Below are 72,089 nucleotides of genomic sequence, written 5' to 3' on the forward strand. Positions count from 1 at the left end.
TTGTAGGACTAAAGTCCTCATTTCCTGGCTAGTTGGTAGCTGATGATCATTCCCAGTTTCTGGAGTCTGCTCACATTCCTTGCCTAGTAGCCTTCTTCTTCCATCTCCAAAGCCTGCAATGCTGGCTCAGTTCCTTTTCATTCTTTGAATCTCTGCTGCCTCTTCTTTTGTTGTAGCATCTCTCTGGCCAAATATTCTGCCTTCCTCTTCTACTTTTAAGGGCCCATGTGATTACATTGGTCCCACCCAGATAATCCAGGGTAATCTCTCCATTTTAAGGTCCATAAACATAATCACATCTACAAAGTTGAATTTTCCATGTAAAGCAACATATTCATGGGTTCTGGGGATTAGGGTGTGGGCATTTTTTGGGGGCCATTATTCTGCGTAACACAGAAATCATTAAAGTATAGATTGTATTTCAAACCTTGGGAATAGAAAATATTGATAGTGTGCGGTTGTTTCCTGAATCTTCATCTACTCAGAGATTGCTTTACCCATCCTTGTCCTATATGCCCCCATCTCTTGGATATCCAGAATTCCTCTCTCACTTCCAGATTTGGGACATCTGGAGAGGTGTTTTACCAAGATCTCAACCAGAGGCCTGGTTTCTGCTTTCTCGACCTTGTTAATTCTATAGTCTGTGGCTAAGCCCAATTTTTGCCCTTCCGTCGCCTCCTCTCAGCCCTCTCTGCCTCTGAGCTCTGCTACTGCCCTGAGATTATACTCTCCTTGGGTCTAGGTGACTTCTTCACCATACTCTGGAGCTGCCAGACCTCCCTTTGGATTTGATTTCCAAACTTCCAACTTCAGGACAGGACTCCCTGTCCTGAAGTTCTGTTTTTTACTTCCTATCTATCCACTAGTTCTCTCCCAGCAGTGAGATGAAGCATGACCATTCTTAGGAGAGCTTATTCCAGTACCCAGGGTCTTAGCCACAAGAGAGGGTTTCAGGCCCTTTGAATGATAAGAAAGGTATCAGGAAAATAGAAGCCAACATCTGTTGTGATGCCATGGACTCCCCTATAATTGTGAGGCTAAGAGCATGGGATTGAGAATCTGACATTTTGGGGTTCCATTCCAGACTCTGATATCTACCAGCTATATATAATGTTAAGTAACCTCTTTTAGTCTCACTTTTCTCATTGTAACGTGGGGATAAAAGATAACCTGAAAAGTTTGTTATGAGCATTAAATGAGATAATGAATGTAACCAAGTACAGTGTAGTAAGTGTTCACTTCATGTTTTGTTCTTGGTTCTTCTCATCGTTATGGGATATAGGCAGAGACACAACAAGGAAACATAGGCTACTGGTGTGATGTATCCAGATATTTCTATTTGGACGTTTTACTTTGAGTTTGGGTAAAGTAATGGCTCGTAGAGTCGATGGTGGAGCCAGTGGGATGCGGAGGGAGTAGTAGGGTCTCATTTATCTTTAGTGACGCTCTCAATCCAGGGTATGTATTTGTGAACATTGGTGTAGATGCCGACATCCCCTCCCATGAAGTGTCCGACCTCGATTCCCTGGAGCTTGTTTTTGCAGATGACAGTAGCGACAGCCACCTCCTACCAGAGATCGTGCAGAGAGAGGGAGATAGAAAGAGATATGGTCAGATATTCTCACCGGAGCCCTCTGGTCCCCAGCTTGGTTGAACCCTGCCCAGAAGTAGCCTGCTGGGTCATGAAAAGAGCCCTGGATCACGAGACAGGAAGCTTGAGTCACTGATTTATCTTTGCCGTTAACTAGCCTCGTGTGATCTTGAGAAAGTCAGAGAAAAACCTCCCTAGAACTCACATGTGAAATGAATCAAACCTCATTTATTTGAACTGGTGAAGCCAGTTTCAATTTGTGAAGTTTGAATTATTTTTTTTAAGCAATGCCCGTTTTCACTTGCAGCTATGAGAATAAGAACCTACCAAGTGTTGTTAACTACAGGTACTGCGTGATATCCTTTAATGAATAAAGACAACTGTAAGGAGAGCCCATTACTGAAGAAACAATGGGGGTTTTGCTGCAGACTTATCAAATTCTCGAAAAATTATGAGAGGATGAGGGATTTCTAATTTATTTTTTAATATCATGATTAAATAGTTAACTAGACACATACAAGTAAATGAAAACTGAATATAGAGAAAAGATTACCCCAAAAATTCGGCTAAACACTTTCACAAATTTAACACACAAGGAGTTCCTGTGGCTTTTTCCTTGTTCGGTTTTCTGGCACTCTTTATCGGACATCACAGGGGCCTCCAGGTTCTGCCTTAAATCAGGGTGTCGGCCTGAGGGAAGACAGGGATAGAAGAAACCTCCTGTTCACCATTGTTATTTAGCCCTTCCAACCACCACCCTCTGTTTCAACTGGTATTTTGTGTGTGTGTCTAGAGAAAATAAGGAATGAGAAAAAGGAAAGAAATGATCTTGTGCATGGTTATGAGAGTTAATCTCGAGGATTTTGAAATAGCTTTTGTGTCTCTTTAAAAAGCAGAGTTTTCTTTCTGCTCTGTGTCCAGTCTTGGAGGAATAAGAGGGGACCTGACTCAAATTCTCAGAGGTGTCCTCTACGTGTAAAATGAGCCTGTATGGGAGGGAAGAGCACAGCCTCTTTCATATGAATTGTGCCTCTGACAATCAGGAATAGTGTGGCTTCTGTGCAGAGTCAGATGGCCTGGTGGCTCCAGCTGCTGAAGCTCTGAGGAGGCTGTGGGGCATTAGACACCCTGGGAAAGGAGGAGCTTTGGGCTTCTGGGTGGGTCTCTTTTTGCCAGGTTGCTCATGTAGTATCTCTCTTTGGTTTCCACCCATTCTCCTCTCTCTTCTCAGCTGTGCAGACCTGGGTGCTCCTCTTCAGGGGTAACTGATGACCCTGATTTGCTGTGGGAGGTACACTCACCACTGTTGTCATGGCTCCAGTCCAAACCTGAAATCACACAGACGGTGCCTGGCCTGGAGTTGCTGGTGGCGAGGGAAAGGAGCTGGACTTTGGTGTTGAGGGTGGCAGGCTTAGCCAGCTTAATGAGCATGAGGTCATCCTGGGGGGAGCTATGACTATAGTTCCAATAGCGGATAATCTGGACAGGGTTAATTGTCTGCTCTGTCCCATCTCTGACTCTGATCTTGAAATTTCCCAGCATCACTTTCAGATTTCTGGAGGGAGAGGAGGTTGGAAATAATCACTATCATCATTATCATCATCATCATCATCATCATCATCATCATCATCAAAGCTGATATTGAGTGTTACAATGTGCCAGGTACTGTGCCAAGTGCTTTACCTGGATTCTGGATGACCTCATTTACCATTCACAACAAATCTATGAGGTGGATTCTATTTTTAATCCCCATTTTACAGATGAAGTAATGGAGGCACATAAGAGTAATTCACCTTTGGTCACACAGTAAGTGGTGCAGGCTTTAACCACTATGTTTTCATGTAGTGTCCTTAATGTAGTGGAGAGGAAAATTATGCATGACATAGAAATATTATTTTCCCTCCTCTCTAGCTCCAGCCTATCTAATTGGACATTTTTATTATGGTGGAGGTAAGAGAATGGGATGACCTGAGTATTAGATATCTCCTGTTTGCTTCATTAGATCCACTCACAACCCTACTTCATCCTGCTTTGCACCTTTGAAAGGTGATATATGTGGAGTCAATAGGCTCCCTTGTCCTCTGGCTTCTGATTGGGTTTTGGCCAGTAGGAAGCAATGGAAAGTAACTGGAGGGAGAAGAGTGAGGTTGGAGCATTTATCCTCCTAGCTCCTTTCCTGCAGGTTTGCCACAGATTTAACCATTGGCTGTGTTTCTTGACCAAAGGTTACAACTCATATCAGGCAGTCTCACCATACAGCGCTTTCTCTCTCTCTCTCTCCTCCTGCTCCGCCTGTTACCATTTTCTCCCCTTGCCCCAGCGGGTCCAAGGGTAGTAACTGCACCTTTCTAAGACTAACCCTGGGGGTACTGAACTATCTTTTGTATTTTCCCTATAACTTGTCTATACCTTTGTCATTTGTTCTTTTAAAAAATTCTCCTCCATGTTTCCAATTTGATTGCACCATCAGTTACCTGCTGGTCCATTATCTGATAAAACATATTCATATTGCTAGTAAAAAACTTGGAAAAACTGATGGGAGAGTGAGGAGGCATAGTGTATAGAGCAAGGTTCCTCAACAGTGGCACTGATGACAGTTTGGATTGCATAGTTCTTTGTTGTGGGGGACGGTCCTGTGTACTGTAGGATGTCTAGCAGCATCCTTTCCCTGGCCTCTATCTGCTAGATAGGTGCCAATAGCATAGCCCACCTCTCCCACTTTGTGACAACCAAAAATATCTTCAGACTGTGCCAGATGTACCCTGGAGAGAAAGTTGCCCCGATTTGAGAACCACTGATATAGAATGAGTAGTAGCTGTTTCAGAGGGTGGGGATGCCCAATACTCACGGTAAGTAGCAGTGAGCTGGGGCCAGCACCCAGTTGGTTTTGATGAGGACACCCACACAGGGGTTGAAGTGAGACTTGAGGTATACCAAATAGGGAGCATGGTCTTCTTTCTGCGCAGATGACGGAGCAGAGAAAAATATCCCTGAGAAAATAATTAATGTTCTTAATATATAAGACATTCTTAGAACAAATAAAATGATCAACAATTTCCTAGTTGAAAAGGAATATGGACAATTTTAAAGATGTGATTCATTGGCCTGTTTGGCATTTTTTTCTAATAAAAATGTAAAGTAAAATGACATACCATTTTATCTAATATTTATAATAATCATTTTTTGTTTAATGTTGATAATATTCAGTCTAAGAAAGTACAGTGAGAAAGACTCTCATTCACTGCTTGTAGGAATGTGAATTGATTCTATCTTCTTGAAAAGCAATTTAGAAATAGGCGTAAAGGATTGTGAATGGTTCATCACCTGTGACCTAATAATTCTAACCCCAAGAATCATTCTAAATAAATAACCAGATGTAGATAAAGATTAAGAATAAGTGTGATGATTTTAGCACTATTTATAGTAGCTAAACATTGGAAACATAAATGTCCCATACAGTAATTTTAGACATCGAAATAAAAAATTACATGAACAAGTGGAACACTATATATGTTAAAATTGTATTTATAAAGAACATTAAACAGAAAAAGGAATAAATTGAAAATAATAATAAAATGTACATTTAATCCAGTAATCCAGTTGTCTAAAAACAAGTAAACAAGCAAAAATAAACCATTTAAATGCAAAAAATAAAGCCTGCAAATAAATTCAGACAAAGCGTTAGCATGTGTTGACTGAGAGGTGGGAACATGCGTGATATTTATTTTTTTCTACATTTTAATATTTCCAAATTTTCTAATATGAACATGCAATGTTTTTATAAATGAATGATTGAAAAAAAAAACCTAGAGAAGAAAGGGGAGGAAGGCTGATTCTAGTATCAGAAGTGAAGTACTGATCTTGTCTCAGCTGCCCTCAGTACTTCTTTTGATCCTCCCCAGGCCTAGGCTTGTACCCCACCACACCCTTCTCTGTGTGATCACATAATTCGAAATCCCAAGGGAAAAAGGATGGAGTATTAATAAGGACAAGAGACACTGAGATCTTGTGTTAAGTGCTTTACATGGATTTATTTAATCTTCACAATGACTCTATATTGTAGATAGTAATATCACCATTTTTACTGTAGAAACTGAAGCATAGATGAATTAACGTGTCCAAGCTCATATAGCTAATTTATGATGCAACCTAGGCTGTCAGGGAGTGGTGGGAAATGCCTCAGCGGCAAGTTTTGCCTTCAGAAGAACTTCATGGAAGTCAGGGAGTACAGGAGGTAGGGCCTTTGCATCTGATCTTTTGTTCCCACCTTTTCCATTCCCTGAATTCTGAGTTTCTAAGCTTTTGAAAATGGAAGTATGTCAGATGTCAAAATGAGTTCTCTGTACTTGTGACTACAGGGACTTGCCCAGTGGGTGATGAGGCCCCATTCTGGAATAACTCGCTGTTGAGCATTCTCCAAGGCAGGTGCGCACCATAACCCACCCCATAGCTTAGCACTGGAAGGGTGGGCTCAGCCTTTCCTGAAGACCTTTGGATGGCGTCTAAGAGGGGAGACTCCCAATACTGCTCCTGACTGTTTTTCTCGACTCTTCTTTTGCACCCTCCACACATCCCGCCTCTGCCTTACACCATCCTACATTAACTTATGCCTTTTAGGGCAGAGTAGAAGGTCGTGGATACATACCAACAGTGACACTCAAATAGGAGATAAATTTCATAGCAGTCCAGATCTTTTCCTGTGAGATGTAGAAGAAGATCAGCAGAGTATGGAACTCGCAGCTCGGTCTTCTCAGGAACACCTGGAAGAATCAGTGGATATGGTTAGGTATGGAGGCATGCAATGGGATTGGAATGCAGCTCTGGGCATAAACGAGGGGAAGAAAGAAGGCTCTGGATAGACAGATGGATGCTCTTCTGCTCCGGGGAAGGTGGGGGACTGCATCTAGTGGGATCTTTCAAGAAAGGAAGAAGAAACCTAGTTTCTTAGACTTCTAGATCCAGGTACCTCTATCTGCTGTCTCTAAAAGCCCATCTACCTAAAAGTAGTTCAGCTCTTTGTGCGAAAGGGAGCTCTAGGCTCAGGACTTATCTTCCGCATGGAGTTTCTGAGGCCAGGGCTGTGGGGCACAGGATTCTCCACCTTAGCTCAGGAAGACAGTGTCCCCAGGTTTGCTCTGAACCCCCTACTATATACTTTCTGTCAGCCCCTCCCATCTTTATTACACTAGCTTCATCTTTCTCTGTGATCACTATTTCATCACTCAGTCATCATCACCAAATTAGTCTGGTTGTCCTGATCAACAGCTTTGAGCTGAGGAAATGTGGAAACAAAAAACATTCATATAACAGTTATTTTGACAGTTGAGGAGAGATTTACACTCTAGATTACCTTAGATCTAGGATCTGCTGTATGTTGGTGACAATTCAGAGGGCAGGACTTCTAAGTGCTTTTTGCCTAATGAAAAGATTTCTCAGCCAATAATAGACTGCCATGGTTGGTCATCCTTGGATAATTGTGAGCACATGCTAACAAGAAAAAGAGCAGTTAACACTATAGGAGAGGAAGAAATATTCCTCTACAATCTTGGTTCTGGCTTGTCTAAGAATTAAATTGACATGAGACAGAATAACAGGAGAAAATGAAGCAAATTTAATAACGTTTACACATGAGAGAAACCCAGGAAAACTGAGTAACTCACCAAAGTGGCTGAAGCCACCACCTTAAACATCATCTGCAGCTAAAGACAAAGGAGGATATTGGGGGTAGTGGTTTGGGTCTTCAAAGGGGAAAAGGCAATTCACATGGAGACGGAAAAGCAAATGTTTGTTAAACAAATGTTTGCATGCCTTGCAAAGGCAGCAAGAGATGGAGAGGACTTGGATCAAATGGGCCTTGCTAGGTTTCTGTCTTCCTACCAAACCTGGTTCATATTATACTATAGTTATCTTATGGTATTAGCTCCTTCCTAAAACAGGCCTTCTATCTTATATTCATTTAGGTAGTTATGGGGGAGGTCAAAGTTTCTTCCTGAGTCTTTTGTTCTTAAGAATAATTAAGCCAAAGAGTCACATTTTGGGATAACAAATTCTGTTCCCTCACAACATTAATAGCTAACATTCATTGAGCATTTACTGAATCCCAGGCACTAAGTTCCTTACAGACATTGTTAGTGGTAATTTTTTAACAGGTTAGTTTGAGATGTAAAATTAATTACACTTTGTATCACTCTAACCCTTTAAATTTTCTTAAGCCCATAATCTCATTCCAATGTCACAACAACGCTGGAAAGAGGAGACAGGCTGGTATCATTTTTTTTTTTTTCCTGATCTGTAGGTGACAGAATTGAAACAGAGAGAATTTAAGTGATTTTCTCAAAATTGCACATGATTAGAAAGACTAGAAGTAGAATCTAGGTCTAGACACACACAGCTTTTCAACCACATCCTGCAGGTTTCAGCTAATCAACTAGCACTCATGGATCTTGGAAAACTACGCATTCTCACAGACAAATTTCCTCAAGTGTGAAGTGAAGAACAGACATGGCACATACTTTCTAGTACCTCACAATGAGCACGGGTACACTGGGGAGTAGAGCTGGTTTATGAAATATACCATGTTCAAATATATAGGTTCAAAGACAGGATGGAGTTGTGGAGAGTTTTCTATAGTAGGGGTTGGGATAAGCTAAAACAGTCAAAAATTTGAGAAAGAGATATACTTTACTCTGAGGTTGTTTTTCCTACATCTTTTGGAGAGATTATGGGCCAGGAAGGGAGTTTGAGGACTGGTTTGGGAGTGTGAGGGCTAAGAGCAGAAAAGCAAGGTTGCTACCTAGGAAAAGGTCTCTAAAGCAACAGATTTTCTGGAGGAGGTTGGCACTAGGCACTACTACCTGTCTGTGAGTTTCAAACTGGTGTCTCTAGCCAGACCTCCAGTCCCCCATATACAACTCCCTCTTAGAAACCACTGTTTGTATCTCCTCTAGGCCCCTGAAATTTCTCATGTCGCAATTAAACTGCTCCAGCCTTTCACATTCATTCTTCTGCCTGTTTTCCCTATTTTAGGAAGTAACTCTACCTTCCACTTGTTTGATTTCTCTTTTTTTCTCCCCACTCAATCCCAAAGTTTATCATACTTCCAGAAATCTCTAAAATCCATCCATGTCTTTCCATTCTTACTGCTGTCATCCTAATCCAGGCCATAATCTTGTCTTGCTTGAACATTAGTTCATCTACTGTTGTTCAACTTGACATTCTGTCTTTTACCTAGGATTGTTTTTTTTCCTAAAAAAAATGAGATCGTATTATTCTCCTTCTTAAAGCTCTTCAGCAGTTCCCTACTGTTTATAGGATAAACCCCTGGCGTGGTTTAGGGACCTCCCTTGATCCTCATCCTCATCTTTGTCACCCTCTCTTCTCATACCCTCTTTGCCACCCCTCTCCTACCCACCCACCCCATACGCTTTTTTCCAGACCTACCAAACTACTTTCAAGTGTGGGCTTTCTTGTTTCAATACTGACTTTTTATATTACTTTAGCCTTTAAATGCTTCCTTTACTTTGCCAATCTCATTTATTTTTTCTCTATTTGTTTTAGGATACTGATATCTGATATGGACATTGTTCTTAAAGCTTCTCTTTGAAAAAATAACTTTAGAATCCTATGAATGGATGGATGAGTGTCTGTGTGTGTATGATAGTCAACATTTCCTCATATGGTTGTCAATTTTTTTTATTAAGTTCTTTATCTATTAGTGTTATTATAGATTCCGTGTACATATGGAGACATATCTGTCCCCAGCCTCATTCCACAGAATATCTGAGGTTTATAGGGACTCTAAATCTATTATTGTTTCATTCTGCCATCTAACTGATTTTCTGTTTAGGTAATATTGTTGTTATGCTTTGCCACCAAAAATCAATTTGCAAAAGGCAGCTACAGAGAAGAAAAGAGAGAGAGAGCAAGCCATGTCCAAGAGGGCAGTATAGTAAGCACAGATTTAGAGCTCTGACAAGAGCCACTGGTATTGGTATTGGTTGGGAACTTTTATTCAAGTGGTGTCTGTGGTTGTGAGATATGACCTGTTCAAGTGAAGCAGTTCTGAGGAGGGGTGGGCTGAGTATGACACGCATAAAGGGGAGGGGAGTCAGTGTCACACAGAGGGGTGGAGACAGAGCTCTGCTTCATCAGAGTAGTCCAGAAAGGAGAGTGGTCAATGGGACAGGTAGAGGGAGGGGTGCTAGTTGCACATTGTGGGGAAGGAACTAGTGAAAAGAACTGAGAGGCTAAGGAAGGAACTTGAGATGAATTTTAACTCCACGGAAGGTTCATTTGACTCCTACTTTGGAATTCTGTTCCCTAGATGAGGTAGATAAAGCTCAGATCCCTGGAGCTCATCTTCCCACAGTGCAGATTTCAGTTAGACTGAGAAGATTTCCATGCCTACTGACAAGAGAGAGTGGGCAGGTGTGACTGATGAATTCTTTTTTACACTAAGGATCAAGACTGGAAGGAGAGACCTCTAGATGACAGACTTTTGTAGAATCCTCATCCTCAGTTCTCCCACCTGCACTTTCTCCTGCTGTTCAGAATCCTCAGGCAGGATATAAGTTCTATTCCTGCTTTGTGCCTGTTAGTTTCCACTACATCCTTATCCTCGGGACAGGATTCAGGCATCAACATGAAGTGCATCCTGTTAACCTTGCTGATGGTGACTGGTGAGTGACTGAAGGTATCTCTTTGTCAAGTAGATTAGGACTGTATTGGGGGTGAGGCTGTGAAGCTGTGTTAGAGAGGAGAGCTGGTGGATCAGGAACATGAAAGTTTGGAAAATAGGTGATATGCTAATCATTTTCCATACAGGCTCAGTCATTTGTAGGACCTAAGTAAAACTTTTTATTATGGGCTTAAAACTTCCTGTGAATAGAGTTCTTAGGCTGAAACATGGAAGTATGCCAGAAGGGAGGATGGAGATAGGAGCCTGGAAGGGGGCATAGGAATTTATAAAAGACAAAAAACAAAAACAGCAGGTGTTCTGCTATAAGGTTCAAAAGGAAAAGGTAGATTTTGCTCTTGGGGCTTTAAAACATAATGTGTAGTAATAATAATAATAATAATCACCATCACCACCGCCACCATAAAAAATATACTTATATACTACTTATATAATGGATACTGCTTTGTTTTCTACATATTGTCTCATTTAATTCTTATAATGACTTTGTGAGCTAAATATTATTATTGTTCTCATTTTATTGATGAAGAAACTGAGGCACAGAGTAAGTAAGTAACTTGCCCATAACGAAATTAGCATAGCTCTGTAATTAGGCAATTATGCTCTCCTACTTAATAGTTATGTGGCCTGGGACAAATACCCTAACCTCTCTGAACCTCACTTTTCTTATGTGCAACATGAGAAAAATAATATCTATCTTTTAAGGATAAGCAATGCTTTATAAAGCTATATTAGATGGAGTGGAGTTAACCAAGTTAAAGGAGGTAGGAGGTGGTTAGGTTGTTTCAGACAGAGGAACCAGCAAGTGTGAAGGTCGTGAGGTGTGAGATGTTTAACTAAAAGCCCACCTGTGTGGCTGGAGTGCAGAGGAAGGAAATTGATTAAGAGTCATGTGGTAGAGGGTCTTCTAGCCTTGATTTTAGAAATGATCCTGGGTGTAATAAAAGGCCTTTAAAGAGTTTTAAATATGGGAATTACTTAACGACATTTATGATTTAAAAATATTCATGTGACTTCAGTATGGAGAATGGATTTGGGTAGAGATATGGGATGTGTGTGGGAAAGATCTGAAAGAGAAATTTAGGAGACTGTTGCAGCTCTCCAGACAACAGAATAGACTAGGGTGGTGGCAGTGAGTATGAAATAAAGTAAAGGGATTCTAGAGATAACAATGAAACAAAAGCGATGATCAATTGAATGTGAGGAATGAAGGGTAGGGAAAAGTAAAGGATGTCATCCAGATTTCTGGTTGGGTGAATGGCAGTACAATTTACTGAAATAGGGAACACTGGGAAAGAAAGAGGTATTTGGGAAAGAAGACAAGTTACATTTTTGACTTACTGAGTTTGAGGTGCCTTTGAGACATCAAATGGAGATGTCCACTTGAATATAAGGGTCTGGAACTCAACATGGGATTCTGAGTTGGGATACAGATTTTGGAATTTTGGGAATATTGGCAGAATTTGAATTCATAGGAATGAGTGGAAAAGGTTACTTGAGAAGAGCTTATGGAAAAGAAATGTGTAAAAGATGTAAGTATGAAGAGTTCTAACTGCCTTTCTTGATTTTAAATACTTATTTTGAAATAATTGTACATTTACAGGAAGTTGTAAAAAATGTACAGAGAAGTCCCATGGTATGGATGTACCGCAGTTTTGTTTAACCATTCACCCATTGAAGGACATCTAGGTTTTTTCCAGTTTTTGTCTTTTACAAATAAAGCTGCTACATTATTGTGTGATAATAAATTTTTATTTCTCTGGGATACATCCCCAAGAAAGCAGTTTCTGACCATATGGTAATTGTATGTTTAGTTTCATACAAGTCTGCCAAATTATTTTCCAGATTGACTGTACCATTTTACATTCCCACCAGCAATGTGTGAGTGAGCTGTTTTCTTCACATCCTTGCCAGCATTTGGTGTTGTCACATTTTTCATTTTAGCCCTTCTGTTAGATATATAGTAATATCTCATTGTAGCTTTAATGTTCATTTCCCCAATGACTACTGATGTTGAATATCTTTTCATTTGCCTATTTACCATGTGTGTATTCTCTTCAGTGAAGTGTCTGTTGTTGTCTTTTGCCCATTTTCTAATTAGATTGTTTGCTTTTTTGACTGTTGAGTTTTGAGAGTAATTAGTCTAGATACAAGTCCTTTGTAAGATATGAGGTTTGCACATATTTTTCCCAATATCTAACTTGTCTTTAAACCTTCTCCAGCGGGCCTTTTATAGAGCAGAAGCTTTTAATTTTGGTGAGGTCCAATTTATCATTTTTTTGTTTTATGGATTTTGGTTTTGGTGTTATGTCTAGGAACTCTTTGTGTAGCCCCAGATACTGAAAATGTTCTCTTTTTTTTTTTCCTCGCTAAGTTTTATATTTTATATTCAAGGCTATAATCCATTTTAAGTTAAATTTTGCATAAGGCGTGAGGTTTTCCTGGAGGTCCTTTTTTGTTTTTGGTCTATGGATGTCCAATTGCTCTAGTACCATTTGTTTAAAAGGCTGTACTTCCTTCATTGAATTGCTGTTGCACCTTTGTCAAAAATCTGTTGGGCATACTTGTATGTGTCTATTTCTGGACTTTCTATTATGTTCCATCAATTTGTGTATTAGTTCCTCTGCCAATACCACACTGTCTTGATTACTGTAACTATGTAAGTAAATCTTAATATTGAGTAGAGTGATCTCTTCCACTTTATTATTCTTTTTTAAGATTGTGTTAGCTATTCTAGGACCTGTGACTTTTCCTGCAAATTTTTCAATAAGCTTCTCTCTGTATATAATAAACCTTGCTGGAATTTCGATAGGAATTTCATTAAACCTATAGAACAGTCTGGGGAGAACTGGCATCTTTACTATGTTGTTTCCCAGTCTGTGAACACAGCATGTCATTCCTTTTATTTAGTTCTTTGATTTCTTTCATCAGCATTTTGTAACTTTCAGCATAAAGATCCTGTACATATTTTGTTAACTATATGCTTAATTATTTAATTTTCTTTGGGGTGATTGTATATGGTATTGAATTTTTAATTTGGGGTTCCGTATGTTCATTGTTAGTATATAGAAATGTGATTGAATTTTCTGTGTTGATTTTGTGTTGATTTTGACGTTGCTGAACTCAAGTATTCTAGGATTTTTTTGTAGATTCCTTGGGATTTTCTATGTAGACAATCGTGTCACCTACAAATAGGGGCAGTTATATTTCTTCCTTTCCAATGGGTTTGTCTTTTATTTCTTTTCCTTGCCTCATTGTGGTGGCTAGAATGTATAATACTATTTTGAGTAAGAGTGATGAAAGTGAACAACGTTCTCTTATTTCAGATCTTAGGGGGAAAGCATTCAGTTTTTCACCATTGAGTATGATATTAGCTGTAGGTTTTTGTAGATGCTTTTTATAAAATTGAGATAATTATTCTCCTTTCTAGGAGAATAATTATTAGAAGTGGATATTGGATTTGCCAACTGCTTCCCACTCCTCTGCACTAATTGACATAATAAACTTTCCTCTTTAGCCTGTTGGTATGATAGATCACTGATGGATTTTCAAATATTGAACCAGGCTTGCATACCTGGAATAAGCCCCACTTAGTAGTGGTGTATAATTCTTTTTATACATTACTGGATTTGATTTTCTAATATTTGTTGAGAATTTTTGTGCTTAAGTTGATGAAAGATATTGGTCTGTTGTTTTCTTTTCTATACTTTCTTTGTATGGTTTTGTTATCAGGATAATACTAACATGATAAAAGGAGTTGTGAAATATCCTGTCCTATTTTTTGGAAGATGTTGTATAAAATTGATGTCAATTTTTAAAAATAAAAGATTTTATTTCTTAGAGACGTTTTAGGTTCACAGAAAAATTGAGGGGAAGGTACAGATTGCCCATATCCCCCTCTACACACATGCATTGCTTCCCCCGTTATCAACATCACTCACTAGAATGGTACATTTGTTACAACTGATGACTCTACATTGACACATCAGAATCACCCAAAGTCCATAGTTTACCTTAGGGTTCACTATTGGTTTTGTACATTCTGTGGGTTTGGACCAATGTATAATGACATATATCCATCATTATAATATCATACAGAGTAATTTTTCCTAAAAATCCTCTGTGCTCCACTTATTCATCCACCTTCCCACACTTCTGCCCCTTCCCCCAACCCCTGGCAACATTGATCTTTTTGCTGTCTCCATAGTTTTGCCTTTTCCAGAATGTCATATAGTTGGAATCATACAGTATGTAGATTTTTCAGATTGCTTTTTTTACCTAGTAATATGCATTTAAGCTTCCTCCATATCTTTTCATGGCTTGGTAGCTCTTTTTTTTTTTTTTTGTAGTGCTGAATAATATTCCATCATCTGAATGTACCACAGTTTATCCATTCACCTATTGAAGGACATCTTGGTTGCTTTCAAGTTTTGGCAGTTATGAATAAAGCTGCTATAAACATCCATTTGCAAGTTTTTGTGTGGACATAAGTTTTCAGTTCCTTTGAGTAAATACCAAGTAAGATTATTACTGGATTATATGGTAAGGGTATGTTTAGTTTTGTACTTTTAGACCAAACTGTCTTCCAAATGGCTATACCATTTTGCATTCTCATTGGCAATGAATGAGAGTTCCTGTTCCTCCACATCATCACCAGCACTTGGTGTTGTCAGTGTTCCGGATTTTGGCCATTCTAATAGGTGTGTAGCAGTATCTTGTTATGATGTGGAACATCTTTTCTTATGCTTATTTGCCATCTTATTTGTATATCTTTTTTGGTTAGTGTCTGTTAAGGTCTTTGGCTCATTTTTTAATCAGGTTGTTTGATTTCTAATTTTTGAATTTTAAGAATTCTTTGTATATTTTGGATAACAGTCCTTTATCCAATGTGTTTTTGCAAATATTTTCTCCCAGCTGTGGCTTGTCTTCTCACTCACTTGACACTGTCTTTTGCAGAGCAGAACTTTTTAATTTTAGTGAAGTCCATCTTATTCATTATTTCTTTCATGGATCATGCCTTTGGTGTTGTATCTAAAAAGTCATCACGATATCTAAGGGCATCCACATTTTCTTCTATGTTATCTTATAGGAGTTTTATTGTATTGTGTTTAACATTCAAATCCATGATCTGTTTTGAGTTAACTTTTATGAAAGGTGTAAGATCTATGTTTAGATTCATTTTTTTTTGCATGTTGATGTCCAATTGTTCCAAAAGCATTTGTTGAAAAGAAGATCTTTGCTCCATTGTATTCCCTTTGCTCCTTTGTCAAAGATCAGTTGACTATATTTATGTAGGTCTATTTCTGGGCTCTGCGTTCTGTTCTATTGATCTGTTTGTCTGTTCTTTCACCAATACCACGCCATCTTGATTACTGAGCTTTATAGTATGTCTTGAAGTCAGGTAGTGTCAGGCCTCCAACTTTGTTCTTCTCCTTCAATATTGTGTTGGCTATTCTGAGTCTTTTGCCTCTCCATATAAACTTTAGAATCAGTTTATCTATATCCACAAAATAACTTGCTGGGATTTTGATTGGAATTGAATTGAATCAATAGACCAAGTTGGGAAGAACTGATATCTTGGCAATATTGAGTCTTCCTATCCAGGAACATGGGATATCGCTTTATTTATTTAGTTCTTTGATTTTACTCATCAGACTTTTGTAGTTTTCCTCATATAGATCTTGTATATATTTTGTTGTGTTTATACCTAAGTATTTCATTTTTGGGGGTGCTAATGTAAAAGGAACAGGCATACTTTGGAGATATTGTGGGTTTTTTTCCAGACCACTGCAATAAAGTGAATATCTCAATAAAGGAAGTCACACAAATTTTTCAGTTTCCTAGTGCATGTAAAAGTTGTGTTTACGCTATACTGTAATCTGTTAAGTGTGCAATAGCATTATGTATAAAAGAAGAGGGTACATACCTTAGTTAAAATTACTTTATTGCCAAAAAATGGTAACCATCATCTGAGCCTTCAGCAAGTATAATCTTTTCCCTGGTGGAGGGTCTGCCTTGATGTTGATGGCTACTGACTGATCAGGGTGGCTGTGGCAATTTTTCAAAATAAGACAACAGTGAAATCTGCTTCATCGATTGACTCCTCCTTTCATGAACAATTTCTCTGTAGCATGCAACACCGTTGACAGCATTTTACCCACAGTAGGACTTCTTTCAAAATTGGAGTCAATCCTCTCAAACCCTGCCACGGCTTTATCAACTATGTTTATGTAATATTCTAATTCCTTTGTTGTCATTTCAAATCTTCACAGCATCTTTACCAGGAATAGCTTTCATCTCAAGAAACTGCTTTCTTTGCTCATCCATAAGAAGCAACTCCTCATCCGTTAAAGTTTTATCATGAGATTGCTGCAATTCAATCACTTCTTCAGGCTCCATTTCTAATTCTAGTTCTCTTGCTATTTCCACCACATCTGCAGTTACAGCTCCTCCACTGAAGTCTTGAATCCCTCCAAGTCATCCATGACAGCTGGAATTAACTTCTTCCAAACTCCTGTTTGTTGATATTTTGACCTCTTCCCATGAATCGTGAATGTTCTTAATGGCATCTGGAATGGTGAATCCTTACAAAATGTATTTTTTTTTTTTTTTTGGTAAGGAAGATTAGCCCTGAGCTAACATCTGTTGCCAATGCTCCCCTTTTTTGCTGAGGAAGATTGGCCCTGGACCAACATCTGTGCCTGTTTTCCTCTACTTTATATGGGATGCTGCCGCAGCATAGCTTTGATAAGTGGTGCGTAGGTCCACTACTGGGATTCCAACTGGTGAACCCTGGGCCGCAAAAATGGAGCATGCGAACTTAACCGCTATGCCACTGGGCCGGCCCCATCCCTTGTAATTTTTTTTGATAGCTAGACATAGTGTACTGGGTCAAAGAAACTGTTATAAACAGGCCTTTAGCAATGTGGTAGGTGAGATGTGGGGGGATCTATAGTCCTAGGATTAGATATCAGTCTTTTAGTGAGCCTATGCCTCTGGACTGTGAACTTCATAAACATGTCTCGGTTTTTTCCTTTCCCCTTAGGTGGGAGAGAATGCCTAGAGTGGGCTGGAGTTAGGTGTTTCCCTTCCCCAAGGTCGGCTAGTCTCTGATAATACCCCAGCAGGTTAGGCTCTGTCTAAGTAGTTTCTCCTGAGGACAGGTCTTGTTAAGAAGAACAGAATGCTCTGGCGTATTTAAAAATGTTTTCTTTTCCTTTCCCCTTGCCAGAAGCATGAGGGGATTTTTTTTTCCAGTATTTACTGTGAGAACCTGGTTGAGCTCCTGGAGGTAAGATTCACAAAATTGTGGGGGCCTCCCTATAACTGGGTTCCCTTGGAGAGTTTAACTCTCAGAATTGTCTGCACGGAGCCTCCAGCAAGTCATCTGTAATAGTTCAGGTTTTCCTATCCTGGCACAGGTTTCCGCTGTGGTTTTCACTTGTGAGTCTCTGCTTTGGTAAGCCACGACTCCTGGTATTCACATGTCTGGCTCTCTAATGTTGAGGGCAGTGCTTTGCCCTATGTCCTCAACTCTCTTATGGATCCTAGGAGAGTTGTTGGTTTTTCAGTCTGTTCAGCTTTTTACTTGTTGCTAAGATAGATTGGTGACTTCCAAGTCTCTTTCATGTGGAACTGGAAACTGGAAGTCTCCCTTTTCTTTTTTACATCTTCTATTTCTGTGCTGAGATTTTCTATTTAAAAAATTGTTTCAAGAGTGTATGTAATAGTTGTTGAAGTATTTTTATGATTGCTGCTTTAAAATCATTGTCAACAATTCTGTCATTTTAGTCGTATTTGTTTTGGCATCTTTTCTCATTTTAGTAGTGATTTTCTTGGTTCTTGGTCTGATGAGTGATTTTTCCATTACATCCTCAACGTTTTGGGTATTATGCTTTAATCCTATTGGGTCCTATTTAATCTTCTTTGTTTTAACAGGCAATTACCTCCATTTAGGTGTAGTGCACAGATCTGGGTGAAGGTCGGCGTGGGGATTGAAACTCAGCTCCACGCTGGGCTTTGCTTTACCAAGATGGGTAGCAGTGTGCTGACTAGCTCTGCCTTACATAGCCCTGTTCAGTCTCATTGTTGTCAAATTGTGGTAAAGGCTCAGTAAGCTGCTAGGCCCTGGGGACACAGGGCAAGGTGTAGTGGAAGGAGGGAAGCAGAGTCCTGTTAGCCCTGCCTTCCACTGCTTCCTTTAGCCTCCTTGCTGCTGTGCAGAGGCTCAGCTTTCCCCTGGATGCCACTCAAACTACTCTGGTTGGGGAATTGGAGTATTGACTGCTTCCTGTGGAAGTGGGGGAAGAAGATTGGCTTCCTGCTCAGCCCTGCTGAAACCGTGGGAGGTGGGCATTTTTCCATTGTTGTTTGATTAGAGTAGGATGGTTATTATCAAAAGATTTCCTTTCTGTTAGACCACTCTTTCCCTTTCGTTTGGCTAGGTGAAGCAGGTTTTCCTTGGAGCTTTTTTTTCTGTCTTAGCCTGTTGGTGGTTCTGGGTTGCAGACTTCTCCAGTGCCCCTTCCTGAATCTATAGGATGTAAAAAGAAAACCCGGGAAAGTTACTGCCATGTTCCTTAAGTCCTCGGGTTCCTAGGCAGTCCACTTTCTTCTTTTCACCTTTCAGAGTCTGTCTATGTTTGTTTGTTGTGTTTATTGTGCAGGGATTTTTTAGTTGTAAAAGGGAATAACTGGGAAGAATGGGGCTGCTCCATCTCGGACCAACTGGAAATTGAGCTCTAATGTTTTAGGGGCTAGTAGAAGATGACAGACCAGTAAAGTACCTTAAGAGGCAGGAGGAAATAAAAATGTGATTTTACACAATCAGGGGAGTCTATTTCTAGGATGAGGGAGTAGTTAATGCGTTCTGTGCCTGTAAAGAATTAGGAAAGTTAAAGCTGTAGACACAGTGAAGGCAGATAGTTGCGTTAATATGGAGTTAAGATTTGCTGAGTTGAAGTATGACTCAAGGATGTTAGGACAAGAGAGCTCTGAAGAGTAATTAGAGTGTAGTTGAAATGATTAATAAAGGAATCTCACTCAGGTAGAGAGCGAAGTAAAAACAGGCAGGGACTGCTTGGAGATGGAAGGGAAAAGAAGAGTCAATATGTAAGTTTCTAATGAGTTCTTAGAATCAGTGACTTTGTAAAGCTCTATCAAGAGGGTCACAGCCTTGGGTCATAGGGCATCAGGGCTTTGGTGGAAAGAAACCTGAGCACATTTAGAATAAATGGCCAATATTTTTTTGGGGGGCTCAGCTAGGTATTTATATTAATTAGAAGACTTGTTCCTCAGCTTTCCTTGGAAATCCCAGTGGCTTGAAGAAACTCTGCCTATCTTGTTGCTAGAGGTAAGATGAAGGTAGCAATAGTGCAGACTTCTTAGAGGCTAGCTGGAAGTGGTCTGGAGTCAGGGATAGATTGTGGGAATTAAGTAAGACTTAGATTTATGTACTGGAACACCTTAGAGTAAGAAGGAATGTGAAGATTATCTATCCCAGTGGTTCTCAACCTTTTTAAGCATGAGGACACATTTTAGTCTCAAAATGTTTTGAATCTTTTAATGATAATCATTGATTGAAAATTATGTAATAACAAATGATGAATTAATTATCCTTGTTAAAGCAATTTTTACTTTATCAAACTAATGTTTAACTGGATTTTCTGTCAACTCTACATTTGAAATAGAGCTCATATCCATCTGTTTATCTACTGTGCTCCATCTCCATTGCTGCCACATTAATGTAAGCAACATCACTTTTTTGCCAGATCTACTTCAATAAACCTGTTTCCAATTTGGCCCTGTTCCAGTCCATTTCTAATCAGAAGCCAGTGATGTTTAAAAAATATGATTGGATCATACCACTCCTATCCATCAAATTCTTCAACAGATTTCTTTTACACTTAGAATAAAATTCAAACACCTGACTATGGCTTTCAAGCCCTGCTTGGTGAGGTCTCTGCCTTCTCTGTAGGCTCATCTTTTCCTCGCTCTCTATGCTTCAATCTCACTAGCTCCTTTCAGATTCCTGAGAACTCCTGGTTCTTCTCCATCTTTGAGCCTTTGCACATGCAGCTCCTCTCCTGGAAAGCTCTTTCTCTTACTTTTTTCTCTTACTCTTCCCATGGCTAGTTTGTCTCATCGTTGATGTCTCAGAATTAATTGTTACTTTCTCAGCGAGTACTTCTTTACCCACCCAAACTAAATTAGATCCTTCATTTACCCCCTCTTAGTATTCTTTCTCATAGAACACTGTTACTTTCTCATCACAATTTGTAACTATTCATTTATATGCTTGTTTATTTGCTTATTGTCTACCTCCCTTATTTCATGAAGGCAGAGTCTACTTCTGCCTTTATACTTAGCATCCAATACATTGCCTGGTATGTATAAGTATTCAGTAAATATTTTTTTCAATGCATATATGATTTGGAAAAAAGTACACACATATATGTGTATATAACACTAACTTTTAGTCTTCTGATGATGCTTGCTTCACATATGGATTCATAAAACTATTGTATTGATTTCAGAGCCTCCCAGGGGACCACTGCACACAAAGTGAGTTCTACTCCAATCTCTCATTAATTCATTTGTGTAATACATACATGTAGAGTTCCTACTATGTGCCAGACATTGTGCTAGTTGCTGGGGATATTGTATAAGTCATTGTTCCTTCACTACTTATTGTCTACAAATGAAAAACCCATAGACCCAGAAACATAAATTGACATAGCAAGTGAAGCCCAAATTGGAACATACATTTTTTTAATTAATATTTTTATATTTTCTTGCCTCCTTTCCTAAACTGGAGAAAGCAGGATTTGATCTCAATTATTGAACCCACCAACCAAATGCCACCAAGAACACACCAATAATTAAAAAAATAGTGAAGTTTATTTTGCTTTATGCAGCAGGGAGGACACACTCCAGAGAACCTCAGAAGTGCCCCAGTAAAGGGAGTTGGGAGGGGCATCTTACAGGGTTTGAGTTTGTGCTGGATAATTCTGAAGATGGAGTTCAGAATTAGATGCAGTCGAGAAGAAGAAGCAATTTGTTAATTGGGTACCTCAAAAGTTTTATTTAGGAGGTAGAAGGATTAAATTAGGGCTAGAACTGTCACTGGTAAAAAACAGCAATAATGCAAAAAAAGGAGATATCAGTGAATAGCTAATGTTTAGTCATTTGGGGATTCATGGAGGGGCTTTGTCTATGTCTTTTTCTGAGCATTGTTTTGCACTTTCTCAACATAAAAATGTTCTTGAAACTGGATTAGTAAGAAATAACATTTACTGAACACTCATTATATGCCAAACATTCTTCCAAGCAATTTACATTTATTAACACATTTAATCCTTACAACAACCCTAGGAGAGAAGTTCAGTTATGATCTCAGTGTACAAATAAAGCAATCAAGATATAAAGATTTACATAATTTGTTCAAGTTCATACTACTAGTAGGGATAGAGCCAGAATTTGAATCCAGGCACCTGTTTTCAGAGAATAAGTACTGTAATATATTTAAGTGCCCATCTGTACAAAGTATCTCTCCCTATATTCTCATACCAGAATTAAAATTTTAATTTTAATTTTATTTAATTAATTTATTTCTGTTGGAGTTGTGATGACTGGTCTCAGAGCATCCCTGCAATTGACTAGTAGGAAAAGTCAGGGAGCTGTAGCTGTAGGAAGGGCTTCATTACTGTAACTGTGGATCAAGCCAAGAAACCTTAAGCCTTTGCGAGACTGAAAATGAGCTAAGCTAGAGCAGCAGACAGGGTGAGGAGAAGCTGGGAGCTCATGTAGAGGAGAAGTGCACACGTGGGATTTGGAATCACATAGACTGAAGTCTAAATCCTTGAACCAACCATCATTCACTAGTTGTACGATCTTAAGTAAGTTTCCTAATGTTAAGTTTTTATTTTTTATTATTATTATTACTTTATTTTTTAGTACTATTTCTTTTATTAATACCATAAACTAGATATTATTATTATACACAAATACTGTTTATTTGGATTTACATACATGCTTCCACTGAATAGTATTTTAATCCTTTTTCTCAGACCATCTGCTAGATCATTTTCTTTCTTCTTTTTTTTTTTATTATTTTATTTTTTCCCCCCAAAGCCCCAGTAGATAGTTGTATGTCATAGCTGCACATCCTTCTAGCTGCTGTATGTGGGACGCGGCCTCAGCATGGCCAGGGAAGTGGTGCGTCGGTGCACGCCCGGGAACCGAACCCCGGGCCGCCAGCAGCGGAGCACGTGCACTCAACCGCCAAGCCACGGGGCGGCCCTCTTTCTTCTTTAATTACATTCTTTAGAAGTTTCTTTTGTATAGGTCTCTAGGTAGTAAACTCAGCTTCTGTTTATATGTAAATTTTTTTCACCTTTGTTTTTTTTTTTGTTAATGTGCCTCGGTTTGCCTTTTGTTTATTGAGGTCATAATAGTTTATAACATTGTGAAATTTCAGTTGTCCGTTATCATTTGTCAGTCACCCTGTAAATGTGCCCCTTTACCCCTTATGCCCATCCCCCAACTCCCTTCCCCTCTGGTAACCATTAACCTGTTCTCTTTGTCCATCTGTTAGTTTATCTTCCACATATGAGTGAAAGCATATAGTGCTTGTCTTTCTCTGTCTGGCTTATTTTGCTTAATATAATACTGTCAAGGTCCATCCATGTTCTTGCAAATGGGACAATTTTGTCTTTTTTTATGGCTGAGTAGTATTCTATTGTATATATATACCACATCTTTATCCAATCATCAGTCAGTGGGCACTTGGGTTGCTTCCACATCTTGGCTGTTGTGAATAATGCTGCAGTGAACACAAGGGTGCATAAGTCTCTTTGAATTATTGATTTCAAGTTCTTTGGATAAATATCCAGTAGTGGGATAGCTGGGTCATATGGTATTTCTATTTTTAATTTTTTGGGAAATCTCCATACTGTTTTCCATAGTGGCTGCACCAGTTTGAATTCCCACTAGCAGTATATGAGGGTTCCCTTGTCTCCACATCCTCTCCAACATTTGTTATTTTTTGTCTTGGTGATTATAGCCATTCTGACAGGTGTAAGGTGATATCTCATTGTAGTTTTGGTTTGCATTTCCCTAATGATTAGTGATGTTGAATATTGTTTCATGTGCCTGTTGGCCATCTGTATACCTTCTTTTGAAAAGTGTCTGTTCATATCCTCTGCCCATTTTTTGATCAAGTTGTTTGTATTTTTGTTGTTGAGTTGTATGAGTTCCTTATATATTTTAGAGAGTAACCCTTTGTTGGATATATGCTTTGGAAATATTTTCTCTCAGTTGGTGGGTTGTCTTTTCGTTTTGTTCCTGGTTTCCTTTGCCTTGCAGAAGCTCTTTAGTCTGATGAAGTCCCATTTTTAAATTTTTTCTTTTGTTTCCCTTGCCCAGGTAGACATGGTATTCAAAAAGATCCTACTAAGGCTGATGTCAAAGAGTGTACTGCCTATATTTTCTTCTAAGAGTTTTATGGTTTCAGGTCTTACCTTCAAGTCTTTGATCCATTTTGAGTTAATTTTTGTGTATGGTGAAAGATAATGGATTACTTTCATTCTTTTGCAGGTGGCTGTTCTGTTTTCCCAACACCATTCATTAAAGAGACTTTCCTTTCTCCATTGTATGTTCTTGCCTCCTTTGTTGAAAATTAGCTGTCTGTAGATGTGTGGTTTTATTTCTGGGCTTTCAATTCTGTTCCATTGATCTGTGTGTCTGTTTTTGTGCCAGTACCATGCTGTTTTGATTACTGTAGCTTTGTAGTATATTTTTGTTAATAATTTTATTTATTTATTTTTCCCCCAAAGCCCCAGTAGATAGTTGTATGTCATAGTTGCACATCCTTCTAGTTGCTGTATGTGGGATGCAGCCTCAACATGGCCAGAGAAGTGGTGCGTCGGTGTGCGCCCGGGATCCGAACCTGGGCCGCCTGCAGTGGAGTGTGCGCACTTAACCGCTAAGCCACAGGGCCGGCCCTGTAGTATATTTTTAAGTCAGGGATTGTGATGCGTCTAGCTTTGTTCTTTTTTCTCAGGATTGCTTTAGCTATTTGGGGTTTTTTGTTGCCCTTTATGAATTTTAGGATTCTTTGTTCTATTTCTGTGAAGAATGTCATTGGTGTTCTGATTGGGATTGCATTTAATCTGTAGATTGCTTTAGGTAGTACAGACATTATAACTATGTTTATTCTCCCAATCCACATGCATGGAATATCTTTCCATTTCTATATGTCATCATCGATTTCTTTCAATACTGTCTTATAGTTTTCATTGTATAGGTCTTTCACCTTCTTGGTTAAATTTATTCCTAGATATTTTATTCTTTTTGTTGTGATTGCAAATGAGATTATCTTTTCAAGTTCTCTTTCTGTTAGTTCATTGTTAGAGTATAGAAATACAATTGATTTTTTTTTTTTTTAAAGATTTTATTTATTTTATTTTTTCCCCCCAAAGCCCCAGTGGGTAGTTGTATGTCGTAGCTGCACATCCTTCTAGTTGCTGTATGTGGGACTCGGCCTCAGGATGAACGGAGAAGTGGTGCCTCGATGTGCACCCGGGATCCGAACCCGGGCCACCAGCATCGCAGCGTGCGCACTTAACCACCAAGCCACAGGGCCGGCCCTACAATTGATTTTTGTAAGTTGGTTTTGTACCCTGCAACTTTGCTGTAGTTGTTGATTATTCCTAATAGTGTTCTGATGGATTCTTTAGGGTTTTCTATATATAAAATCATGTCATCTGCAAACAGAGAGAGTTTCACTTCTTCCTTGCCTATTTGGATTTCTTTTATTTCTTCTTATTGCCTAATTGCTCTGGCCAAAACCTCCAGTACTATGTTGAATAGGGTGGTGCGAGTGGGCACCCTTGTCTTGTTCCTGTTCTCAGAGGGATGGCTTTCAGTTTTCCCCCGTTGAGCATGATGTTGGCTGTGGGTTTGTCATATATGGCCTTTGTTATGTTGAGGTACTTTCCTTCTGTACCCATTTTATTGAGAGTTTTTATCATAAATGGATGTTGGATCTTGTGAAATGCTTTCTCTGCATCTATTGAGATGGTCATGTGGTTTTTATTCCTCATTTTGTCAACGTGGTGTATCACATTGATTGATTTGCGGATGTTGAACCATCCCTGCGTCCCTGGTATAAATCCTAGTTGATCACGGTGTATGATCCTTTTAATGTATTGCTGTATTTGGTTTGCCAATCTTTTGTTGAGGATTTTTGCATCTATATTCATCAGCGATATTGGCCTGTAGTTTTCCTTCTTTGTGTTGTCCTTGTCTGGCTTGGGGTCAGGGTGATGTTGGCCTCGTAAAATGTGTTAGGAATTGTTCCATCTTCTTCAACTTTGTGGAATAGTTTGAGAAGGGTAGGTAATAAATCTTCTTTGAGTGTTTGGCAGAATTCTCCAGAGAAGCCATCTGGTCCGGGATCTTTATTTTTTGGGAGGTTTTTGATTACTGTTTCAATCTCTTTACTTGTGATTGGTCTATTCAGATTCTGTATTTCTTCTTGATTCAATTTGGGAGGTTGTATGAGTCTAAGAATTTATCCATTTCTTCTAGATTGTCCAAATTATTGGCATATAGTTTTTCATAGTATTCTCTTATAATCCTTTATATTTCTGTGGTATCTGTTGTAATTTCTCCTCTTTCACTTCTAATTTTATTTATTTGATCCTTCTCTCTTTTTTTCTTAGTGAATCTGGCTAAGGGTTTGTCAATTTGTTTATCTTCTCAAAGAACCAGCTCTTTGTTTCATTGATCCTTTCTACTGTTTTTTTTGTTGTTGTTGTTTAAATTTCATTTATTTCTGCTCTAATTTTTATTATTTCCCTCCTTCTGCTGACTTTGGGCTTTGTTTGTTCTTCTTTTTCTAATTCTGTTAGGAGTAGTTTAAAATTGCTTATTTGAGATTTTACTTGTTTGTTAAGGTGGGCCTGTATTGCTAGGAATTTCCCTCTTATGAATGCTTTTGCTGTATCCCATATGAGTTGGTGTGGTGTGTTTTAATTTTCATTTGTCTCCAGATATTTTTTGGTTTCTCCTTTAGTTTCTTCATTGATCTATTGGTTGTTCAGTAGCATGTTCTTTAGTCTCCACATATTTGTCACTTTCCTAGCTTTTTTCTTATAGTTGATTTCTAGTTTCATAGCATTATGGTCATAAAAGGTGTTTGATATGATTTCAATCTTCTTAAGTTTATTGAAGCTTACCTTGTTTCCCAACATATGGTCTATCCTTGAGAACGTTCCATGTGCACTTGAGAAGAATGTGTATTCTGCTGTTTTTGGATGGGGTGTTCTATATATATCTATTAAGTCCATCTGGTCTAGTTTTTTGTTTAATTCCACTGTTTCCTTGTTGACTTTCTGTCTGGATGATCTATCCATTGATGTAAGTGGGGTGTTAAGGTCCCCTACTATTATTGTATTATTGTTAATATCTCCTTTGAGGTTTGTTAATAGTTGCTTTATGTATTTTGGTGCTCCTGTGTCAGGTGCATATGTATTTATAAGTGTTATAAATATATACACTCTTGGTGGAGTGTCCCTTTTATCATTATATAATAAACTGTCCCTCCTTGTCTCTCATTGTGTGTTTTATCTTGAAGTCTACTTTGTCTGATATGAGTATGGAAACATTGCTTTCTTTTTTTGCCATTAGCTCAGAGTATTGTCTTCCATCCCTTCACTCTGGAGCCTGTGTTTGTCTTTAGAGCTCAGATGTGTTTCCTGGAGGCAGCATATTGTTGGCTCTTGTTTCTTAATCTGTCCAGCCACTCTGTGTTGTTTGATTTGAGAGGTCAATTCATTTACATTTAGAGTGATTGTTGATATATGAAGGCTTAATGCTGCCATTTTATCATTCATTTTCCAGTTCTGTATTTCCCTTGTTTCTTGTGTTGTGTATTTAGGACTACCTATTCAGCTTGGTAGTTCTCTATGATGGTTTTCTCAATTTTCTCCTCATTTATCATTTGTATCTCGGTTCTGATTATTTGTTTAGTGGTTACCATGAGGTTTGTATAAAAAATCTTGTAGATGAGATAGTCCATTTTCTGATAGCCTCTTATTTCTTTAGTCTAAGGTGATTCCATCCCTTTTCTCTTCCCCTTCTAAGTTATTGTTGTCACAACTTATTCCATCTTGTGTTGTGAGTTTGTGGTTAAAACGACAAGATTATAATTATTTTTGATGTTTTCCCTCCCTTTATCTTTAAGGTTGTAAGTAAATGTTTGCTAACCTCTTCTGATAGAGAGCTGCAATTTCTGATTTTGTCTGCCTATTTATCTCTTTGCCCAAGGCTTTGTAAACTCTTTCTTTTTTTTCAGGTTTGAGGGCCTTCTTGATCATTTCTTGTAGGGAGGGGGTCTTGTGGTGATAAACTCCCTTACGTTTGTTTGTCTGGGAAAATTTTTATTTCTCCATCATATATGAAGGATATTTTCACTGGTTAGAGAGTCTTGGCTGAAAGTTCTTGTCTTTCAGAATTTTGAATATATCATTCTACTCTCTCCTGGCCTGTAAGGTTTCTGCTGAGAAATCTGCTGAAAGCCTGTTAGGGGTTCCTTTGTAAGTTATTTTCTTCTGCCCTGTTCCCCTTAGTATTTTTTCTTTGTCATTGACTTTTGCCAGTTTTACTACTATATGCCTTGGAGAAGGTATTTTTACATTGATATATTTAGGAGTTCTATGAGCTTCTTCTACTTGTATTTCTAGCTTCTTCCCCAGGTTTGGGAAGTTCTTAGCTATTATTTCTTTGAAAAGCTTTCTGCTTCATTCTCTTTCTCTTCTCCCTCTGGAATACCTATAATCCTTATGTTGCACTTCTTAATTGAGTTGGATATTTCTCAGAGAATTTCTTCATTTCTTGTTAGTCTTAGTTCTCTCTCCTCCTCCATCTGAAGCATTTCTATATTTTTGTCCTCCAAGCTGCTAATTCTGTCCTCCATAATATCAGCTCTGTTATTCAGGGATTCCAGATTTTTCTTTATCTCATCCATTGTGTTTTTCATCTCCAACATTTCTGATGTGTTTTTCTTTATAGTTTCAATCTCTTTTGTGAGGAATCCCCTCTGTTCATTAATTTTATTCCTGATTTCATTGAACTCTCTATCTATATTTTCTTGTAACTCATTGAATTTTTTTATGATAGCTATTTTGAATTCTCTGTCATTTAGATTGTAAATTTCTGTGCCTTCAGGATTGATTTCTGGGTGCTTTTCATTTTCCTTCTGGTCTGGATTATTAATATATTTCTTCATAGTATTTTATGGCATGGATTTGTGCCTTCACATAGTGATAGTATTTGGTCACAGATTCCACCTGCTGCCACTGAGGGGTGGTGAGGAACTGTGTATTCTGAGCCTGCCTCAATCCCTGGCATCTGTAGCTGCTGCTTTTCTAACATATGCATGGGCGCTCTGGCTAACCGGCTGAGCTGGAGCACTGGGCAGGGTAAGGGGTACTCTCTTTCACATGCATGATCCCGGGTGCATTCTCACTCTGCCCTCGCTATCTGCTCTTCTGGGGTGCTGGCTTGATGAAGACACTCCCACAATACCTAAGCCGCCTCTGTGTGGGGCTTTCCCAGTGGCTATGAGAGAACTTGGAGAGTGAATGCCTTCCTGAGGAGGGCCGCCCCTCCCCCATCTTTTCTCAGAGCCACATGCCTGTTGTCCTGTGCCCTGGGTTGCTGTCAGGGAGGGAGAGGAGGTCCCGTTACCTCTTTCCACTTCTTCCTGTGGGTCCAGCACCTCCACCTTCAGACGTATGGCTTCATGGGTCTCTCAGACATCTTTTGTGTTGTGTAAAAAGTGTCCTTTTAGTTTTATCTTAGGGAGGAGAGTCTAAGGGAAGTGCTCACTCCACCAAGATGCTGATGTTACTCCCCTAATGTTAAGTTTTTAATCTGTAAAATAATATAAAATTTACCCACTCCAAAGTTTCTTCTGTGAAAATTTAAAGAAATTAAAAAGTACATGAAGTACTTAGTACAGTTTGTATAGGATGGAACTCTAGTACCATAGAGTCGGCTAGAGTGATTAGTAAGTGGTGAATATTAATATTATCTGGCACTGGCATCCTGAAATATATATAATCTTTGAATTTCCTTTAATCAGCTGGATTATATCCCTTAATTCTCCTCTCTTTGTGTTTCAGGTGGTGTTTCATTTGTTAGTGAAGACACGGAAGGGGTAAATCATCTTCTCTACTTATTATACCTGCATTCCAGTTACCAGTCCTGTGTGGGGACTCTGATTGCCCCTCAGTGGGTGTTGACGGCAGCACACTGCTTCTTACCATAAGTGATGGGGATCAATCCGCTCTGTTCCAAGGCTCCAAGGAGTCATCTATTTATCATGAACTCTCTTTAATATGAATAAACTTTTGTATTTACTTATAAACATATTTTATGGTAAATTAAACTACAAAGTTTCTTAAGAGAAGGAAAAAAGAGAAACAAAGGAAATAAAAAGAACATACAAGAGGAGACCAGTTTTAGATAGTTAAGAACACTGTAAGCATAAATGACTTCCCTTTACAAGAAAGGAGAGTGATCTTAGAAACAGAAAAAGCCAATTTTACAAACACAGACACACAAGAGAGTTACTACCGCTGATTTAAACAATAAGTTGTGCCTAACAGTTCCATCAAGTTGTATAATTAAAACACCAGTGCTTATTAACTCCTAAGGTGTGGAAATGGAGGAGGGGGTCATTAAGTGATCTTTCATTTATGCAGACGAGAGAGAGAATCTTATCACAAGGGTTTCTTCCCTTTTTGTTCTAATATCTCTCTCAAATGAACAGTCTTGCTCTTGTCAAAAGTTCCTCAAAGTGGCCACTGCAATTTCATATCGTCCTTGGGGAATTATGCCAATTAGAGAGAAATGTGAATTTAAATGTGAAGCAGCATGTGTTTGGTATAGAGGACCAAACAGACTGAGATGAAATGAGAACTGCAACAATCAGTAAAAACAACTTGGCCAAAGACCAGTCATCCCCAACTGGGGGCTCAGCAAAATCCTTTGCTCCAAGCAGATGAAACTAACTACAGAAGTTCTTAGGAACTCAAAAACAAGAGTAAGGAAAGTTCTTATAGTGTATAATGTCTTGTAAAAGTGACCCAAAGCAAAGCTTGTCTAAAGGATGCTTGCTATGATGAGATCTTCTAAACTTGCCAGTCCTTGGGGTTGGCTGAAGGATGGTCTTAGTAGGCCTATTCCTGTCCTATCCCTTTAGACTTCATCTTATAAACAAAGTGTCCCAACAAAATAACAAGGACATACTGAGAAACAAATGGTACTGTTGTTAGGAGACAAAATAAACTTAGCATTTGGGATCTCAACAAAAAAATTGGTGCTCAGTACCACTGTGGTACTTATCTCACTCTTGTGGTTGGAGAGACCCCTGAGTGGGAGACTCAGGGTCCTCAGGGGAGTGCCCTGTTCTGAATTTAGGGTCTTGAGCCATGTTAGTGAGTAGGTCTCAACTGCATCTCAGTGGAACATCCAGGATTTTTGACTATTGTTCTCCCAAAGGACCACCATAAAACCCTGTTAATCCAGCACGTTTTGATAGAGATGAGTAGAGCATTGTATATTCAGATGATCCTCCCTTGCTTAAAATATTTCAACTCTCTAAGCTGTTATTCATTTCCTTTGTACAGTCTCACATTTCCTGTTCCCTCCAACTCCCAAAGGAGCCTCCCTAACAGAACCTACAACTTCATAGAAACCTTGACTATCCATTTGTATGCTTCTTTCAACTGTTTCTAGGTCTCGAGTAGGAGCTTCTCTCTGGAATTATGCTAAGAGTAGAGTCCAAGCCATTGCATGTGTAACTCCTTGAGGCACCATTCACATTATAGTCTGTGTGAATGGCAACCCATTTAATTGTATAGTGCACAACCTACATAACCACATGTGGCAGCTATGCATCAAAGATCAAATGGACAGAGATGAGAGAAGGTTAAATGGATTACTATAGAAGGAAATTGTGTGTATGTGTGTGTGTATGTGTATGTGATTAGCCTCGTGATGTGTGATAGTATCAATATTTTTTGACTCCTTCATTTTCCAGTGATCTCCACATCATCTTGCATGATGGTTCCCGAAATTTTCAAGGCTTTCCTGGGGAGATTCTACCTTATGAGAAGATCATCATTCACCCAAACTTCACTGTTACTTCTCCTAAAAATGACCTAATGCTGATAAAGTTGTCTGTGTCTCTCACCTTCTTCTCCAACCAGGTTTTTCAGTTGCCTACTCTCAAGAAGAATGAAATTAAAGATTGCTTGATTCACACTTGGTTACAGAATGAATTTATCGGTGAGTGACTGTCAAAAAGAAGAGTGAACATCTTGGATATGTTCATATCTCCAGGATCTCTGAAGAATTAGGGGAAGGAATTGGAACTTATAGACCTAGTGCCAGATTTCTAAGCACATGTGTGAAGCTAAAAATGGAGCAACAATATTGGCTCTCTAGAGCAGAAGTCTCCTTTTGGGCTTTGGGAATCAAATCCTAAATCAAGGTGTTACATGTATGTGTCACATTGGTATACACTGTAGGTGGCTAGGATCAAAGATCTATGTTTAGGTATTGGTTCTGCCATTCATTATAGGGTTATGGGTAAATTCTTTAACTTCTTTGAATCTTAATTTGCAAATTGGTGAAAACCATATTTTCCCTTTACCTAACAGGAGCAATATTGTTATGAATTACAATGACAATGATAATAGCTACCATTTATTGAGCATTAATTAAGTACCATGCACTAAGCATCCTATATGTATTATACAATTGTAATAATACATCGTGTAGATAAGTTTTCTTAGGACTGATATCTTATAAATGAGGAAACCAAGACTCAGGGAGATTAGCTAATTGTCTAAAATCACAAACTTGGTGATGGCAGAGCTTGGATTCAGATCTTGTTTGATATGTGGAGTGTCTTCTCACCAACCCCCTCTTGATGCTGATGATCTGTCAAAGATGATTGACTGAGCAGGAGGATATGTTTAATCCATGATACAGTCCATTCTAACTGAGAAGCAGCTCTGAAGGAGGAGGAGGAGGCAGGATGCCTTGTGAAAATGCAAATAGGAATGGAAGTCTGTTTTATATCTTGTGCTTAGGAAATCCACCCAGTGACCTGCACAGCATTAAGACTCAAGTGAATCCTGTTTTAAACTGCAAAATATTGCTGGGTGAAAAAATTCTTGAAGACATGTTCTGTTTGGGAGACATAGTAGGAAGAAAAGAGCAATGCCAGGTAACTTTTCTCATCTCATTTGCCTGTAAGCACAATCTTTGCTCTTTCTCTTTGTCTTTGAGTCTGCTACCTCTCTTCCTGGATTTTGCAATCAGGCTAAGAGCTCAGAGAGTAAAGGACTGAAGAATGATGACTCTCTCTCCTCTGTCCTGTGTTAGAGATGAGAAATAGATTTTGGGGGAGTGTAAAGCTATCTTCCAGCTACTGCTTTGAAATTTCTGTTTAGGGAAGACTGGAAGGTAGAAGTAGTTAGTGCAGTGGAAAGAAGCTTTTATGCTATTTTCTTATATCCTGGGCCCCTTCGCATGGCAAATATAGTGGCTTTCATTTTTGTTTGGAGTTTAAGGAATTTTCAGGGGGGAGGGAAGTTCTGATCTCTTCTACTCTGTCTGACAGGTGGTCACAGCTGCACCAGCTATATGTGGCAGTGAATTACAAGGAATTATGTCTTGGGCAACTGGATGTATTCTGACAGGATATGCTATTGTCATCACTGACCTCCACAGCTACACTCCATGGATCAGGAACATTATTTCTACAAAATAAGCTGATATAGAGCTCCATTGACACCCTTAACTTGCAGCTGATCTATAGCAACTGCATTATGTCTGTCAGTCCCAGTCTTTCCTGGAATATAGGCTTGACTAGAGTTTTAAAAGACATCATTGATGACTGCTGAGTGCTGGCATGACTCTGGTTTCTTTAACTGCTTATTTGCTTATTCCCAACTCATTAATAAGTGTTTATAACGTTGAAAACATGAATGCTGGTCTTAAGAAGTGGAGTTCACCCAGAAGCTTTTTGGATTCTACCAACTCAGATACTTCTGTTAAAATATTGTCTGCTTTATCCTAAGAACACAAAACACAAGTGAGAATGTGGGGTAATAGCTACTAGGAGTCTATTTGGACAAGATGTAAACCATATAGCTGGGCAATAATTTGCTAAAATTTGGTTAAATGATTTAGCAATTCTTCTAATGACCAGGTGTCTCCTAAGAGTGTGTGTGTGTGTGTGTGTGTGTCTATGGATGGTTGCAGTTAAGGTTTGCATTAGCTACTTAAATGATCTATAGAATTCAAGTTTTGCTTAGGTTTGCTGAGGCCACCCAAAGGTCAGTGTAATTTTTGAAGTAAGTATTTCTGTATTTTGAACTATGGCTGTAACGCATATTACAAATATCAAGAATTTCATAAATGGTAGGATGGATTTTTTCCAATACATTTTTTCCAGTTTGCTGTTTTTTCATTTGCTTAAAATCACAGTATAAATAATTGTCCTGTCAATTTCTCCTAAACTCCAATCCTGTAGATGATTGGTTCCAAAGCCTTTTCTTTCCTATCTCCCATTTTAGCTTGGTCTACCAAGAACTTCAGGTAGCCTGTGCTCTGTCTTCTCTCACCATTACATCCACTTCCCTCTCTTGACATGCTCACCAATCACTGCTGCATTCCCTTTCTGGTACCTTTTTCTCTTTACATGGGTTGGGGCTAATGTTCCATTCCCTTCTCTTTAACTTAAGTCTATTGCATTGAAATGGATCCTTGGTACAAGCCAACAGATTTCAATGTAGTAAATGGAGAACACAACAATAATGGGAACAGGAAGGCTTGCCCTGTTTGGTCAGGTAGATGGTTCTTCTCTGCACTCGGATTCCTATCTTGTCTTCACCCTTCTGGTTCAATCATGTCTGACTTTCAGCTCAGGAGGAGAGGGATTACCTTTCTTCAGCCCATAACTTTATTTATAGATTACTTCAGAGATCCCTTCTACACTCATGTACATATGTTACATATTTGGCTTCTATTTACTCCTAATTTATTCTGTTTTTATTTGTTTGTTTATGTCACACCCACTCCAGTTTCCTGGAGAGTTCATTCAGTAATCTGATTATGGGTCTTCATTTCTTTTGGTTCCCTGGATAAACTATTCTAATCTCACTATGTTTATTACCACATACTTGCCTACTATTTACACACTTCTGACACCACACCTTTTTTTTCCCGGTCCACCTCCGTCTTTGGAAATATCTAGGGGATTGATATTCAGTAAACTCATTCAATTCTTAGCCTAGAATTGAAAAATTTGTAAATTTGGAAAATCATTGAACTATGTTTTATAGGTTTGTTTTATCTGTAAAACAAAAGAGTTAGACCTGGTGATCTTGGGAGTAGACACTGTGATTACCTTTCCAGTATCCACTCCACCCCTCCTCTATTATGTCACAATCATATTCTGTGGGTGTGGCCTGCTTTACCTAAGTTTACCAGTGAAATCCCTGTGTTTGGTTCAGGAGTGGATATATCACCAATTTGGCTTATTAAACATCAATTCCTGTATTTATATTCAATATTGAGATAATGCTGTAATGAGCTATGTTGAGACAGTGCTCTGGGCAATGTGGCATGTGACTGAGATGTCAGAATTGCTGCTGCCATTTTGCAGCCATCAGGGAAGCTGACTAAGGATGAAGCACATCCACAGAAGAGGTCAAAACAAGAGAAATGCCCAGAAATGTAGCTGAAGTTCTGATAAAACTGTGCCAGAATTTAGTTCTTCTCTCTGGATATTTTTAGTTATCATCTACTAGATTCCGTTCAATGTATAAGACAATTTGAGTTGGGCTTTCTGTTGCTACAATTAAAAACATCTCAAATGATACAGTTTCCAAAATCCCTTCTATCTCTGCCATCAATCTAGACTAATGTGTCCTAGGTGCTTTATATGCTCATTCTTATTAATTTTCATGGAACATCTGTGGAGTCATTTTTATTGGATGCAAACCTTCTGCATCTCCTCAGATCTTCTCAACTGCATCTTTCTTTCCAAAGGCGTTGCCTGCCTCCTAGATAATTCTGTTGTCACCTTCTATGGGCTCTCCAGGTTGGTTGGAGACTGAGTTGAAGCTCTAAGCATGAATAGTTCTCATGTCCATAAGCTGAGCCTATCCATGCCAAATGGCCACACTACTTTAAAACTTGTGTAAAAAGACACAGTTTCAAGTCTTGGTTTGGGCTTCTTGAGTGACCATCAAGGGGAAGAGGGTACCATCATGAGTTCTGAGTAGTTGTATCCTGGGGCATGAACCTTGACCAATGAGAAATGAGACAAGGGGGAGCTATACAGATAGACTCCCACTATTCTCTCCCTGCTCTGGGCTTCTCTGAGGGGTGGTTTTGTCTTTTACATCTTCCTATAGCTTTGCTTCAGGTCTCTCCTTGCCTCACTTCCACTTATTCCTCACCCTTAATTCCCCGAGTGTGTAACTTTCAGAATGTCAGCTCTTTAATCCTTGCCTCTGCTTTCTAAGGGACCATCTTTATTCTATAAGGCAGCTGATGTTCAGGGATTAGCTTGTTCCAAATCAGTCTGGAGGAGTGATGTCAGCATCATGGTGGAGTGAGTTTCCCCCATTGAATTCTCCCCCTCTAAGACACAACAAAAAGGACATTCATATTCCAACAGAAGCTATTCACACAACACAGGGGACGTCTGAGGCAGCTGTACACCTGAGGACAGAGGTGCTGGAACCCCCAGAGGAAGTGGAAGGAGGTAAGAGGAGCTCTTTTCCTTCCCCAAGGACTGTGACCCAGAGACTGAGACCCCGCGGCTCTCAGAGGAGAGGGAGGGGGCGGCTCGCCACGTGAAAACCAGTGCTCTCCAAGACCCGGCACAGCCCGAGGGGATCCCCCTATGGAGGGAGTGGAACTGTTGCGAGTTTCAACGGGCTGGCCCCTCAGGAGAGCAGAGAGCGACAGCAAGGTGAGAAACCTCTGAGATCAGGGAGGCGAAAGTAAGCACCACTCCCCTACCCGGCCCACCTGACTGGCGCTTAAGTGCAGTGGCGCTTCAGCTCAGCCCCATTCCCAGGGGCAGCGGCCCCCAGGTGGCTGGGCCCCACCAGTAGGGGCAGCGTGACAGCGCCCCACTCCCATGGGTGGTGGCCCCCAGGTGCCTGGGCCCGACCAGCAGTGGGGCAAGCCTGTGCCCCCACACCAGAGGCAGTGGCAGCTCAGGCCCCACCATGCCACAGCCCCAGCTGCTCTGGGTGGACCAAGCCACGGCCCTGGCTTCCCCATGCCGTGGCCCCAGCTCCTTTGGCTGGACCGTGCCCCACCCCCAGCTCCTTTGGCTTAACCACCCCCTACACCCCTGGCTCCAGTGGCTTCAGCTTGGCCTGTGCTCAAGCTCCAGCTGACTTGGCGCCAGCAGATTCAGCCCACCGCACTCCAGTTCCACCTTCTTTGGCCCAGTGCACTTCAGTTCCAGCTTCTTTGGCCCAGAGGCACTCCAGCTCCTCCTTCTTTGGCCCAGTGCACTCCAGCCCCCGCTTCTTTGGCCCAGTGGCACTTCAGCTGCAGCTGCTTCAACGCACCCACACCTGAGCCCCAGCTGCTTCAGCCTAGCTGCGCTCCAGTCTCAGCTGTTCCACGCTCCAGCCCCAGCTGTTCCCATGCTTCCCCCCCCCCCCGCAGCCTCCACTCAGCCACACCTCAGATCAGCCAGGGGCTGGTGAGAGTGCCTGCAGATTGAGGTGGGCCAGAGTACACAGCCCTTGACCCCCACCCAGCAGCAGCAAGAGGAAACTGCAACCATATATTTTCACTATGAGGAAAAGTAAGCCAACATGGACAGGCACCATGCAAAAATATATTAAGTCTCCAGACCAAAAGGAAAATGAGAAGCACCCAGAAGTCAACCCAGAAAGCACAGAAATGTATAACTTTAATGACAGAGAATTCAAAATAGCCATCATAAAAAAGCTTAATGAAATACAAGAAAACACAGACAGACAATTCAATGAAATCAGAAGTTTCTTCACAAAAGAGATTGAAACTGAAAAAAAAAAAATCAGAAATCTCAGAGATGAAAAACACAGTAGAGGAGATAAAGACAAATCTGGAAGCCTTAAGCATCAGAGCTGACAATATGGAGGAAAGCATTAACAATATTGAGGACAGCAATGCAGAAATGCTCCAGATGGAGGAGGAAAGAGAGCTAAGACTAAAAAGAAATGAAGAAACTCTCCAAGAAATATCCGACTCAATTAGGAAATCCAACTTAAGGATTATAGGTATTCCAGAGGGAGAAGAGAGGGAAAAAGGAGCAGAGAACTTGTTCAAAGAAATAATATCTGAGAACTTCCCAAACCTGGGGAAGGAGCTGGAAATACTAGTGAATGAAATAAATAGATCTCCTAAATATATCAACATGAAAAGACCCTCTCCAAGGCATATACTAGTAAAGCTGGAAAAAGTCAAGGACAAAGAAAAAATATTAAGGGGAGCTAGACAAAAAAACAAAACAAAACAAAACAAAAACAACACACAAAGGATTTCCTATCAGGCTCTCAGCCGATTTCTCGACAGAAACTTTACAGGCTCAGAGAGAGTGGAGAATTTTACCAAACATTCAAAGAAGACTTAATACCTGTCCTTCTCAAACTATTCCAAAAAATAGAGGAAGATGGAACACTTCCTAACACATTCTACAAGGCCAACATCACCCTGATACCAAAGCCAGGCAAAGACAACTAAGAAGGAAAACTACAGACCAATATCCCTGATGAACATAGATGCAAAAATCGTCAACAAAATATTGGCAGACTGAATACAGCAATACATTGGAAAGATCATACACCATGATCAAGTGGGATTTATACCAGGGACACAGGGATGGTTCAACATCCGCAAATCAATCAGTGTGATACACCACATTAACAAAATGAGGAATAAAAATCGCATGATCATCTCAATAGATGCAGAGAAGGCTTTTGACAAGATCCAACATCAGTTTATGATAAAAACTCTCAACAAAATGGGTATAGAAGGAAGGTACCTTAACATAATAAAGGCCATATATGACAAACCCACAGCCAACATCATACCCAATGGGAAAAAACTGAAAGCCATCCCTCTGAAAACAGGGACAAGACAAGGGTGCCCACTCTCATGACTCTTATCAACACAGTACTGGAGGTTCTGGCCAGAGAAATTAGGCAAGTAAAAGGAATAAAAGGAATCCAAATAGGCAATGAAGAAGTGAAACTCTTGCTGTTTGGAGATGACATGATCTTATATATAGAAAACCCTAAAGAATCCACCAGAAAACTATTAGAAATAATCAACAACTACAGCCAAGTGGCAGGGTACAAAATCAACTTACAGAAATCAGTTGCATTTCTATATACCAACAACGAACTAACAGAAAGAGAACTCAAGAAGAAAATCCCATTTACAATTGCAACAAAAAGAATAAAATATCTAGGAGTAAATTTAACCAAGGAAGTGAAAGACCTATATAATGAAAACTATAAGAAATTATTGAGCAAAATCAATGATGACATAAAGAAATGGAAAAATATTCCATGCACTTGGATTGGAAGAATAAACATTGTTAAAATCTCCATACTACCTAAAGCAATCTACAGATTCAATGCAATGCCAATAAGAATCCCAAAGACATTCTTCACAGAAATAGAGCAAAGAATACTAGCATTTATATGGGGCAACAAAAGACCCCACATAGCTAAAGCAATCCTGAAAAAGAAGAACAAGACTGGTGGCATCACAATCCCTGACTTCAAAACATACTACAAAATGATAGTAATTAAAACAGCATGGTACTGGTACAAAAACAGATACACAGATCAATGGAACAGAATTGAAAGTCCCGAAATAAAACCTCATATCTATGGGCAGCTAATCTTTGACAAAGGAGCTAAGGACATACAATGGAGATAGGAAAATCTCTTCAATAAATGGTGCTGGGAAAACTGGACAGCCGCTTGCAAAAGAATGAAAGTAGACCATCTTCTTTCACCATACACAAAAATTAACTCAAAATGGATCAAAGACCTGAAGGTGAGACCTGAAACTATAAAACTCCTGGAGGAAAATATAGGTAGCACACTACTCGCCATCAGCCATAAAGGGATCTTTTTGAATTCCATGTCTACTCAGACAAGGGAAACAAAAGAAAAAATAAACAAGTGGGACTTCATCAGATTAAAGAGCTTCTACAAGGCAAATGAAACCAGGATCAAAATGAAAAGGGAACCCACCAGCTGGGAAAAAATATTTGCAAACCATATATCTGACGAGGGATTAATCTCCATAATATATAAAGAACTCACATAGGGGCCGGCCCCGTGGCTTAGCGGTTAAGTGCGTGCGCTCCGCTACTGGCGGCCCAGGTTCGGGTCCCGGGCATGCACCGACACATTGCTTCTCCGACCATGTTGAGGCCATGTCCCACATACAGCAACTAGAAGAATGTGCAACTGTGACATACAGCTATCTACTGGGGCTTTGGGGAAAAAAAGGAGGAGGATTGGCAATGGAAGTTAGCTCAGAGCCGGTCTTCCTCAGCAAAAAAAAACAGGAGGATTAGCATGGATGTTAGCTCAGGGCTGATCTTCCTCACAAAAAAAAAAAAAAAGAACTCACATAACTGAATAACAAAAAAACAAACAAACCAATCAAAAAATGGGCAGAGGAAATGAACAGAAACTTCTCCAAAGAAGATATACAGATGGCCAATAGGCACATGAAAAGATGCTCAACATCACTAATCATCAGGGAAATGCAAATCAAAACCACACTAAGATATCATCTTATACCTGTTAGAATGGGTATAATCACCAGGACAAAAAGCAACAAATGCTGGAGAGGCTGTGGAGAAATAGGAACCCTAATCCACTGCTGGTGGGAATGCAAACTGGTGCAACCTCTATGGAAAATAGTATGGAGATTCCTCAAAAAATTAAAAATAGAAATACCTTATGATCCAGCTGTCCCACTACTGGGTATCTACCCAACGAACCTGAAATCAACAATCCAAAGAGGCTTATGCACCCCTATGTTCATCGCAGCATTATTCACTATAGCCAAGACATGGAAGCAACCCAAGAGTCCCTCGACTGATGATTGGATAAAGAAGATGTGGTATTTATATACCATGGAATACTACTCAGCCATAAAAAAGACAAAATTGTCCCATTTGCAACAACATGGATGGACCTGGAGGGTATTATGTTAAGTGAAATAAGCCAGAAAGAGAAAGACAAACAGTGCATGATTTCACTTATATGTGGAAGATGAACCAACATACGGACAGATAGAACTGTTTGCTGGTTACCAGGGGCTAGGGGGGTGGGGGGTGGGCACAAGGGGTGGAGGGATGCACTTATATGGTGACTGATAAACAATAATGTGCAACAAAAATTTCACAATAAAAAATAGATAAAAATTTAAAAAAAATCAGCAGCAGCCCATGGGTTTGCATCTGGATCTCACACCAAAACAGATTGCCATAAATGTGTCTAGATCTTTTGGTTTGTAATTTTCTTCTCACAGAACAGTAACAAACAGTTAAAGGACCAGCTCCAGTCCACTGACCACCCTTGACGTAGTCCTGATAACACTAGCACTACAAAAGCCTCAGAGTCTCAAGTTATGTTCTTTTTGCATCTCTGCCCCATACCTCCTTCCCACAACACTTGCTGCTGGTGGACTTGAGTAGTTGGGAAGATGTCAAAGGGACTTATATAATCCATCTATTTATGCATTAAGTAAATCACACTTCATTGCATTCCTTCTTTATTTGGAGATGGAGTTAATGGTTTAGGACCCTGGAACATCTCCCAAGAGTTTGATATGGCATTGTGTTTAATGGGGGAAAACTCAAAAGTTGTTTCTTAGGCTTTTATATTATCTATAGAGCCACAATATTGATAGATATATTATCTATCAATATTTTAGATTATCATTTCACTTAGGCTCCATCCTGTCTTCCTGAATTGAAGCCCAAATGTCTTCCACTGAAAATACTTTTAAGTTTATTAGACAAGAGAGAAGGTTCATTTGTAAGGAAGGTAGTAGATGTTAGGGGTTGACATGAAGTTGTAGAATCAGACATCAAAATCCAGCCTCACTATTAATTAGCTGTGTATCTGGGGGAAAATTACTTAAATCCTCTGAACCTCAGTTTTGTCATTCCAAAAAAGAAGATAATAATAACTAGTGACCGAGGGTTCAGACTATGGAGTTAGGCTACTGGCATTTGCATCCTGGCTTTATTACTCACAACTTATGGGAATCTTGGGTATGTTACATAACCTCTATTTCATTTTCCTTATCTATTAAAATAGAGATAATGCTACTACTATCACATAGAGTAGTTGTAGATTATAAATTACATAATATGTATCTAGATCTTAGAAGAGGGCACAGTACACAGTAAGAGCTCAATAAATGTTAGATACTGCTTTAGTAATAGGGTCGTTGTAGTGGTTGAATGAGATAACCTGTGTGAAGTGTCTGACACATGATAGGTATGCAATAAATTGAAACCATTACTCTATCCCTAAGAAGCATCACCTCTGTTTGAAGACCACAATACATATATCAAAGAACATTTGGCCTTTCAGTAGGCAAAACTTTTATAGAAATGAGAACCTGGGGAATTCCTTATTCATTCACACATACATTTATTCCTCTCTTAACAAAAACTTCCTGTATACAAACAATGTGTTCAATACTGCACCAGACTCTGTGAAGAGTATAAAAGTGAACCCTGTCTCAGAACTAAGAACTATGAACTAAGAACTAAAAGCCACGTAGATAAGACATATCCACAAATAACTATAGTGTAATACTGAACCTGCTAAGTTCTAGAGGAGAGGTACAGAATTCTAGGGGAATTCCAAAATTCCAAAGGGACAGTGATCACATCTGGATGGAAGAATAGGTTACTTGAAAAAGTAATTATTCGAGCTAGTCCTTAAAGTACGGGTACAATATTAATAGACAAAGATGAGAAGAGAGGACATTTCAAAAGTCAGAATCAGCATGAACAGAAGTCTGAATTCAGGGAGATAGGGACAGCATTTTGGTAAGTAAGCATTTGGCAAACAGTAAATAGTCCAAAATGGGGATAGTTCAGGGTAAGTGAACACAGAAGATTAACTGAATATAACTGGAAGGGTGGATTGTAGATAGAGTGTGATAGGTTATTATTAGGGTAGTTACATTTATTCCCTGTCTCACAGGTTTCTAGGAGGAGAGATTGTCCCTAAACACTCCTGACCTCTTGCCCTACTCCCTCTCCTAATCCTCCCATGGGAAGGTGGAGAGAGCTTTCTGCTTGATGAGTTCATGGGCAAAGACCAAGACTGGCTCCTTTATTCCTTCTATGGCTTCTCTGAGAGCCAGAGACCTACAGGAAGCCCAGCAACTCTATGCAGTGCGTTTTGCAGGGGCAGAGCCAGAGAAGGGGTGCGGTGGGGGGAAGCCTACAGTTTTTTTATCCCTGCCTGAGGTGCATTGATCCCGCCTATCTAAGCCTTGTATCTCAGCCTTGTATTTATCAGTGATAGGCTGCTATATGTTTATTTATATTTACATGTCTATCTCCATCAAGCTCTCTTCCTTTCCTGTGTGTTCTTGGGGATGTTATATCACAAGACATAACCCAAAAGTTTCAATCTCCTATTAGTACAGAGCAAAATGAACCTTAAAGTTTATCTCCAAATGCCACAGGATAGTAGGTGGACCTACCCCCACCCCACCCCTTCCCTCTGTAAGTATCCTCGAACCCGCCATCAAAGGAGTTGGTCATCAGAGAAAGCAGTTCTCTGTTCTGCCTCAGTCTTCCCAGCAAATAATTTTTGCCAACCTAATACAGGATAAATGGTATCTCATTGCAATTTTATGTGAATTTCTCTTATAATGAGTGAAGCCGAACATCATATTTGTAAGGGTATTTGTGTATCTTTTTCTCAGGACTGTTTATTTCTATTTGTTTACTTTTTTCTATTAGGTTTTTGACCTATTATCTTGATTTTAAGAGCTTTTTATATATTAAACGGATTAGTGTGCCGGCCCCGTGGCTTAGCGGTTAAGTGTGCGTGCTCTGCTGCTGGCGGCCCGGGTTCGGATCCCAGGTGTGCAAACGCACCACTTGTCTGGCCATGCTGAGGCCGCGTCCCACATACAGCAACTAGAAGGATGTGCAGCTATGACGTACAACTATCTACTGGGGCTTTGGGGGAAAAAATAAATAAATAAATAAAGAGATTAGCTTTTTGTCTGTGATGTAATTTACCAATATTTTCTCCAAAAATTTTTTGTGTTTGACTTTGCTTAAGGTCATTTTGACATGTAAAAGTTAAACTTTTAAAAATTTTTATATATTCAAATTTATCTATTATTTCTTTTATGCTTTTGGATTTTGTATCACAGTGAGAGAGTTTTTCCATACTCCCAAATTATAAAGGAAATTAACCTATTTTTCTTTTTTACATTTTCAAATTTTACGTTTATCCATCCTATCTATTTGGATTTCACTCTAGAATAAGATGTATGGGTAAAATGCACTGAGCATCTATTATGTGCCAAAATAAAACAATTTCTACACAGATATCTCTGAGTCTTATCAGAGTTTGTAGGTTCTGAGAGATCATCCATAACAATTCATTATTCACAAGAAACCCTCTACAAAACACTGTTTTTTACTAATAATGAACACTAGTCTAGGAATCAGGAGAACCTGGTCACTAAATCTGTTTTGCTGGTAAATTGCTGTATGACCTTGAGTAAGTCATTCAGCTTCATATCCACTAATATTAAATATTGGATACACTACATTTCAAAGATTTCTTAATTATATGTATCACTTGGTCAAAATTAAAGTACTCCTTCAGGAGAAAGGTAACATTCTTTCAATTTATTATGATAATAGTGAGTAACTCAATTGGACAAGAAATAAAGTAGATTGTATGTATGTTGAACAAAAGTCATACATTTTTGCATTGAACTGTTATAGGATCTCCTTTACATCAGAAAGTTTAAAATAAATGTAAAATTTAAAGAGTTTATTGCTTATCTCTGTTTATAAGAATATCAAAGGTTATTGAAGAAAAACTGAAAGAGAAAAAAAGGAAACAACAAAGATCACTCATAGCGTAAAAAATAGCACAAGAGAAAACATTTAACAACAACAAAAGCACGTAACCCTGGAGTGGGACTTTGTAAGCAAAACACAAAACTTGAGAGCCCTGAAAGAAAAGATTGAAAAACAACGCTGTGTAATTTGAAAAAAATTACTTCATGGCAAAGCATAATCAAAATCAGAAGGCAAACAGCAAACTAAGAAGGATATTTCCAATCCACATTGGAGTAAGAGTATACTTACTGTAATGTACACACAAACATTAAAAATCATAGGAGAGGGGGCCGGCCTGGTGGCGCAAGCGGTTAAGTGCGCGCGCTCCGCTGCAGCGGCCCGGGGTTCGCCAGTTCAGATCCTGGGTGCGCATCGATGCACCGCTTGGCGGGCCATGCTGTGGCGGTGTGCCATATAAAGTGGAGGAAGATGGGCATGGATGTTAGCCCAGGGCCAGTCTCCCTCAGCAAAAAAAGAGGAGGATTGGCAGGTGTTAGTGCAGGGCTGATCTTCCTCACCAAAAAAAAAAAAAAAAAAAGAAAATCATAGGAGAAAAAGCCAACAAACCATTAAAAAGTAGCAAGTATATAAAAAGACAATTTTCAGAAAAACAAATGCAAATGGCTTTAAAAACTGTGAAAATATACTCAAACTCACGGTTAAAGAGAAGCAAAGATTGAGTCCTTAATATAGGCCAGAATCTGTAAATATGAGTGAGAAAAAAGAAAATGATCTCTTCTCTGGTGTTTCTCCCTGATACAGAGAGGAGAACCAGCATTAATAATAATAATAATAATAATAATAATAATAATAATAATAATAATAAACCAAATACATATATAATTACCAATGGTTAAAAAATCCATGAAAAAAATAGGTGCAGTGAGAGCATTTAACAGAATGGGTTGGAGAAAGCCTTCTGGAGTAAGTGACCTTTGAGTAGGGGCTGAAGGGTGAGTAAAGGTTAATTAATAAATGGGGGTGGGAAGGGGAAAAAAATATTAAGATAAAGGAAATAGTATGTTCAAAGGTCCTGAGGCAGGAGGAGGGAGCAAAACTTGTTCAATGAACTGAGAGAATATCAGGGTATCTGGAGAAAAGAAAGCAAAAGAAATGGGAGTAGGAGATGGGAGTGAAATGGATGAGGCAATATTACCATACAACACTGAAGGCCTTGCTAGGGGCTGGAGAGTTACCCTAAAAGCAGTGAAATGTGTTGGAAGAGTTTCAAGCGGGGGAGTAAGATGATCCAATATGGCTTTTAAAAAGGTCACTGACCACCTCATACCCATTAGGATGACTACTAATAAAAAACACCCAGGATATAAGTGTTGACAAGGTTGTGGAAAAATTGGAACCCTTGTGCACTGTTGGTGGGAATGTAAAATGGTGCAGCCTATGATAAACAGTGTGGTGGTTCCTCAAAAAGTTAAAAATAGAATTACCGTATAATCCAACAATTTGGGTATATAGTCAAAAGAATTGAAAGCAGAGTTTCAAGGATATTTGTACACCCATATTCATAGCAGCACTATTTACAGTAGCCAAAAGGTGGAAGCAACTCAAGTGCCCATCAATGGATGAATGGACAATGTGATGCATACACTTGATTGAATATTCTGCCTTAAAAAGGAAAGAAATTCTGACACGTGCTACGACGTGGATGAACCTTGAGGAGGTTACACCAAGTGAAATAAGTCCATCACAAAAAAACAAATACTATATTATTCCACTTATGTGAGGTCCCTAGAGTAGTCAGATTCATAGAGACAGGAAGTAGAGTGGTGGTTGCCGGAGGCTGGGGTGAGAGGGGAATGGAGAGTTGTTGTCTCACGGGTACAGAGTTTCAGTTTTACAAGATGAAAAGAGTTTCGAGATCAGTTGTACAATAATGTGAATGCACTTAGTACTGAACTGTACACTTAAAAATGGTTAAGATGGTACATTTATGTTATACATATTTTACCACAATCTTAAAAAAAAGATCATAGAGTTGCTTTGTGCAGAATGAAATGGAGAGAGTTGGGAATGGATATGAGAGGCCATTTGAGGAGTTTCTGTTGAATTTTTACTCATGAATGAAGATAGAAGACAGGCTTACCCAATTTCAGAGATCTTACTCTTCCCTGGCCCATGGTAGTCTGTCCTTTTTCATCCTGGACAGTCTCCTCTTTGTATTTTGGAGGGAGACATGGAACCATTAATTCAATAAGTCAAGGAAAGAGTCAAGTATAGAACTCAGGGCACCAGGCTCCTTTTTCTGACGATTTGATGTGGCCTTGAATCCAGGATCTAGCATCTGATTTAAGGAATCTAGGATTTAGGATCTGATTTAAGGACATTGCTTCTGAAAAAGGAGTCCTGAGAGAAAGGGTGTGAGTCTATGTCCTTCGGATTTCCTCATTTGCTAGCAGCCTTCCTCTCACATCCCCCATCTGTCATTACATGACCCAACACAGCTGCTCCAAGACCAACAGGAAGATGTTAGCACAGAAACATCCTGGGCAGCTGTCAGCACTGTTCCCCTGGGGCAAGGACCTCTGAGATGTGTCCTTATTTCCATGACACCATGCAATTACTGACGCCTGATACGTTAGTGTCATTTCTAGAGTTTGCACAGTTAACACTGAAATGGAAACATACTGCTCAATGACTCTGGGGATAGACCCAATATAATCTCATTTCAAGAGATTATAAATTGATGCAACTTTTTGGAAGGCAATTTGATAAAAGATAGAAAAATTTAACATAATTATTTAAAATTATATACTTTAAAAAGTATAGAGGCATATATATGAGGATTATATCGTGGTATTGTTGGTAATGTTAAAAAATTGAAAACAACTCAATGTCCATCAGTAGGGGAATGGTTAAACTATAATGACATATTCATAAGGAGAATATTAAGAAACTATTGAAAATACAGTAGACTTATATGTGCTACAGTATATTACATGGAAAAAAAGCAAGTTTCAGGACAGTATGTATGATAGAATACTGATTGAGAAAAGAGTATATGATTATATATCAAATATATGCACAGATAATTTCTGTGTGGATACGTAAGAGATGAATAAAAGTATTTATCTATAGGAGATGGGACATCTCTAGAGGGATGTTTAATTTTTATCTTTATTTCCTTTTCTACAGCTTGCATTTTTAACATGAGCTTTTGTTAATTTTATAATTTATTAATAATTATATCTCCAAAAGCAAAGATAAGCCATTTTTATATCTTTCGGTCCCTGCATTTTGATCCTTCACCCTTTACCGCTCACTCCAACCAGCTCAGGGAGGTGACCCAATAGTATTTGAAGACCTATCAGGGAAATGTATGGCTGAACAGCCAGTTGGAATGCATGAATGTTGGACAGGCTGGAATGGGCTGTAGCATTAGCAGACCATGTGGTTGGACGGATGGCAGATCCTCTCTATTTCTCTTATGAGGGTTCCGATAACTATGGCCAGAGGATATCTGGTAGAGGGAGTGCAGAGGCCATATGGGGAATATGAGCCTCATGAAGGCTTTGAGATGAAGAGAAAATATTTGAAAGAAGCCCATTTGGTCATCTCTGGGTGTTTTATTTGTTTGTTTTTTAATAGTCCTCGTCTCAAGTCTTTTTTTTTTCTTGCTGTGGTAAATGTATATAACAAAATTTACCATTTTAATAATTTTAAGTGTAAAATTCAGTACACTTAATTACATTAATTACATTCACAGTGTTGTGTCATCATTACCACTATTTCCAAAACTGTTTCATCACAGCAAACAGAAACTCTACACATTAAGCAATAACTCCCCCAGCCCCTGGTGACCTCTAATCTATTTTCTGTCTCTATGAATTTGCCTATTCTATATATTTCATATAAATGGAATCATACAATATTTGTCCTTTTTGTTTGACTTATTTCACTTAGCATAATGTTTTTAAATTCATCCATGTTATAGCCTTATCAGAACATCATTCCTTTTTATGGCTCAATAATATTTCATTGTATGTATACACCACATTTTGTTTATCCACTCATCTGTTGATGGACACTTAGATTTTTTCCACCTTTTGGTTATTATGAATAATACTACAGTGAACAATGGCATACAAATATCTGTTTGAGTGCCTGTTTTCAGTTCTTTTGAGCATATGCCTACAAGTAGAATTTCTGGGTCATATGGTAATACCATGTTTAACTTTTTAAAAAAAAATTTTTGTTTATTGCAGGAACATTGGTTTATAACATTGTGTAAATTTCAGGTGTACATCATTATACTTCTATTTCTGCATAGATTACATCATGTTCACCACCCAAATACTAATTACATCCCATCACCACACAAAAATATGGAACGCTTCACGAATTTGTGTGTCATCCTTGCACAGGGGCCATGCTAATCTTCTCTGTATCATTCCAATTTTAGTATATGTGCTGCCAAAGCGGGCACCATGTTTAACTTTTTAAGGAACTGCCAAATTGTTTTCCACAGCAGCTGGACCATTTTATATTCCCACCAACAATGTATGAAGGTTCTAATTTCTCCACATCCTTGCCAACAATTGCTGTTTTCTGTTTGTTTTTAATTGTAGCCATCCTAGTAGGTATGAAGTGATTTCTCACTGTGGTTTTGATTTGCATTTCCCTAATGACTGGTGATATTGAGTATCTTTTCATGTGCTTATTGGCCATTTGTATATCTTCTTTGGTGAAATGTCTGTTCAAACCTTTGCCCATTTTTTGATTGGTCTGTTTGTCTTTTTGTTGCTGAGTGTCGGAATTCTTCCTATATTCTTGATAGTAAACCCTTATCAGATATATTATTTGCAAATATTTTATCCTATTCTGTAGGTTGTCTTTTCACTTTCTTGATAATGTCCTTTAATGAACAAAAGTTTTCAATTTTGATGAACTCCAATTTATCTATTTTTTCTTTTTTAAGAGCTTTTTTTTTTTTTTTTTTGCTAGGAAAGATTCGCCCTGAGCTAACATCTGTTGCCAATTTTCCTCTCTCTTTTTTTTTTTCCTCCCCAAAGCCCCAGTACATAGTTGTATATTCTAATTGTTAGTCCTTCTAGTTCTTCTATGTGAGCCCCACCTCAGCATGGCAACTGACAGACAAGGGTGTGGTTCCACATCCGGGAACCGAACCTGGATCACCAAAGTGGAGCGTGCCAAACTTTAACAACTAGGCCGTCAGGACTGGCTCTATGTATTTTTCTTTTTTGTTTCTCATGCTTTTCTCTCATCTATTGCCAAATCCAAGGTCATAAAGATTTACCTCTGTGTTTTCTTATAAGCTTTTCATGGTTGTAGCTCTTGCACTAGGTCATTGATTAATTTTGAGTTAATTTTTGTGAATGGCATGAGGTAGGGGTCCAACTTCATTCTTTTGCATGTGGAAGTCTAGTTGTCCCAGCACCATCTTACAGAAATTGAATGTTTTTGGCACCCTTGTTGAAAATCAGTTGGCTGTATGAGATTATTTCTGAACCCTCAATTCTATTCTATTGCTCTGTATATCTATCCTTATGCCTGTACCACACTGATTTGATTATGTAGCTTTGTAGTAAGATCTGAAATTGGGAAGTGTGAGTTCTTTAACTTTGTTCATCTTTTTCAAGATTGTTTTGCCTATTTAGGACTCCTTGCATTTCCATATGAATTTAAGGATCAGCTTTTCCATTTCTGCAAAAAAGGTTGTTGGAATTTTGATAGGATTTGCATTGAATCTGTAGGTTGCTTTTGCTAGGATTGCCCAGTTAACAATATTACGTCTTTCCATCCATGAGCATGGTATGTTATTTCTATTTACTGAAGTCTGTACAGGTCTGTATAAGGGGTTTTGGGAATGATCTAGGAAAAAAATATGACCATGAGAGGCAGTGACACACAATAAACATTGGACAGGATTTCATGAGAGGGGAAGTCCGTCACAGCATGAGAATTCCAAAGGCTTAAGGTGGGGTGCTACCAGGAGGGGAGGAAGGCAAGGAAACTCCCAGGGGAATGAGGGGTTGGAGAGGAGGCTTAAATGTCTAGGTGAAGTCATTCAGCAGTCCTGTGTGCAGTCCGTGGGTCAAGGAACTCTGAAGGGCTGTAGCAGGTTGGGGGTGTTATAACTATGATGCTGTATTTTGTCAACGGCCAGCAGATATGGGGTATGCAAAGCAGGCAGCCTCAAAATGGCTAAAAATTTGCTTATTTGGGCTATTTTTAAAATAACTATATGTGTAAAAATTTGAGTTTGGTGCTGGTGGGCTGTTGAACTAACAGGTCTCAGCCTACAGAGAAGAAGAAAAGAACCTAAGAGCAATACACTGACACCATCGTTGGCTCATTTATATAATAGTCTGGTTTAATTTCTTTCAGCAATGGTTTTTAGTTTTCAGGGTACAAGTCTTTCAATTCCTTGGTTAAATTTTATTTTAGGGATAGGTATTTAGGTAATAGATATTTTATTCTTTTGGATGTTATTGTAAATGGTATTGTTTTCTTAATTTTCTTTTTGGATTGTTCTTTCCTCATGTACGGGAAAGCAACTGATTTTTCTGTGTTGATCTTCAACCCTACAACTTTTTGTGGAATTCATTTATTAGCTCTAGTAGCTTTTTGGTGAATTTTTTGGGATTTTCTATATATAAGATTATGTCACCTGTGAATGTAGATAGTTTTACTTCGTCCTTTCCAATTTGGATGCCTTTTATTTTCTTCCTTCCCTCCCTCCCTCCTTCTTTCCTTCCTTTTCTTTTTCTCCTAATTGCTCTGGATAGAACTTCCAGTACAATGTTGAATAGCAGTAGTGAAAGTGGTCATTCTTGTCTTATTGCTGATATTAGTGGGAAAGCTTTTTTCAGTTTTTCACCATTGAGTATGATTTTAGTTTTGAGGGTTTTTTTTTGTGAATACCTTTTATCATGTTGAGGAATTTCCCTTCTGTTCCTAGCTTTCTGAGTGTTTTTATCATGAAAAGATATTGGATTTTATTAAAAGCCTTTTCTGTGACAGTTGAGATGATAATGTGTTTTTCCCCTCTTCATTCTATTAATATGCTGTATTACATTCTTTGATTTTCTTATGTTGAACCACCCTTGCATTCCTGGGACAAAGCCCACATGGTCATGGTGTATAATCCTTTTAATATGCTGCTGGATTCACTTTGTTAGTATTTTTTTGAAGATTTTTGCATCTATATTCATAAGGAATATTGGTCTATTCTTTTCTTTTCTTGTGATGTCTTTATATGCCCTTGCTATCAGGATAATGCTGGCCTCATAGAATGAGTTAGAAAGTTCTTTTCTTCTATTTGTTGGAAGAGTTCAAGAAGGATTAATTCTTCTTTAAATGTTTGGTAGAATTTGCCATTGAAACCATCTGGTTCTGGACTTTTCTTGGAAGGTATTGATTACCAGGTTAATCTTTTTACTTGTTATAGGTCTGTTCAGATTTTCAATCTCATAATGAATCAGTCTTGGTAGGTTGGGTGTTTCTGGGAATTTATCTGTTTCATCCAGGTTATCCAATGTGCTGGATACAATCATTCATAGTATTTTTCTTACAATCATTTTTTATTTATATAAAATAGGTAATGATATCTCCACTTTCTTTTCTGATTTTAGTGATTTGAGTCTTCTCTTTTTTTTTTCTTAGTCAATATAGCTGAAGTTTGTCAATTTTGTCAATCTTATCAAATAACCAATTTCTGATTGTGTTGATTTGCTCTATTGCTTTTCTATCCTCTGTTTTGTTCATCTCTTCTCTAATTTTTATTTCCTTCATTCCTCTAGTTTTGGATTTAGTTTGCTCTTCTTTTTATAATTCCTTATGGTGTAAAGTTAGGTTATTGATTTGAGGTCTTTCTACTCTTTTAATGCAGGCATTTACAGCTATAGATTTTCCTCTTAGCACTGCCTTCACTGCATCCCATAAGCTTTGGTATGTTGTATTTTTATTTTCATTTATCTTTAAGTATTTTCTAATTTCATTTCTGACTCATTGGTTAAGAGTGTTATTTAATTTCCATATATTTATCAATTTTTATGTTTTCCTTCTATTATTGATTTTTAGTTTTATTCATTATAGTCAGATAATACACTTTGTATGATTTCAATATTTTAAACTTTGTTGAGACTTGTGGCCTAACTTATGGTCATCTTGGAGAATGTTCCAGGTATCCTTGAGAAGAATGTATATTCTGCTTTTGTTGGGTGGAGAGAACTATGTCTGTTAGGCCTAGTTAGTTTATCCTATTGTTCAAGTTCTCTATTTCTTTATTAATCTTCTGTTTAGATGTTTTGTCCATTATTGAAAGTGGGGTATTGAAGTTTCCAACTATTGTGGAACTATTTAGTTCTCCCTTCAATTCTATCAATAGTTGCATTATATATTATGGGGCTTTGTTGTTTGGAGCAAATATTTTTATAATTGCTGTGTTTTCTTGCTGAATTGACCTTTTTATTAATATATAATATCCTTTGTCTCTTGTAACAGTTTTTGACTTAAAGTCTATTTGTCTAATATTAGCATAGTCACTTCAGTGCTCTTTTGGTTAGTATTTGTATGAAATATCTTCTTCCATCTGTAACTTTCAATCTATTTATGCCTTTGGGTCCAAAGTGAGTTTCATGTAGATAGCATATAGTTGGGCCATTAAAAAAAATTCATTCTGCCAATCTCTGCCTTTTGATTGAAGTGTTTAATCCATTTACATTTAAAGTAATTACTGATAAGCAAGGACTTACTTCTGCCATTTTGCTATTTGTTTTCTATATGTCTTATACTTTTTTGTCTTTAATTTTCTCCATTACTCCATTTCTGTCCATTATTGCCTGCTTTTTTGTTATTTGATTTTTTTGTAGTGAACTGTTTGATCCCCTTCTTGTTTACTTTTGTGTTTATATTTTTTAGATATTTTTGTTCTGGTTACCCAGGGGATTATATTTAATATCCTAAATTTATAACAATATAGTTTGAATTGATACCAACTTAACTTCAATAGCATACAAAAACTCTGTTCTATATAGCACCATTTCCCTCTTTTATGTTGTCACAAATTACATCTTTATACCTTATATGCCCAATAAAAAAGATTCATCATTATTTTTTATGTATTTATCTTTTAAATTATGTAGAAAATAAAAAAAATGGAGTTGAAAAAACCAAAACTACAATAAAACTGGCTTTATACTAACCCACTTTTGGTGGGAATCTTTATATCTTCATATGGCTTCAACTTAATGTTTAGTATTCTTCATTTCACCCTGAAGAACTCCATTTAGTGTTTCTTTTAGGACAAATCTACCGGTAACAAACTCTCTCAGTTTTGTGTATCTGGAATTGTCTTAATTTCTCCCTCATTTTTGAAGGACAGTTTTGCTGCATCCAGAATTTTTGGTTGACAGTTTTTTTCTTTCAGCACTTTAAATATGCCACCTCACTGCCCTCTGTCCTACATAAACTTTGATGAAAAATTGGCTGTTAATCTTATAAGGATTCCTTGTATGTGACAAGGTGCTTCTGTCTTGCTGCTTTCAGGGGTCTCTCTTTGTCTTTGTCTTTTGACTGACTATACTGTGCCTTGGTGTGGATCTCTCTGAGTTTATCCTACTTAAAGCAAAAGGTTATTGTCTTCTCAGGTCTTTTCTGAGCATGCACCTTACCCGGTACATATCTGTGGTTTTCTAAATTCCCCAGTCTATGCAGGTGCTTTTAAATCCCCAATGTTGCAAAGAAATTTTCCCTCTGAGGCTTTAGGTGGTCTATTGCATGTCTCAACAATAATCTTTTGCCCCAGGTTGCTGAGGGTTTTTAGTAAGCAAAAACCCACTTGAGTAATGCCTGCCACTTTCCACCCTGAGTGAATTCTGTGTTAGGTGAAATAAAGACAAGCACCTGTGTCAATCCTTCAGGTAGCCCCAGACATGTCAGAAGAGACATGCACAATACTTTGTAAGTAAGGTCTGCTCTGCTCTCTTGAGAACCAGCGACTGGGGTCCCACAACGGGAATGCAAAATGCTATTACAAGACTAACGCCAAGCTGGGGAGAGTGTGGGCAAGGGTAAATAAAAGCACCACAAAGCTTTCCTAACATTTTTAAGTTACCTTTTTCTTTCTTTTTTTTTTTTGTGAAGAAGATCGGCCCTGAGCTAACATCTTCCAATCCTCCTCTTTTTGCTGAGGAAGACTGGCCCTGGGCTAACATCCATGCTCATCTTCCTCTACTTTATATGGGATGCTGCCACAGCATGGCTTGACAAGCAGTGCATCAGTGCGTGCCCGGGGTCTGAACCAGTGAACCCCGGGCCACCGCAGTGGAGCGTGAGCACTTAACTGCTTGCGCCACCGGGCTGGCCCCTAAGTTACCTTTTTCTTGAATAACTGTTCCCTTGGTTGCTATAAATCTTTTAATGTTTTCTAGAGTTCTGACAATGTTAGTTATGACAGTTTCTGCTTGTTTTCTGATGTTTCTGTGGGGCATGTGGGACCTAGGAGGAAGGCAGCCTGGGTGCTGTGAAACTTCCGACAAGGGAGATTTCAAGTTTGGACATTAAAAAACTTTTAAGAGTTGTAAAATTTGATTAGCCTCAGGAGAGAAAGGCTGGAAGTTTCTCTGGATTTCCCTTGACTGCATCCCTAGGGTTTCTCTGAACTTGGACAAATTTAGTTCCTCAGTGTATAACTCTCCTTGGGGACAAATTGTGGGGGATGGGAGGAAAAAGGAGAGAGAAAGCCAGAGAGAGACAACTGGGCTTCCCACAGCACTATTATTACTGAACTTTTTCCTAAGTGCTAGTGTGAAGACAGTTTTCTCTTTCACTGAGAGTGAAGACAGCAGCAGCTTGCTCTGGCCCCCAGAGCATGCGCAGCACTAGTTAGGCTGAGCACAGTAGCCTGGCCACATCCCGGAGAGCTATAGACCTTTCCAATTCAGTCCTTTTCTCTGGAGGTGAGTGTCTTTCAAGAGTTTCCCTCTGTGAAAGACAGAGTAGGAGAGGATCAGGATGGGAAGTTCTGGGTCTGGCTGCCTTCTAGAACAAGGATACCTACAGCCTGAAGAGTAGGCTAAGGGAGCAGCAGAGTGGATGGGCTCATCTCCAAATCACCCCCTGCAGAGCAGAGAGCAAATTCAGCTCTTTCCTGACTCAATGCTGGACATAGGCACAGCTCCTCGGTCTTGTCAGGACCCTCCTCTCTCCTGTCTCTTCATCTGACCCTGGCTAAACAGAAATTATGGAAGGTAGATTACTGAGCTCTCCCAACAAATCTATCCTTGGTCCTTGTTACCCAATTGTGGTTTTATAAGGGATCTCCAGAGAGAAGACTGCATGTTGACAGAGCAGTGTTTCAGTGAAGACTGAAGGGAGAGAAAGCAGAGTTTTCTTCAAAATTGGCCATAGTCAAGACTAGATAAGCTTTGTTCATAAATTCATTCTTTAATTGATCGATTCATTGATTTATTCATTCAAAAATATTCATCAAGTATCAGAAACAGTAGGCCAGCATGACAAGTTTGCTGCTTTCATGGAGCTTACATTGTAAAATAGGAGACAGAAAATCAAAAAGTAAACATATAATTTCAGATGAGGAGACCTAAGAAGATAAATAGATCCCGGTGAGGTGATAGACAGGGAAGGGTGGTGTGTCTTTTAGAGAGGATCCTTTTAGAGAGGATGATGAGGAAAGGCTCCCTGAGCTTGGGCACTTGAGCAAAGACCTGAAGGAAATTAGAGATGGAGCCCAGAAATCCTAAGGGGCTCAGGTCCTTGGGTCTACTTCATGTTAGTGACAACTGAATCTTTAATTTTTCATATGATTTTGGGGAAAAACTTGGTTGTAAAAGGCACATTGGCTCTGGGGAGACTTTTTGAATTTCTGTTAGACTGAGACCACAGCCACTTATATGTAGGGCCTGGGCTGGACCCAGAGTTCACATTTGGGGGTCTATGCTTTCCTCCTGGATTTGGTTTTGAGCTCTGGTGAAGGCAGAGGATGTTGAAATTGGACCTTTAGTCTCTTATCTGCAGTCCCAGCATGAGGTCAATGTGGGATAGGTAGAGATTGAGGATGGAGGCTCCTCCCATGCCCTCCTCTAGACCCTCCTCCTGTCAGTCTGGTATTGGTATTAGAGTGTGTGAGAGAGAGGGCCCTGACTGCCTAAGCCTAGGTGCTGGTTAGCCTGCCTCCTATGAGAAGACATACTCACTGGGGAGAAAATCAAGGCACGCTTTTCCTCCCAAGAGTAGGGAGAAAGAAAGCAGTAATTCATTCAGAGAACTAGCTGACCAGTAACCTGAGAAAGACAGTCGTTGCCTTCTAGATCTCACAGAAAATCCTCAAAGAGTTCCCACACCCACACGACAAATGATACCAAATGATGGAGGTAAAGAAAAAGCTTTAAAGTGAATGTGGTGCAAATGGACCCTGTGTCATGAAGAAACAAAGAAACAAACACATAACCAGCTCTGGGTAGGATTAGGCAGGAAAATGTTTCTATAGGATGTGACACACAGGACAGAATATACTTGGTGGAAAAGATAGTTTAGGCCATTCCATATGGAAGGGAGTTAGTGGTAAAAAGGAGCACAGTGGTCAGGAAGGCAGAGTGTGTGTCTGTCCAGAGCAGAGTGGGAGGCAGGATGACCTGTGGATTGAGAGATGCAGGTGGTGCATGTTGGGCAGGGGGCTGTCTTGCCTATGGGATGGCATTGGTGACTGGGCTCATCTTCTTGGCCAGATTCAATTTTCTTCATACATCGTGTATATTGTTAAAAAAATTAACCTGACCATGTAGAGGGAACAATAGAACACAAACCCTTCCTGGTGATGTTGTGGAGCCTATGAAGAGGAAGGGAATATTTTCTTTTCCTGGAACTGTTTCTACTTCTTTTGAGATCAGAAGCAGTGTTATCTCTTTTGCTTCCTAGATTTCACAAGGAACAAGTGCTCAGAACTAAATGTGCGGGAATCACTCTAGTGCTACTGAATTTTATCTCTTAGGCTTCCCTGGCTCCCAAGAATTACGCCATATCTTATTTGCTACCTTCTTCCTCTTCTACTCCGTGACATTTATTGGAAACACAGTCATCATCATGATGGTCTGTGTTGATAAACGTCTGCAGTCCCCCATGTATTTCTTCCTTGGCCACCTCTCTGTCCTGGAGATCCTGATCACATCCGTTACTGTCCCCTTGATGCTCTGGGAGTTGCTGCTCCCTGGGATGAAGGCAATATCTTTGACTGCATGTGGTGCACAACTTTATTTGTACCTTTCTTTGGGTACATCGGAGTTTATATTAATGGGAGCAATGGCTGTGGACCGTTACGTGGCAATCTGTAACCCTCTGAGGTACAACATCATTATGAACAGCCACACCTGCATCTGGGTGGTAATTGTGTCCTGGGTGTTTGGGTTCCTATTTGAAATCTGGCCAGTCTATGCCACATTTCAGCTTACCTTCTGCAAATCAAATATGGTAGACCATTTTTTATGTGACCGAGGGCAACTGCTCAAACTATCCTGTGATGACAGTCTTTTCACAGAGTTTCTTCTTTTTTTAATGGCTGTTTTCATCATCATTGGTTCTCTGGCCCCGACAACTGTCTCCTACACCTACATCATCTCCACCATCCTCAAGATTCCCTCAGTCTCTGGCCGGAGAAAAGCCTTCTCTACTTGTGCCTCCCATTTCACCTTTGTTGTGATCGGCTATGGCACCTGCTTGTTCCTCTATGTGAAACCCAAGCAAACACAGGCAGCTGAGTACAACAGGGTGGCCTCACTGTTGGCTTCAGTGGTGACCCCTTTTCTGAATCCTTTTATCTTTACCCTCCGGAATGACAAATTTGTAGAGGCCTTTCGAGATGTCATGAAAAGCTGCTGTCAACTCCTCAAGGTTTAGCTCTGTCCTAAGGACAATCATGGACTCATCATCATGGACCTGACTAATCTGAAAGCACTCACTCAAATCTGAAATGATCATTTTCATCACCAAATCATTTGTGATCTACAAGGGGATTTTAAGATACTGACAGTGCTCCATTTTATAATTAGATGATTCCTCCATGGGAGATCACTTTGTTATTTTTTAACTGGATATATACATTTGTACACACATTTGTAGTTAAAATACATTTCACAAAATAAATTTTACATGCATAAATATACAAAATACGTGTGATTTTTTAGAACATTCAGATCTCTGAATCTGGAAAGCAAGGAAAGTGTAATTCACACTCTGGCAGCTGACCTAAATGTTTGATTCTAGGTTTTGGAGTCATCTTCCCTTGTATTGTGCTGTGCTTTCATGATTTTCTCTTTTCCTACAGCTCCCTATATTAGCTCCCTAAGTCATCCCAAGTCCAGCGCCAGGCTTCAAGCTTTTCTTGAGATTCCTGCCCCAAAGTCCAATAGTGACAGTACCTCTCTGTAGATTTTCTTGACTGGCAGTGGTGAGCATGAAGTCACTCCACAACCTTGACTCCTTACCAACTTCAGTACCCGATGTGTTAATACAGGTTAATGTCTCTAACTGATCGACTTTCTCGGGATGTGGAGGGAGGGTCATGGAAAGAGGCATTTTCTTATCTGGCGTCACTCACATCATCATGCCAGCCCCAAATGTGGGAAAGCAAAGAGGCTGTTTTCTGGGAGCTGAAGAGACATGGGAGAGCTGACCTTGCTGTGCCCCTGGGCTGAGGCAGGAGTGCAGAGAGGGCAGAAAAAGAGGCAGCCTCTGGTCACTTCTCCCTGAATTTCTCACATTGTTCACTTCTGAGATGTGCATTCCATCTCTTTTCTCTCTTAGCTACCCTGTGTCCCTTCTCTTGCCCAGTTTCTTTTCTGATTCTTTTCCATGTCTCTCCATGAATGCTGGTTTCATTTCTGTGTTCTTTTCCCCCCTCCCTTCCCTCACCAGGACCAACTTTACCAAGCTGTCTTTCAGCTCTGCCCTGAGCTTCCTAACCTTTATGTCTCAGTTACAGTATTGTCCCATCCCAGCCCCTGTTTCTGTCACATCGTATTCTCAATTAACATTTCTGTGTAATATGACACTGGTTTACAGATTTCTTCAGCAATATTATTTGTAAATACACCAGCTTGGTATTAGCAACCCAAATGTATATCAAAAGGTGATTACTTAAATAATTTATGGAGCTTCTATTCAGTCAAATATTATGCAGCTGTAAGAACAATGAGAAAGTTTTCTATATCATTAAAAGAAAGATCTCCAAAATATACTATTGAGTAAGAAAAGCAAAGAGTAGAACATTTTGTTTTGTTTGTTACCTTTTTGTAAGATAAAAGTAAAAGTTAATTTATATTTATATTTGCATATTTTTGCATGAAGAAAGGTCTGGAAAGGGAACACAGGAAACTGATTATCTTGAGGATGTGGAGGTTAGAAGGGGACTAATAGGAATAGTGCTGGGACTAAAACTCTTTAGTGTATACATCTTTACATTCTTTCAAGCCCTATTTCATAATAACACCTTACTAATTAAAAAATAAAAGAAATCATCCTGCTTCTAACTGCCAAAAAAGTTTGCTTGCTTCTGCAAACATCTCACTGTAACAGAGGAGATATTTTGGCAGAAGATTCTTCAGGAAATCTAGATACTTTGTAAAGTTTCTTTAGAGCTAAGTAGAGAAAATGGGAGACTAATGGGGAGGAGAGATGCAGCTTCACATTTTTCTTATCCTGAGTCCTTGGCTAATTTTGTAAGGATATAGATATAATCTTTAGATATTGTGGATGCCTATCTTATATTATCTGATGTGCATGTTGGAAATATCTTTTGTCAGTCTGGGTTTTTTGTCCGTTCACCTTTTTAATGAAATCTTCTGTCATATAGAAGTATTAATTTTCTGCTGTCAAATTTAATTTTTCATCTATTATTTATATTCGTGTATATTATTTAAAAAGTCCTTTCCACTCAAAGCACTTAACAGTAGTCTCTTGTGATAGCTATATACTGTGACAAAGTAGGTCTATTACACCTCTTTTTAAAACAGGAAAAGAATGGGAAGAACATATGCAAAATTTTTTTCTAATAGTTTTCAGTAATCATATCAATGGAGACAGAAATTTTATTCTAGGACTGGTGTGTGTGTAATGTAAGATCAAGTAGACAATTATGAAATATTCTAGCTATAAAAATAGTATAGAAGAGGTTGGGTAAAGTCTCTAGAGTCTGGTATTTAAATTGTATCTATCAGGATGGACTCATTATATATATAATAGGCCTATTTTATATATCCCTAAGCCCAGATTGTGGGCTTGCAATACTATTTCCCAATAGAAGAAACCAGAGCTTCTTGGAGAAATGGCTGTTTTCAGGTCTGGGGCAGGAAATCTACAAGTTGAGCTTGTGACATCTTGTCATACCAGATATCAAAGATTACTAGGCTTATGTTAGAAGGCTTCAGGAGTCAACTGGGGGAGATTTCTGTTGGCCAAAGATGAGAGAAACTGTGCTCCATAAAATATAATAATTGCAACCATTTGATGTCTGTGAAATATATTCGATCCATGAATTCATAATGATATTTACAGTTACTTCCAAAAGATTATATTCATTTGTCATCAGACTTAAGTCTGATCAAGCCTTTGAAACCAGCTACCAAGTTTCAGAAAAATATGCAGAGAACAGAGACATGTTAACTGTGCCATGAGGATGGAATCACATTAATCCAGACTACGGGAAATTCTACAGTCAAAAAGCCCAGGTTCTTCAACAAATAGATTAGAAGGAAATAAAAAGGCTATAGAGAGAAACTGTAGATTAAAATAGACTTAAAAACATATCAAATGAGAGAAATGTAGAAGATTAATCTATAGTGTGTAGCAATTCAGACTGGTGTGATAAAATCATTAAGAAATGCAAGGAAGTGATTACTACAAAGATCTGGTTTGCTGTTACTTTTGAGGATGTGAGGATTGTGATTGGAATGAGACACATGGACAGGCTTCTGGGCTTGCTATCAAAGTTCTAATCCTTGATGTGGGTGGTAGTTACAAAGGTGTTCAAGTCCCAATAATTTATTAAGCTATACATATGTTTGGTGTGGTGTTTCTGTATTCATGTTTTACATTAAAATTAGATGATTAAAAATGTCTTTTATATATTCTTCTGTTTTAATCTTTTGAATTAAACATTTATGTTTTTAAATGAATGGTTATTAATTTTGGTTGGTGACAGCCTGCTTGCTCTAGAAATCATGAACCTTAGTCAAGGATTAAATGTAAAGAGTTATTTAGGAAGATGTAATCCTAGTATAGCAAGGGTAAAAGAAAGTAGACAAGAAAACACGATAAACAATGCAGTATGATGAAATACCACGCTGACCACTGTTTTCTGATGAGCTACAGTCTTGGCCAGGCAGGAGTGCTCTGGTCAGGCTTTGTGGAGACATTGTGCTGTGAAGAGTCCTTTGTAGCGAGAAAGGGAGAGGGGATTCGTTTGCTTGCTTCTTCTAAACTCCTGTCTTCTCCCCTTCTAGTAGAGGACCGTAAGTGGTGTTTATTTGAATCTTTAAGTGGCTGGAGGAACGAGGGTTTCTGGGCGTGGGGCTGGTTTGGCTAAAGAGGTAGTAGTTAAGGTTGAGCAAAAGATTGAGGAAACAAGTGAGGTTGACAGAATCCAAGGAGACCTATAAGAAAGCAATAGAGCTGTAATTAACAAGACAGGAAACAAGTGTTGGAGAGGATGTGGCGAGAAGGGAACTCTCATACACTGCTGGTGGGAGTGCAAACTGGTGCAGCCACTATGGAAAACGGTATGGAGATTCCTCAAAAAATTAAGAATAGAACTACCATACGATCCAGCTATTCCACTGCTGGGTATTTATCCAAAGAACATGAAAACACCAATGCGTAAAGATACATGCCCCCTCTGTGTCCATTGTAGCATTATTCACAATAGCCAAGACTTGGAAGCAACCTAAGTGCCCATCAAGGGACGAATGGATAAAGAAGATGTGGTATATATACACAATGGAATACTACTCAGCCATAAGACACGATGAAATCCAGCCATTTGTGACAACATGGATGGACATTGAGGGTATTATGCTAAGTGAAATAAATCAGAGTGAGAAGGTCAAATACCATATGATCTCACTCATAAGTAGAAGATAAAAACAACAACAAACAAACACATAGAGACAGAGATTGGATTGGTGGTTACCAGAGGGGAAGTGGGGAGGTAGGAGGGGGAAAGAAGTGATTAGGCACATGTGTGTGGTGATGGATTGTAATTAGTGTTTGGGTGGTGAACATGATGTAATCTATGCGGAAATAGAAGTATAATGATGTATGCCAGAAATTTATACAATGATATAAACCAATGTTACTGCAATAAAAAAAAGAAAACAATAGAGATCATATGTTTTTCTGCATATAGATAACCAATTGTTACAATCACCAAGGAAAAAGGTCTTTAGAAAATTAATGGCAAGTATTTCATAAAATATTCTTTAGCAGGGTCCTTCAGGCCCCACGGTTAAGAAAACATCTGCCTAATAATGCCCTAATAAATTTTATTTTATATCAATCTAAATCTGAGACAGCTATTCTTGTGTGATGCTGGTGATGCTGGGGTAACTTGTTTATCCTAAACCAAGTTCCCCAAACCCAGAAGTTCAGAACTTCATCACTTCAGAAGGGGAGAGTAAGAAAAAAAGATGTTTTTGTGCTTGATTTGTGATGGGGAGAGGGGCATGATAAGAGGTTGGGAGAGTTGCAGCAGACAGTCTCTCAAGAGAAAATTCTGAGTGATTTTGTTTCCTGATATATTAGTAGAAGCCAAGTGAAGGTGTGTGCCATCTAGGAAGGAGATAATTGCTCTAATTCAAAGTTTTCAAAGTGAGGAAATAATTAGTCCCTTGTGAGTCAGTGCAGAGAAACTTTTCAGGTGGAAAAAAATGTTTTTTCTGATTTAGAGATGCCTCCCAACAGTTACAGATGCTCAAAGTGGAGAAATCTCCACTGACTGTCTAGTGGCATTTGGAGAAGACCCTTAATTAAGGATTATCAGGTATATGTTAACTAAAGATTAACATCCATGAGTTGTGTTCCTATGATGTACTCATGTGTGTGCATGCATGCAAGTGCACACACACACCTGAGTGTAACCCACCTCTCCACCTCCCAGCGTAACACCAGCAGCCTTGCAGAGGGTAGCCCTGCACTGTGATATCTGTGTTATAAATTGTTAGTGATGCCACTTCTCCAATTATAGTGTCAATGACATTGACTTTGGAAGTGACCTGACTTGATTTCTTGAGCTATTTAGGGCCTGTTTATAATTATTCCTTTTTCTACTTTCCTAATCCTGACCCTTTGGTCAGGCTCAGTCTAGACCAGGAAAACAGGTATTTTCCAAGGCTCTGTGCCCTGAGCTATTTGTACATGCATCCTCTCTCCATGACTCCCTAAGCACCAGAGAGAGCTCAAGAGGAGGCACTTTCTAAATCAACCCTTTCTTCAACTTTACCCATCCCTCTCCGCCAAAACACATCCCTCCACAGCTGCAGTTCATTCTCTTCCTCTGTTCCAAAGCAGACCACATTCACTCCATAGGAGTGCCCTATTAACTCGTATGTGCCCTAATAAGTCCAGAGCCGGAAGATAGGGGATACAGCATCAGGATTCCTGAAAAACAGACAGCTAACCCTTCCCCCAGGGTGCTACAGTTAAGTTCCAGGGAAAAGAAGAAAAAAGTAACCCGATTTTTTGTTTAAAACGTTCAATTGACCATTCGTTTCCACTTGCTCCCCCAACCATACTAAACGGCACTATCAGAATGAAGTGGACAAAGAAAATGGGAAAAAATTACCATGGATGATGTTTTGCAATTAATTTTTGATATAGGAAAGCAGAAAGAAGTGTTTCCAGGATAATAAGACTATGAAATGCAAACTAAGATTCTGCAAAGGGGAATACCAAAAAAGAAGCAAGTCCATTCACCCAACAGATCCTCTGAGAGACTCAGCACATGAGGCACCAGCTGCCATGGAAGTTTTGAGGGTGATACTTGGGGTTAAAAACGGGGATATTGCTTTAAAGTGTGTATACAGAGCAGTTAGACACGATGAGTCCCTTCCATTTTCTGTGCAGCCAGGAAATATCTGGTCACAAGTGAGGTGACAGCTCATCTCATTGGCCAAGGACTGTCCCAGTTTTAAAACAGAAAGTCCCAAATCCCAGGAACTTCCTCAGTCAACCATCAAGCTAGGATGTTGTTTGCTCTATCCACATTCCACCCAGCCACCACAACAGCTGGAAGAGACAAGACTTTATTCTCATTAAAGTTGGGAAAGCTCTGGATTTTAGGTCTATAGATACAAAATTTATAGCTTAAAAAAAGTGAGAGAGAGAAAACTAAACAAATTATTAAAGGATAGTCAAGGACCAGACATACTTGAGAAGAACTTTATGAGAGAAGTAAAGCAAACGGAGGAAAAGAATTTTGAGGAAAACAGAGATCAGATAGGGAGCAAAATAAATTAAAATAAAAAAACAATGTATAATATATATCCTTTAGAAATTATGGATTGTTATGTTCTAATGAAGAACAGGATGCTATGTAAAAAAACGATGAGAAAATGAAATAAAGGGGGCTCCTCGAATATAATATTAGAAGTAGCAAAAAGAAATCCATAAATGAGTTGAAGAAAAAAATCAAAGAAATACCCACCAGAAACATCAAAAATAGCCAAAAAAGTTGGAAAATTAGAGAAAAAGTTAGGAAATTTAAAGGATTAATTGAGAAGCCCCTTATCTGAATATAAGAATTCCATAAAGATAGAGCAATGGATACATAAAGGAGCAAATTACAAAAGAAAACATTAGAAAATTTCCTACAATTGACAGATTTGTCTCTGCAGTTTGAAAAATTCTCTAAGTGCAGAGCACCATGAATATGAAAAAGAAAATCCACACCAAGACACGTTGCATCCAAAGGTGGGCAGTCTGGATGTTGGAAGGTCAAGATTCCATGGCATAGTTATCGGGATTGGTAATATTTTGTATAGAGTATTGAAGATTTAAGTGGGAAGACATTTAAAAGCCAGTCCATGCAACTCAAAATGACAGAAATTGGACAATGGGTGAAGTTACATTAAGTTAGCTTAAGACTTGGCGTAGAGTTGATCAGTTGAATAATAAGAGCTCCCTTCCAAAGCTGTGTGTTCACCATCCCTAGAAATTGTCAAGCTGTGTTTCAATGCCCACCAGTGAATAATGTTACAGGGCAGATTTCCACAGTAGGTGACCTCTCTAGAGCCTTCTAATTTATGAGTCTTTGACTCAGTCACATCACTCTCACATTTGGGAAAGTCGCTGCTAGATGCTTCTGTGACATACGTCTCAGGACAAATGGACAAAAGGCAAGAATAAGAAGCCCTAATACAATCAATCAGGTAGAATTTAGGAATATATGTAAGTAAATCTCTTACACCAGTAGTAAAATATATGTTTTCCTCTCATAATTCCTTTAAAAGACATGTAAATCTTTAAAGCAAAATTATGATCCTGTATTGTGGGGATTATGGCATATGTAGATTTAATATATGTGATAAGAAAATCATAATAGATAGGGGCATAAATGTAACTGTGCTTCTCCAAGACTCTTACATTTTATGTAAAGTGTTGTAATATCAACTTTTAGTAGACTATGATAATTTGAGTGCATATTTTATCCCAATAACAAACACTAAACTAATCCAAAAGATATACCTAAAAATGCTAATAAAAGAATCATAATGGAAAATTAAAAATATTTATTAGTCCAGAAAAAGGCAGGAAGGGGAGACTAGAAGAATGGAAATATAGATAGGACGAAATGAAAAGAAAAGAGACAGTACACTTAAATAAAAACTATCCATAATCATATTCTATGTAAATGGACTAACTGCCGCAATCAAAAGGCAGAGATTGTCAGAGTAGATACAAGTTGGAGATTGTGAGACCAACTCTGTGATGTTTGCGTGTGATGTACTTGAAATATAAAGACGTTGAAATTAAAATGATAGAAGAAGTTATAACAAGCAAACAATTAGCTTAAGAAACCTAGAGGTTTGTATAATATTAGAAACAGTAGACTTAAGGCAAGAAACATTACCAGATGTAGAGGGCCTTCTCAGATATTCCAGGATAATCGCCCCATCTCAAGAGCCTTAACTTAATCATGACTTCAAAGTCCTTTCTGCCATCTAAGGTAACATTCACAGGTTCCGGGAAGTAGAGTGTGGATTGTTTTTTAGGGGCGGGCCATTATGCAGCTACCACGACCTATAATTGAAAGCTTTCCCACAAAGAAAACTCCTGGCCTAGATGTTCTCACTGATGAAAACTTCCATACACTTTAGGAGGAAATAATACTAAGATTTTCCAGAAAGTAGAAAAAGAGGACGTATTTCCCAGTTCATTTTATGATAACCAAAATTACTGGATACCAAAACCTGACAAAGACCTTATAAGAAACAAAAACTATAGGCCAATATCTCTTACAAACATAGAAGTAAAAATCATGAATAAAAAGGTAGCGAAAAGAAGTCAGCAATATAAAAAGGGGATAATATATTCCACTTAACTTTTTCCAGTCGATTTCCCCTGAGCACCAAGGCAATCACTTTTGGGGTTTCCTTAAACATAGATTACGATTATTTTGTCTATTCCAGGGCATTTTCTAATGGAGTCACAAAGTATGCATTCTTTGGTGTCTGGCTTCTTTTATTCAGTGTAATGTACATGAGATTCATCCGTATTGTGTATCTCAGTAGTTTGTTACTTTTCATGGCTGAGTAGTATTTCCTCATATGGATACACAGTGGATTCTCATTCTCCATGGTAGTTGAGTTCTATAAAGTTGCTGGGAACACTGAATTAGAGAATCCTGAATCATTGCTCATAGGAGAAACACTGGCATAGGTTCCTGTGAGCCTCTGTCACAGCATTTTCATCAACTGATCAACACATAACCTTATTTTATGTGTGCTTGTGTTCAAAGACACCTTACTTAATATGCATTGTTGATTCATTAACACTGAACTCACAGCCAACAGCGTGATAACACATGCCTGAATGAAGCTTATCTAACACTTATTTTAGATAATGAAGCTTATCTATCACTTATTTAAGCTTATTTTCTCCATAGACACATCACAGCTTTCTTGCGGTTAGCAACACTACAGAGCGTTTCAGCACTATGCTTGGGGTCCATCTTAAACTGCAAAATCATCAACGAAAAGCACAAAATGTGAAAAACAAGGCACTAATTAGCCCGCTGAAACAATGCTTGTTTACAGTATGGGAGCTGAGATGAGGCAGGCTGTTGCCTTCTTCACCCTCATTGGGAACATGTGCATCGGGCGACTCAAAAGTTTCACTGCTCTAAGCATGCACACGCATGTCCATGAATGATCTTGAAAGCACTGCAAATATTAATTTTGGAGTTACAAAAAAATTTTAGGGAGTAGATGAATGGGCAAATACAGAATGTGTGATTAATGAGGATCGACTGTATTGTTCTCTTATTGATGGATATTTGTTTTGTGTCAGTTGCTGTAATGAATTATACTGCTATGAACATTCTAATAGAAGTCTCTGTGAGGGCATGTGTTTTCATTTTTCTTAGGTAAAAACCTGGGAGCAGAAAAGCTGGATCATAGGGTAAGTGTATACTTAGCTTTCAAGAAACTGAAAAATTTTTTCCCAATGGGCTTTCTGGTTTACACTCCTTCCTACTTCTCAATTGTCTACTGGACTCCTGTGGCCTTAAGCAACACTGGGCAGATATCTAGAGTAACTGAACCATGCTTGAATTAGGGAAGCTGATTTTGCAATAAGGATTCTGAGAGAAAGAGTCCACCCTCCTCGGATTTCCTCATTTGCTAGCAGCCTTCCTTCACATTTCTCCAACAGTCAACTCATGACCCAACACAGCTGCTCAGAGGCTCACAGGCAGATGCTAGGACAGAGGCGTCCTGGGCAGCTGTCAGCACAGTTCCCATGGGGACGATGATCTCTGGGATGTGTCCTTACTTCACAATATAATTACTGACTCCTGATATGTTGATGTCATTTCTGGGATCTGCACAGGGTTAACACTGAAATGAAAGTTTCCTGTAACTTCCTGCAGAAGGCTGTGGGGATGGGCCCAATGTAATCTCATTTCAAGAGATTATGAATTAATACAACATTTTGGAGAAGGATTTGGACAGTTAATAAATTTAATGTAGTAATTTAGGAAGCTATAACAGTACAAATGTACAGTCTTATGTGTGAAGATATTTATTGCAGCATCATTTACACTGCTAAAAACCTAGAAAAAACCCAATGTTCATCAGCAGGGTACTCATTAAATAAATGATATTTTTTCATATGTTAAATACTTATTTAGCAATCACTTGAAGTGTAAGAGATATATGAGTGCTAATACGGAAAGGTGTAATGCACACACACATATACATATAACGCAAAGAAAGTAGCAGGACAATATGTTTCTTAAAATAACAAGTAAAGACCATATGGAGACATGCATGTATATGCATAGAAAATTTCTGTGTGGACACAGTGGAAACTAATAACAGTGTTTAGCTCTAGGAGATGGATCAGGAAAATCTGGCATTGGTAAGAGGGACATTTGCATTTTGTTTTTTATCCCTCTACAAAATTTTATTTTTTTACCCTGAGTTCTGCTAATTTTATGATAAATGGAAGTTGTATTTTAAATTGTAAATATAAATATTTTAAGTGTTTTTTGGTATTTTATTCAGCTCCCCAGCCATCCTCACTATTACACTATTTTTTGTCAGTTCTGTGTGTTGGTTCTTCAGCCTTTACCTCTCACTTCAAGCAGCTCAGGAAGGTGCCCTGGTATCATTGAAGACGTAGAAGGGAAAATATGGTCAACACCACAGTTGGAATGGATCACGTTGGAGAGGCTGGGACGGGCTGTGGCATTAGCAGATCCCGAGGTTGGTTTGTGTGGCAGATCCTCTCTATTTTCCTTTTACGGGAGTTCCTGTAACTGTGGTCAGAGGTTGTCTGGTAGACAGAGTGCAGAGATCATCTGGAGAAGATGAGATTCTTAGGGCTTTGAGATGAAGAAAAACCTTTTGACAGAGGCTATTTGGTGGCCATTGGGGTTTTGATGTGTGTCTTGGAGCCATTTGTAGTGTCTTTTGCTTGTGAGTCACTTAGGCTCTGCAGGGCTAAATGGAATCAGGGAGAGGCACAGAAGAGGGCAGAGGGCTGGCAATTTACTGCCAGGACTGTTTGATGATAACCAGCACTTGGGGTCTGGGAGGAAGGTGGCCTGGGCATTGAGAAACTCGTGATTAGGTGATTTCAAGCTTGCCCATAACACAAAACTTTTCCATGTTCTAAAATCTGATTAGCCTCAGGAGGGAAAGGTGAAAGTTTCTCTGGCTTTCCCTTGACTGCATCCCTGGAGTTTCTCTGAACTTGACAAATTTAGTTCCTCGGTGAATAACTCTCCTTGAGGACAGAGAGGAGAAGGGAAGAAGGAGGGAGAGAGATAGAGGGAGACAATTGGACTCCCACAGCACTCTTATTACAGGAATTTTTCCTAATTGCTGGTGTGAAGAGTTTCCTCTTTCACTGAGGGTGAAGACAGCAGCAGCTTGCTCTGCCCAGCACTAGTCAGGCAGGAGGCAGCCTGGGCTGATCCCTGGAGAGCCATAGAACTTTCCAGTCCAGTCCCCTTCTCTGGAGGCAAGTGTCTGCCCTGGGTTCCCCTCTGTGAAGGAGAGAGTAGGAGAGGATCAGGCTGGGAAGTTCTGGGCTTTGCTGCTGTCTAGAACAAGAACACCTAGAGTGTGAAGAGTGGACTAAGGGAGGTGCATAATGGATGAGCTCTACATCAAATCCTTCCTCCACAGCAGAGAGCATAGATGAGAACTAATAAGAAGAAAATACAGCCTATCGAGAGGATAGAGTGTGAAGAAATTCATATGTTGTTTTAGAGAAGATGATTGGGGAAGGGCCCATGGATTGGAGACATTTGAGCAATGACCTGCATGTGGTTAAGGAAGGTGTCCAGACATCCTAAGGAGATCAATGTGATCCATTTTGTTGTTTTCTGACACTTTTCCTTACTTGTAGGACTCTGGAGAAATTGGGAGGACACAGATAAGTAGTTATTCTCTGCAGACTTTTCCAAGCTGCTCTAGGGGCTCATACCACGGCCAGTTGGAAATAGAGACACACTTCCCATTTGGAGGTCTTGTCCCCTTGCTGGAATTAGAGATGTGAGACCTGGGGAAGGCAGAGGGTGTTGCCTCTAAACCATGGCTGTTTTCTTGTCTCCTGATCCTAGAGTGGAGATCATGCAGGACAGAAGGGAGTTGGGGAGGAAAGTCCCAGCTTCTTCTTCACTCCTTCCAGACCCTGCCTCCATGCTGTCATCTGGTGACAAAAGGAATCAAAATCAGAGCTAGAGGTCACCAAGTGGGAGCTGGTGAGGCTCTTCCTGCTTGAAGGAGACACATTCACTGAAATGAGAGGTTGAGGTTGGCTTTCATCATAAGAATAAGCAGAAAGAAGTAGGTAATCCACTCTAGGGAGCCAGTTCCCCAGAAGTCGGGGAAAGATTCAATACTTTGTCTAAAATAGTTCTTATCTTATGACAATGTCCTGCAGAGCCCTCCTCCCTGTCAGCCAGCCCTACCAACAGGCAGAAACGGTGATAAAGAGAACTGATGTGAAAACTTTAGAGGGAACATAAGGCAAATGAAGCCTACATTCAGGGGAAATAAAGGAAAGAAGCAACCGTATCTGGGAGGGATTGGCTAGGAATACTTTCTTGTAACAGTTGTGTTCAGTAGTTTTTGGAGGACACAGACATAACAGGCACAGAAAACCATTTAAGGCATTCAGGATGGAAGGAATGGTGGTATAAACGAGCCCATTGTGGTCAAGGAAGTAGACAGGATGGGAGATCAGAGCAGAGTAGGAGGCAGGATGTCCAGTGAATTGAGAGACAAGGGTGCATCCTGGAGTGGGTGGGTTTTCATGTCTAGGATGTGGTATTGGTTACTATTTCTTATCTTCTTAGACATATGCATTTATCTTCATATATTATATATTTTCTTCATAAAACAGCTTTGTACAGACAATAGAGGAAGATGAACCCAATTGGTCCTGATGTGGAGCCTAAGAGCAGAGGGGATATTTCCTCAACCTGGAAATATCTTTAGTTCTTTGAAATTAGAAATATGTTTTCTCTCCTTTGCTCTCTAGATTTCACAAAGAGCAAGAGCACAGGACTAAATGTTGAAGATCTACTCTAGTGCCATTGAATTTTATCTCCTTGGCTTCCATGGCTCCAAAGAACTACACACTATTTTTTTAGCCACCTTCTTCTTCCTCTACTCAGTGACATTTATTGGAAACACGGTCATCATCATAATGGTCTGTGTTGATAAACGTCTGCAGTCCCCCATGCATTTCTTCCTTGGTTACCTCTCTGTCCTGAAGATCCTGATCACATCTGTTGCTGTCCCCTTGATGCTCTGGGGGTTGCTGCTCCCTGG

At 39.1% G+C, this 72,089-nt stretch overlaps 3 protein-coding genes, 1 non-coding gene and 1 pseudogene across 4 annotated transcripts; 3 read left to right on the forward strand and 2 right to left on the reverse strand.

Annotated features, from left to right (window-relative positions):
• Positions 1 to 1,426: 1,426 nt before the first annotated feature.
• Positions 1,427 to 7,717, reverse strand: PRSS37 (serine protease 37). Its single transcript, XM_087434415.1, has 6 exons — positions 7,712 to 7,717; positions 6,237 to 6,351; positions 4,440 to 4,581; positions 2,893 to 3,146; positions 2,145 to 2,281; positions 1,427 to 1,567 (listed from the first exon to the last, which is right to left on the reverse strand). The coding sequence occupies exons 1-6, from the start codon at positions 7,715 to 7,717 to the stop codon at positions 1,427 to 1,429; spliced, it is 795 nt and encodes a 264-aa protein (XP_087290541.1).
• A 2,494-nt stretch (positions 7,718 to 10,211) lies between these two features.
• LOC101392691 (serine protease 58-like) lies at positions 10,212 to 33,138 on the forward strand. Its single transcript, XM_014787686.2, has 5 exons — positions 10,212 to 10,269; positions 29,477 to 29,618; positions 31,399 to 31,646; positions 32,456 to 32,592; positions 32,989 to 33,138. Exons 1-5 carry the CDS (start codon positions 10,233 to 10,235, stop codon positions 33,136 to 33,138), a joined length of 714 nt encoding a protein of 237 aa, XP_014643172.2. The 5' UTR covers positions 10,212 to 10,232.
• Positions 33,139 to 48,872: 15,734 nt separating this feature from the next.
• Positions 48,873 to 48,979, reverse strand: LOC147918292 (U6 spliceosomal RNA). The gene has a single exon (XR_015553495.1). It is a non-coding gene; the product is annotated as a U6 spliceosomal RNA (small nuclear RNA).
• Positions 48,980 to 57,455: 8,476 nt separating this feature from the next.
• Positions 57,456 to 58,428, forward strand: LOC106801839 (olfactory receptor 9A1-like). The gene has a single exon (XM_014787776.2). The coding sequence runs from the start codon at positions 57,484 to 57,486 to the stop codon at positions 58,426 to 58,428; it is 945 nt and encodes a 314-aa protein (XP_014643262.1). The 5' UTR covers positions 57,456 to 57,483.
• Positions 58,429 to 71,826: 13,398 nt separating this feature from the next.
• LOC101392440 (olfactory receptor 9A1-like) overlaps positions 71,827 to 72,089 on the forward strand; it is a 953-nt pseudogene continuing 690 nt past the window's right edge.

Source organism: Ceratotherium simum, chromosome 1, assembly GCF_057802395.1.
Source record: "Ceratotherium simum simum isolate JZ-2026a chromosome 1, ASM5780239v1, whole genome shotgun sequence".
NCBI lineage: Eukaryota > Metazoa > Chordata > Mammalia > Perissodactyla > Rhinocerotidae > Ceratotherium > Ceratotherium simum.

Bases quoted from the DNA above. Each gene is read 5' to 3' on its own strand.
- LOC106801839 (XM_014787776.2), top strand. From the start codon at position 57,484: ATGTGCGGGAATCACTCTAGTGCTACTGAATTTTATCTCTTAGGCTTC.
- LOC101392691 (XM_014787686.2), top strand. From the start codon at position 10,233: ATGAAGTGCATCCTGTTAACCTTGCTGATGGTGACTG. The intron at 29,619-31,398 runs ATAAGTGATGGG...TTCATTTTCCAG, and splicing joins GCAGCACACTGCTTCTTACC to TGATCTCCACATCATCTTGC. The intron at 32,593-32,988 runs GTAACTTTTCTC...TCTGTCTGACAG, and splicing joins GAAGAAAAGAGCAATGCCAG to GTGGTCACAGCTGCACCAGC.
- PRSS37 (XM_087434415.1), bottom strand. The intron at 3,147-4,439 runs GTGAGTATTGGG...CTCTCCCTCCAG, and splicing joins CCAGCTCACTGCTACTTACC to AAATCTGAAAGTGATGCTGG. The intron at 2,282-2,892 runs GTGAGTGTACCT...GTCTTCCCTCAG, and splicing joins CTGGAGCCATGACAACAGTG to GCCGACACCCTGATTTAAGG.